Here is a 64,882-nt window from a genome sequence, read left to right on the forward strand (position 1 = left end):
GGAGTGTAACTTCAACATTTTCTCGGCAACAAAAATGGAGCCAGACTTTGGGTGCTAGGAGAGCCCTGTGTTCTGTCAATATTTTTACAAAACCTGTCGTGACTGCACCCAAAGCTGTGTGCATCATAACTACTACTATAAAACAGTAGCAGTCATAGTGCTTATCGTGCCCCTTTAACCCCTTAAGGACACATGACATGTGTGACATGTCATGATTCCCTTTTATTCCAGAAGTTTGGTCCTTAAGGGGTTAAGGTAACACTCCAAGCACCATCGCCTATACAGTCCGCTGTAGAAGAGTATGACAACTTACCAGGTTCCAGGAGCTGCAGCCCATGCTTTCAGATTCTCCTTGCAGGAAAATTTGGTTAGCTCCACTGAGATAAGTAGGAACATGCTCATTTAAAGTGTCAACTGAGTGCTCTGAGCCAATGACACAGTCCTGTATCGCCTATACTTTGGTTAAAGGGATTCTGTAGTGTTAGGAATACAAAGCTGTATTCCTACACTATAAAAACCCTTTAGTCACTTACCCAATTTCCGCTGTCTTAGTACTGCAAGGTAATCATTGCAGTTTCTCTAAAACTGCAATGATTTACATTGCAGGACTAAGTGGGACAGGGACACTGCACCAAGACCACTTCAATGAGATGAAGTGGTCTGGATGCGTCCCTTTAAGCAGAGAAATCAGACTTCGAATGCAGAAGACTGGGTGCAGCACAGGCACCCAAGTAAGACATACATGTTGAAATAACTTGACAAATTACATTGGGAGTGCCACGGTGTCCCCAAACTTTCAAAGATGGAGCTTGGCACTAACTCTTTCCCCAGACTATTCAGAGAAGTGACAAATAGTACATATCTTTTTCACTCAGTTTTCTGAACGGGAAACGAGAGCATCCGCTGATGATCTCAACCTATCAGTGGCGCCTTCTCTGAGGCTTCCTGATCAAAATAAAAATGGAAGTAGAAACAGAGTGCCAAGAAAACTGGTGGCATCTTTGAAAATATGGGGGTTAAAACCATTTGTACATTGTTTAACCCCATAAGGTAAGACAGAGCCTGGATCTCCATTCTCCACCACAACAACTGCATTACAATGAAGCTGTTGTGGAACCTTTATTGATCATTTAAGTAATTTCTCTTTTCCTGGTATGTCAGTACCACATGCTTCTCATAAATCAATCTCACTCTCAGCATGTATAACCTGATTGGGATCAGGGAACATTCTCTGATACAATGGATTTGGCAGAGTTTACAGCATTCCACAGCATTGTGTTCAGTGACAGGAGGTTAATGACATGACTGGTCTAGGAGGATGATACTGACATTAAATAAAAAAAATACCGCAACATATTGAAGAAAATGTGAAATAGCACACTGCTGTATGAAACAGAAATTCGGGTTATTTACCCATTCCCCCAACCATTGTAACAGTAAAGGGCATAGTATTCAGCCCCAGTTAATACATGACACAGGGATAATTAATAATTAGTAATTGTCCCTGCAGCAGCCCTGCTCCTCTCAGCAATATCTCTATACATTATCCAATACCGTGGCCGATTTCCCACTTATTAAGGCACAGTCTATGTTACCAGTAAGGAGCTGCAGGCTGGGGAGGGTACGATGGCCGAAGCGCGCGGCGTAGTGATCCTATAGAAGGACGTAACGCCGCCCTGGCACAGGTCAGCGCCATATTCCCACTCTGGCTGATACAGGCTAGCCACGCCCCCATAGGAGCTCACAGGGGGAGCGTGCGCTGATGCCGCCGCTGATTGGACTGATCACTTCTGACATGCTCTCTATTGCCAGCTAGAGGCATCTCCTTGCATTGCAAGGGAGAAATTTGCAGTCGTTTGGAAATGATTGAAAGCAACAGACCACGCTGGTGTAGGAGAATGAGTAATGCTATTTTAGCTGCATTTAGCAAAATATGTATGTCTATCTTATTCGCAGGAATTATTTGGGAGTTAAGGGTTGTGCTTACTAAATACAAAAAGTGTTTCTAAGTACTTTAAGCGAAATTATAGTCACTAAAACAACTTTAGCTTAAAGGGACACTGTAGGCATCCAGACCACTTTAGCTCATTGAAGTCGTCTGGGTGCAAACTCCCATCACCCTTAACCCTGAGCATGTAATAATTGCAGTTTTTATAAACTGCAATCATTATCTGCTAGGGTTAACTCCTTCTCTAGCGGCTGTCTACCTGACAGCCACTAGAGGGACTTTCGGGAGGATAGACAACTTTTGGTCACCTAAACGACACTGGACATCCTCACACTATGCATGAGGACTTCCAGCGTGGGCAGAGCTGAGCCAGCGCCAAGGGACATCGGTGCTGGACCCAGGTAAGTGACAGAAAAGGTTATTAACCCCTTCTGCACCATGGGGGGGGGGGGGGGGGGGGGGGGGGGGGGAGAGGGCTTGACAGAGGGGGAAGCAATAGTGCAAGGAAAAAAAGTCTGTTTTCCTGGCACTATAGTTTCCCTTTAAGGAAGCAGTTTTGGAATCGCCCTCCAGCTGAAGAGGTAGAGGTTAATACAGTGAGAGAGTTTAAGCATACGTGGGATAGGCATAAGGCTATCTTAGACTTAAAGGAAAACTCGAGTGCCAGGAAAACAATCCGTTTTCCTGGCACTGCAGGTCCCCTCTCCCTCCCCCCCACCAGTCACCCCTTCAGTGACTTACCAGAGGCAATGACGATGTCCCACGTCACTGCTTCTTCCTCCGCCGCTGCTCCTCCCTGTGATTGCGTCGGCCGGTGGGCGAGACTGATCCCGCCCACCGGCCGGGGAGACCTAATGCGCATGCACAGCAATGCCACGCATGCGCATTAGAGCTCCTCATAGGAAAGCATTGAGGACGTCCAGCGACGCTCTAGCACAGGTTTCCTGTGCTAGGGACACAGAAGTGCCCTCTAGTGGCTGTCTAGTAGACAGCCACTAGAGGTGGAGTTAACCCTGCAATGTAATTATTGCAGTTTGTAAAAAACTGCAATAATTACAGTTGCAGGGTTAAGAGTAGTGGGAGATGGCACCCAGACCACTCCAATGGGCAGAAGTGGTCTGGGTGCCTGGAGTGTCCCTTTAAGATAAGGCCAGGACTAATGAAAGTATTTAGAAAATCTAGGCAGACTGAATGGTTCTTATCTACCGTCACATTCTATGTTTCTATGGTGTATAGATTATGCCTCTGAAGTCTCGCTGCTCAATTTTCTGCCATTTAGGAATTAAATCACTTTTGTTTCTGTTTATGCAGCCATAGGCACACCTCCTCTGGCTGTGACTCACACAGGCTGCATGAAAACAAAAAATGGTTTCATTTTCAATCACATGTAACATACTTTAAAAGCTTTTATCGCCTGCTCTGTAAATTTAACTTTAACCCCTTAAGGACCAACCTTCTGGAATAAAAGGGAATCATGACATGTCACACATGTCATGTGACCTTAAGGGGTTAAATACATACAGGAGGCTATTGCAGGGTCTATCAGGCTATTAACAAAGTTGGAGGTAAGAAATTCCAAATTAAACAGTATTTGCAACAAAGGAAGTGTAAACATCAGATGACTCTTTACAGGATGTGTTTAGGAATGCTGTGCAATTCACATGCACGGAGGTATGCCTAGGGCTGCATTAACAAAGTAGTTTAACTCATAAATGAGATAATTGAGCTGTGAGACTGCAGGCATGACCTATACACTAAAACTGCTTCATTAAGGTAAAGATTTTTATTTTTATTTTTTTATAATTCTTTCTTTTATTGAGGCATGTGATTTATATGGTACAGCAAATGATAAAGGTACTATAACGAGAAAACACAGTATAAGATGGCATAGAGGTTTACACCTACATCAGCCTCATTTTTTAAAATTTTTTTTGGTAGAAACAGATAAACAGGCTAAGTATACTGGTCAGCTTTTAAGTAAGAACATGCTTCGTTAACACTGATGAATATGTCGGGGCGGGGCCTGACGTCCAAGATGGCCGGACGTGTCTTCAACTAGCTCTTGCAAAATACGAGCCAAACCTCAGAATATGAGGCTTTACTCCTGGATAAACTAAGCCAGCCACTCATAGCAAACAGAAACCACAGCCTGAAGAGCAGTTCCAGCCTGAACAAAACTGATCTGCCTGAAGGAGACCTCGTCCAGCCTGGAGTGACTAGCAGCCTGAAGGCGGAGAGAGGCGGCCGATCTCCCGCCTTGGAGCACACATCTCACTGCAGTCCCAGGACTCTGGGGCCCCAAACCCCCCCCCCCCCCTCTGGACCGGCGGGGGTGATCCCGGTCCCCACTGGGAATACTAACCACGTTGCCGCAATCACAGCGATCCCGGATGATCTTGAGACCGCATGGCGGGACAAAGATGGCCGACGTGCCGACTGTCCCAGGGAGCCAAGCAGAATCAGAGAGCTCAGACTGGGTGAAAAGCTTCACGGACAGATTCGACAAACTCTGTCATGACTTCTGGGCTCGCATTGCAAGTCGCACATGCACCCCCACCTCACCCATCCAAACCCAGCGACAATCACTGAGGACCACCGCCTTGATACGGCTCAAGCCCGCAAAGCTCACATTTCCCTACTGTACCTCGACACCACAACCGGGAAGGCGGAGGAGGAGAAAGCCGAAAATGCACCGACCACAGAAACACTACACCTACGGCAGCCTTCACTCACCTGGGCCCAAATCCAACCTGGAACAAATCCCAAGACATATCCCACATCCACGGGATACAGAGACTCTGTACGCAAAGCAGGCCACAGGCGGCAGATCCGGAGACCACGTAGTCGAAGCAGGGCATGCCTGGACCGGAGGGCAAGGTGCACTGGACGGTACTAGAGCCAGGGGCAAGTGGGGCACTGCTATATGGGACTTAAACAATAAAACTCTGTCAGGTCCACAGCAATGCCAGAAGGGCATAGGATAAGCTGAGTAAAAACAAAAGCCTAAGCCAGGGGGTCCCTCAATCCTTCCTTAAACTGACCCTTTAGCATACTTGAGGCAGCAGTTTCCTTATGTTTCCCCATGTTTTCTTTTATGCTCTTGTGTTTGCTTATGTCTGCTCTCTGCATAACAACAGTATTCCAGCCAGTACCAGTGGCATTATCTCTCCTGTTTCATATAACTACCTAACTATTGTTTGTTATGAAAAAATATGCATCCAGATAACATGTCTAGCTTGTATACCAGCTTTTCTATATACACTGTTATGTCTGCCTTTACTCATGAAAAAAAAAAAAGAGGCTGTCTGCTCACGGAGCCTATCGTACTTGACTGCATTTAATGTTAACGTGCTGATTGCTCCTACTGCTATTTTTTGTTGTTCATAACGTCTCAAATAAAATAAAGAATTAAAAAAAAAAAAAACCACTGATGAATATGTCAGTAGAGAATTGGTAGAAAAGCAGAGAAATCAGGTTATACTAACTGACAAAGTGAGTAGTGTTAGTACACCCCCAAGGCCCCTACAGTAGGTTGTTAGAGAGCAAGGGCCCTAATAAAGAACAGAACCCCATAATATTAGAAGTAATTAAGAAGTAGTAAACTTAAAATAAGAACCTAAACTTAGAAATCATCAGGCAAAATGTGGGTATCTGCACAGAAATGTGTATAGTAGCAATATTTACAGTCCCCTTTCAGCCTATGCCCCACTGGAGTAGCTCATGGCTCTGCCATGGTGGAGAGGTCTGCAGGCAGAGGATCCCAGATGGAAGCCAAGATGTCATGCTGCTGTGGAGTAGTTACTTCTAAAGTAATTCCATCTTTCCCTCTACTCCGTTTCCAGTGTGTGACCTTGAGGAGTGTGGGTGGCCAAGACAGAAGGGGTCACGGGTTGCAGCCTAACAGCAAGCTTCACACTGAGGGAGTTAAAAGTATGCTTCAACCGCTTCTGCCACAGCTCTGAGAAGATTTTATCTTGCGAGGAGGGAAATTCAGTAGCCACCCAGGAGCATTTTGCTTGATGCACTGTTTCAGCCATTTTATATAAAACTCCTGGTTGATGCCACAGGATGATGGTACTGTGGGGCTGCAGAGTTGCAGTAGTGGTAGGGGCCTCGAGGTGTGGACTGGGACCACACGCACCGTTCCTGAGGAGTTGGGGGGGGGGGGGGAAGGGGAGGAGAGAACCAGATTCACATAGTGTCAGGAGTTTAGCTTGGTACAGTTGGCCAGGATAGCAGGGTAGCGGCTGTCCACTCTACTCACCGCCCAAATAGGCCTTATCTGGGTAGGTGAAGGATGGCCCTCCAAGGAACTAAAACACTGTGCGCAAGCCTCTCCTTCGGAGCCACTACTCCCTTGTGTACAGGAAGCCAGCATCTAGTTGCCAGGTGGGTGCAAGTTCAAATTTAATAGGTTGAAAAATCATAAGCTTGCTGGAGCTGCTCTTTCATGCAACTGAAAAGGGTTATTAGGAATAACAGTATGGTTATATTTGGATTCATGTTAGTGGTATGAGGTGTGTAATTGAAAATGAAACAGAAATCATGAAAATACTAAATCCTCTCCCAAGGTTAAAATCACCAGGTCCTTCAAAAATTTAATCTTGAATCTTTTCTTAATGACATCAAGAACCTCCCATGGCACAGATTAAACATTATCCCAGATCTAGACCGTGCTGTTGAATTCTTTAAGTCTGAACTACAAATTTGGAATTTGCATGCCCCACTGCGTAAGGTGAGAGTAAAAGGAGCACATATGAACTGGATCACAGCTGACCTCATCTCCGTTTCTTCTTTGAGATTGGGATATCTCTTGTAAAGCAAGGTGTGGGTGCTATCTCTAAAGGCACAACTGCAAGATAAGTGAGCCCTAAATTACAGCTATGTTCCATATAAATGGATCTACTAAATACTTCTTCATATTTACCAGTGTTATTACCATCTACCATCCGTGGCTGTTTGAGCTGCTATTTATTGTTGTATCGTATATTTTATGCACTTTTACACACTACTTTTTTATTTTATTTTAATTGCTTTATTCACTACACTTTTTAGAAACATTGGAAGAAGGTACTTGCCCATCATCAGCTAATCCAGAAAGAGATTTATTAAGATATGTGAAAAACTGGCAAAAAAAACGTATCCGCTCCCATTAATGTCTTTAAAACCTAGCTCCTCACAGAATTAAATCAGATGAGTCAATTTTTTGCTTTTATAATAAAAAAGCACACTTATATTGATTTAAAAAAAATAAAAAAAAAAAAAATATATATATATATATATATATATATATATAAAAATACAAAATCACTTGCACTCCTGGAACAGTTAAATAATATGCCCGATGCTGGTCAGGCAAATAGCATAGAAAAACAGAAAATTACCTCACTCAGGGACTTGTAGATGTCACTAAAACTTAACTTTTAATGTTCAAAATAAATGTTCAAAATAAATATGCTTTGCACAGAAAAAATAAAGAATTAAAAAAAAAAATCAAATCAATGTTTCAGCCTCATACTTGGGCTTTCATCAGGATGGTAAAAACACAGACAACTTGAATCATGTTGTCTGTGTTTTTACCATCCTGATGAAAGCTCAAGTATGGGGCTGAAACGTTGATTTGATTTGTTTTGAACATTAAAAGTTACGTTTTAGTGACATCTACAAGTCCCTGAGTGCGGTCATTTTCTGTTTTTTATATATATATATATATATATAATTTATTTTAAATTATTTTCTTTTTAGAACAGTGTAGGTAAATAGATCAACTTTTCTTAATGGGAGAAACGTTCTGGTGTACCTAATGTAACACACAGGGGAGAGGGAGTCAGACTAACACTAATCCACTCAACTGGAAACAATAGGGATTCACTAAAAACCTATGTTGAAATGCAGGTAAGAATACTCTAAAAGATAGTGTACAAAATCCAGGAGTTGACTTGTGACTGATGGCTAAATTATAGTGAGTGTGAAATGGAATGAGATAAAATACAATAAAGTGGGAGAATCAATAAAAAATTGTTAAAAAAAATTGTGCAGAATAATATGTACTGTGCCTTTAAATGCTAGACATTAGAGACGTCATCAGAGATGATCATGTCTCTGATGAATTTGGGCGTCCTTCTACGAAACGCGTAAGACAGATACATTCAGCAAAATACAAAGGCAAACAGCGTCCACCAGCAGGAGTTCGTTTTTCTATGCAGGACCTTTGGCAGCACCTGTAAACCGGGATCGTCCGTCCTGCACGTCTCCCGAAGTGAGGTTTCTGTTCGGGACAGGCACTCAGACCCACGCCGTCCTCACCGGCAGCCGGAATACAGGCGGCTAACCTGTCAACTCAATCCATCCTCACTCAATCCGAAGGTCCTTGCTTAGTTTTGACTCACATAAGACTGGTAATGCATCTATGAACTATCCCTGATCGGTATTTTTGCAATTTTTATATTTTTAATAATTTGTTTAATAAACTGGTATTTTTTTGATAACTATATCCAGTTTTTATTGCTTCAGTCTACAGTGATACAGTGTTTGTATTGCCAAAGCAAACAGTTCTATATACTGTGTTGCTTAAATATATTGATACATTTATCTTTGATACTACAAAGTATATTATTTGGAGCAGGCATCATCTACCCTATACTACATTAGGGATAGAGATACTTGCTCTGTATATATATTGGCTACATATTGATCCAGACATCCAATTTATTTTAGTTTATCTTATTTTATTGTCTTTTACTATCAGTTATTTTTTTAATCCTTTTTTTCCCCCCTCTTTTTCTTTATCTTTTTCATTTTATTTTCTATCATTCTCAATTTTCCCCTTCCTTCTGGTTTTATCCACCTCCTTTCCTTATCTGTTTTTATCCATGATCCCTCATTGCATTTAAGGCACAGTACATAATGTCTAGCATTTAAAGGCACAGTACATATTATTCTGCACAATTTTTATTGATTCTCCCACTTTATTGTATTTTATCTCATTCAATTTTACACTCACCATTATTTAGCCATCAGTCACAAGTCAACTCCTGGATTTTGCACACTATCTTTTAGAGTGTTCTTACCTACTTTTCTTAATGTTTATTGTAAAATGATTTACAGTTTTAAAAATATTTCACAAAATCCCACAAAATTTTGCTATGTAGCTTGCAAAATGTCTTTTGGACCTATGCCTACTTGGGTGTTAACTCCTAAGATGCTAGAATGCACCTGATAGTACCAAACAATTAATCAATTAAAGAGATTTGCTAATACACAATTATTTAAAGGCATTCTATAGTGTTGGGAATAGTTTATTCCTAACACTTTAGTGCCCTCTGGTCCCCCACCATCGCACTCACCTCCAGGGCATATCAAGTATTAAAAAAAAAACGATGGCGCAGAGTCGGCACCCCGTGTCCTCCTACGATGGGAGTTTAAAGGCGCATGCAAGCGCATTGGGCTCTCCCCATAGGAAAGCATTGCCTCAATGCTTTCCTATGGGGACTTAACTGATGTTGGATGTCCTCATGCAGAGTGTGAGGACATCCGGTGTCATTTAGGCGACCTGGCGTCCGTTAAGATCCAGATAGTGCCTCTAATGGCTGATTGACAGCCACTAGAGGCAGTCTTTATCTAAAACTGCAATAATTTACACTGCGGGACTAAATGGGAGAAGGACACTGCACACCCCTTCAATGAGATAAAATGGTCTGGGTGCCTATAGTGTCCCTTTAGAAACACACACACACAAAAAAAGGAGGGGTACCTCTAGTTACAAGTAGAAAACAATAGATTATTATTATTATTATTATTATTGCCATTTATATAGCGCCAACAGATTCCGTAGCGCTTTACAATATTTTGAGAGGGGGGGATGTAACAATAAATAAGACAATTACAAGAAAACTTACAGGAATAATAGGTTGAAGAGGACCCTGCTCAAATGAGCTTACAGTCTATAGGAGGTGGGGTATTAGAAACATTAGGATAGGAAATATCAAGTAGGAGTGAAGCAGAGCTGGAGGAGAGAGCAAAGCACTATCCCATAGGAGAGCAAGAGACAGGTATGTAAGGGAGAGATTACTCTGGGAGGCCATACGCTTTCCTGAAGAGATGGATTTTAAGGCCCTTCTTAAATGATTGAAGACTAGGGGAGAGTCTGATGGCAGTAGGCAAGTTATTCCATAGGAGAGGAGCCGTCCGTGAGAGGTCCTGCAAGCGTGAGTTGGCAGTACGGGTGCGAGCAGCGGTCAGGAGGTGGTCACGGGCAGAGCGGAGGGTACGAGGAGGGGCATACCTCTGGATCAGTGAAGAGATATAAGAGGGGCTGGAATTGTTCAGTGCTTTAAATGTATGGGTTAGCACTTTGAATTGACTCCTATAGGATACAGATTAATCAATTATTAAGGTTAAACAACTAATCATCCCACTTTTTTGACTGATGGCAGATGAATCGTTTAGTGAAATATGTTTGAACCAAAACCAATATCCCTTCTTTCACAGTTTCAGAAAAAGGACATAAAAATACAAACCCTTCAGAATAAAAATGCACCTCTATAGGTTTTCTGTTTAAGAGGTTTTCTTTGGCTTTGTCTCACTCTAATAATATTCTTGTTCACATACTGTATAATACAGATGAAATAAAGGATTCAGAAAAAAATTATTAAATCTATAACGTGATATGTAGGATAGTCAGATTTACAGGTTTAGGGTCCCTAATTGCAGTTCCACTAACAAGCAAACTCATACAAATTACTAGGGTGGTTTACTATTTTATTGTGTGTTTCTCAAGAGTGGGTTATTGACTGCATAGCAAAATATTATGTTTGTCATGAATAAAACTACTACCCAGCGTTTCTGGGTCTTTAGGCGACTTTTGGTCGTGCTGTGCATGAGGACATCCAGCATCAGCTAAACCCACTAGGAAAGCAATGATTCAATGCTGTCCTATAAGGTTGTCCTAATGTGAGCTCTGTGCACGCCGCACATGCACATTAAGTCCCTGCCATCGGCTGACGTCATGGGAGATGAGGAGCGCCAAGGAATATCGGTGCTGGATTCAGTTATTTGACAAACTGGTTTTGTGCTGCAGGGGGTTCTATAGTGCTATGAATGAATACAATTTTATATTCTTAGCCTATAGTTTTCCTTTAATGGCTCTAGTGCATCACACCTACTCTGTATTCCACAAATCTTGGCTAGAATGCAGATATATAGATGGTTGATGTTTGCTGCTCCTGATGCATTCTCATCCTATGCACCCTATTTATTATAATAATGACATACTGTAGTATTTTCTGCTTCTTTATTTTTATTTTTGTTGTTTTACTTCCCTAACACAGCTCAGACATTCCTGTGCTTTTCATAGAGCCAGTCATCAAAGTACTGTTACTTTATGGACACTTAGTGTACTGAAACCAGCTTGTGATCCCTACTCTGACCCTCTGGACCAACCTCGCTTTCCAAAATACATCTACGCCTCATCCCATTCTAATAAAGATAAGCCCCTGTTCTGCCACTCAGCACTCTGTCTCCTATCAGGCCTCCGGTTAGTGGTGTCATACAAGGGTGTGCTAGATTGGTTTCGAAACAATGGAAATTTAAGGAACTACAAGCTCCATAACAGCAACAGGTTAAAGAGGTCCCCTGTACGTCTCCCTGTATATCATTGCGTATAAAAATGTATGTATGTATGTAAAAAGATCTGCAGATATACGCCAGCCCTTCATGTTCACGAATCACAGATTCCTCCTCTGCTAGTCCAAATATTTGCACACATGCTATATAAATCCCCATCTCCTCTGACAGAGTTCTTCATGGCTTACAGGTAAAAAAAACCTGGGCTGTGGTTGCATAATCTGACAAAAACAGTAAATTCAGTAGCCAGTACAGCCAATAGTCGTTGCAGTGCAGGTACCCTTAGCTCAGATATCATTGTTATTATCATTTATATAGTGTCAACAATTACACAGCACTTTACAAATATACAGTGATTTATTTAACAAGTAACTGACAGACAAAAATATTGTTGACAGGCACAAGATGTAAAGAAAGTCTTGCTCAAATGAGCTTACAATCTAGGAGATATCAATCCCATTTACTCTATGTCAATGAAATGGCTGTTTCATGGGAGGAATTCAAGCTCCACTGAACAGAATAACAGACCCCTAATCGACTCAGCAATTTCCTGATCTGGACAACGCTTACTGCAAAAGCTGAAAAAGAAACAAATTCAGGAACAGTACTTATTTATTTTAATTTAAAAATATTTTAATGTACTAATTAAAGGAACACTATAGCGTTGGAAATACAAATGTGCATTCCTAATGCTCTGGTGCTCTAGTCACCATTCAAGTGACAAGGCCCAGGCTGCCAGGGTTAAAAATGTGAGTTTTACTTACACTTTCTCCCTCACAGTGCTAGTGTCCTGTTCCACTCCGCCTCTCGATGATCTAAGCTAATCCAATGCTCTTCCATAGGAAAACATTTAGAGGCTAGTGCGCATGCACAGCAAATGACCATCTGATTGAAATAGTGGAGTTCTATTCCAATATTTCAGCGGAAAGCAGGTGGGAGGAGTATAGATATAATACATTAAAATTATGCATTTAAAAATAGGAATCGTGTCCAGCTAAGCATAATGAAGTATTGATTTAAAACAAATGTGAAAGGCAATAAAAAACAAGATGCCTCACTAAGAAGGGAAATTATCTTTGTTCACATTACATAGCTATATATATATATATATATATTTTTTTTAATCATATTTGTTCTATAGTTTTACAAAAAAACAAAAAGTATAAAAAGAAAAAAAAAATCTTTATAGGAGTACTAAAATATTTTATAAACATACCTTTCCTGAGAAACATACATGGTTAATACAGCAAAGAACATGTATTGTCAAGCATTGTAAGCCCTATTGTAGCACATCAATTTATAGTAATAAAATGTATTAATGCTCAAACATTTTTCTTATAATGAAGATGAAAAAGGCAGCCATTTATATAATAAAATAACCAGGGCTGATTTTCTATACTCATTTGCTAAATTGCACGTAGAGTTTTTATTGCTGCTGCAGCCATAAGCAATTAATACATGTTTGGCATGCAAAGAAGTATACATGGTAGGAATTTGATTAAACATGTCCATGTATACATAGGGTTTGCAGCTTAGGTAAAAATCTACAATAAGAATAGTATTGTATTCTTTACGCATCTGAACACTAAGGCACTAACTTCCATAAATATAAAACTCTCATACCCTGTATTTGGTGATATTGTGCTGTGACTGTGGTAACATGATTGTTTGGATATTACAGAACTCAATCTACATGAGCATTTACAGTGACTGAGTACATTATAGAACACTATGGAAATCTAAAACATTATTCAGGAAAATTGGCCAACCAACAAGGACACCTGACAGATGTGTGCCAGGAAAACAAGACATAAAATATAGCACATAATGCTTTGACTTGTAATGCAAGAGTACATTAAAATGTACTGACACATATTCTAGAATAGTCCAGCACACAAATTCGCCTTTATACACTCCATACACATATAAAGTAAAAACAGTGGTTGTTGAGTCTGTGAATGAGGTAGCACCTTACTTGATGAAAAATTAGACATTATACAACGACAAATTATGAACTATTGGAGGAGAAAATACTAATGTTATTTAATTGTCTTAAATGATAACTAGTTTCATGTAAATGTAACCTATATATCTATCTTCCAATGTAACCTTAATACTAAGAGTGCCAGGGGTGTGCTCTACATATTTCAAAGCATTGGGAACACAGTGAGGAAGAGATAGGTATAGATTGTATTGCCCTCCACCTCACAGCACACAGCAAGGTGAAGAAAGAATGAGCTATTCATTGATCCCTTTTTGGGAAATAGAAGTTTATGGGGGTACCACTATTTTCCTTTTGTTTACGGGGTCATTTACTAGGCTATAGTCCTGAAGTGGCTGTTTAAGTGACTGGCCCCCCTTAGGTCACCTTTTTTCCTACACCGCTACGGTCTCTCTGCGGCTGGCCCCGCCTTCATAGCTGACATTAATCTTGATTACCTCAGTCAATTCAATACGTTCACATAGGAAAGCATTTGGAGGCTCTGGTTAACGCCGTGCTTAATTACTCAGCATCTCCACATCACTATCAATGCATCCCTCTGTGCACAGCGTGGAGATGCAGACACTGTGCGAATGAAGGGCACTTTTTTTTTTTTAAACATTCCAACCAAAGATGACTGAATAATAAGGATGATGGGACTTTTATGTGATGGTTTTAAAAAAAAATAAAAAAATAATAAGTTAAATTCCCCAAACTCCCACAACTGATTTACAGTGCATGTGATTGTGACAGGTAGTATTTTTTCCACAAAAGTTCCTCAACTATTGTAACTCATATTAAGCCTCAATCAAATATTATTCAATAAAACATTTGTGTCACATTGCTCTACTTCACGCCATACAAACGTCTCCAGCTAATTAACGGTTTGTATTCACGTTGAGAAACTGGTGTAGAAGCTCAGTTTCTCCCATCATATTTAGAGCCCTTGCCACCTTTCCGACTGTGGAATATTTGGAGCCTTCTTTCATTTGCCATTTGTGTAATGTCTGATGTACTTTTTCACTTAGTCCATCTCGTTCATAATCATGGTCAATTTCCTCAATCTCTGCCTCACGGAAGCCAAGTTTGCGAGCAAACGTTTTCCATTTTCTGGACAAATTGTCTCTCAGAAATTGTAGTTGTTCTTCAGTAATAAGATTTGTGGACTCTGAAATAAAATGAAAAAGCATGATTCTATGCCATAACATACAAGAAACTACATGTATATTTACAATCTAACAAACAAAAACTATGTCCATCACTTTCAACCTTTCAAACATATATTTCTGTGGCTAGTCCAAAATAAGTCAAAATGCACAGTTTTAAGTTATTTTCAATTGTCCCATAAACAGACGACATTAAATGTAACTAATTTGATTTTATGTTTTCTTATCAAGGAATCTTTTTAGACATACACCATTGTTGCAATATCATAAAACAGAAAAACCATGAAATACACGAAAAGAAGAAACTAATTTTATTAAAGGACACGGAGGCGAGTATTAGGCTTATCTCTTTCTTTTATTCCTCAGCAGCAAAGAAAAAAGCTAAGGTGTTTATTTGTAGGAAAAAAAAGAAACATGCATAACTACCCTCACAGGGTTAACATTGCATCATATCTCTTAACCAATAGGAACAGTCCTAGTCTATATCCTTCCATGTAACCTGCTCCTTTCCCTCTTTCTTTGCTGCTGCTTCAGCTAAGTACACCTTTATTTTTCCATTACAATATCTTGTGTTTGGAATGTATTTGTATGGTGATTTTACTATTAATTGCCGTTATATAACGCCTTGTCGTTTTGGCTTACCTCCCTGAGGGTCTTCCCTTCCTCAGGGAGCCTCTTACCCGCGTTCCCGCCGGCACCCCCCCCCCCCGCGGGTGTACAGTTTATTACCCTCCTTGTCCTCTCGCCGCAGGGAAGCCTCTGTTAAGAGCCCGGTCTCTATCAGGGGATTTTTCCCGCCGCTGCACTCTGCGGACGGGTGCCGCGCATGCGCGGTCGCGGCCCCACAGGACGGCAGCCATTTAAAAGGGCGGCATAATAAAAAATTTGCCGCTCTTTTTTCTACCTCAGCTTGCACAGCCCTTTAGAAGGTGCAAGCTGATTGGTTTACCTAACCTGCCTGTCAGCTTCCCAGTGCCCCCAGAGGCCATTCCTGAGGGAACACTCGGTAAGCTGACAGTGCAAGTTTTTTGTCTCTGTTTTTTTCTGTTGCCTTGTCTCGGCCCCTCTTAACCTTTTTCTCCACTGCCACTGCAGAAGGTTAACTCTTCTTAGCTACTGTGTCACGCACCCTTTGGCTTCTCTAATATGCAGAACACCAGTGAATATTCTGCCCCTGGCCCCAGTGATAAGGGGGACGCCAAAACCCACCTCAGGACCACAGGGTCTGAGCCCTTAACCCTGCAAGGGGACGCGGTGAACCCCCTGGAGCACCTGGACTCAGAGGAGTTCCACTCGCTCCTAGATGCCACTATGTCAAAATCGGTCACCCAGGCTATTTATAACGCAATGGGGGTTATGTCTGACAACATTTCCCACTCCATTTCGAACGCCATTAAGGCGTCTAATCCCACTATAACCCACGCCAGGGCCGCAGATGAGCCCCCTGTACGCAGAGAGGGCCGTAAAGCCGTGTGCAAAACCCACAACGTGGGAAAACATACCTCCAAAAATGAAAAGACGGACAGGGTACGTCCTGTCACACCTGAGGTCGTGGGGCCCCCACGAAAACGAGCCACCCGCCGGGCAAAAGCGTCGCGGACATGGAAATGGGCAAAAGCCCAAACAGAATCTTCCGACTCTGGTTCGGATATTGAGGAGGTTACGAGCGAGTCCGACGTAGTCGACTCAGCCGAATGGGAGGGTTCCTCCCCGAGCCATAGTCCAGCACGCAAGGCACACAAACCGGGGTATGACACCGCGGATACATCCGCCATACTAGACCCCCAGGGCGAACCATTGTTCGACCCTGATACGCTGCAAAACCCCAGGTCGGCCGACTGGTACCCGACAGATCATGTGGCACGGTATATAGTGGCCAGGATTCGTAAGCCCCTGGATAAAGCCACCAGGCAGAAACTGCGAGCAGAATGCCCTCGCCCAACTGTGCCTGACATGGCCTGCACCACGCCAGACATAGATCCCAAAATTGCGCAATTTTTAGGAAAATCTGGCTGGAAAACAAAAAAGGGGCTTGACTACTCCCTGCACCACTGCCAGGATAAAGTGCTGGACACACTAGGCCCTAGTGCCAAAATTTTTGAACTGGTCGAGGCGGCCTTAAATGACGGAACGCCCCTTGACTTATTAGCCATTAGAGGCTGGGCCCAGAGATCTATATGCCTCATTGGCAACGCAAATGCTGCGCTAGCCACCGAAAGGCGCAAGACCATTTTGATGAAAATCGAGCCCAAGCTCGTTAACATGGCCCTCACCGAACCAGGACCACAAGCCAAGGGTCTCCTGTTCGGTGACAGTTTCGTTAAAGAACTGGGACTTTACGTAAGCACTTTTACGGCCTTGGACAAGGCACAGACGAACATCAAAAGAGTGTTCTCCCCCAGAGTTTTTGGTGGGGCCGGCAAACAACGGGGCCGTCTGCCCGGCCGTTCATCCCGCGGTGTCTACCGGGGATACAGAGGCCCCGCCACGTCTAGATTCCAGCCTCCAGAGGCGAGAGTTACCTCACCTTTCTTTCCGACCAGAGCCAGACCATGGCAACCGCGAGGACCCAGAGGCAACACATACAGCAGACGACCTTATGGTGAGTGCACTGCTTCCCCCCCCCCCCCCCGGGTACACCGACTGTGGGGAGCAGACTGATACACTTTATAGAGACCTGGCAACAACTGACAGCAGACACATGGGTCCTCAATACGGTGATGGGGTATCACATAGAATTTGTACAAACCCCTGTTCAGACAACCAAGCCTCATCGAATAGTGTTCTCAGCACGGGACAAGGCCTTAGTGAGCAAAGAGATTCTCATGCTAAAAGGAAAAGGCGCCATATATCAGGTCCCGTCAACCCCCCTTGGGTTCATGAGCAATCTATTCCTGGTACCCAAGAAGGGCGGCGGAGTCCGCCCAGTCATCAACTTGCGGCCACTAAACGCATTCGTACGATACCACCATTTCAAAATGGAAGGTATACACTGCCTACGAGACCTGCTCAGGTTAGGGGACTGGATGGTCAAATTAGACCTACAAGATGCCTATCTCACGATCCCCATGGCGGAAGAGTGTCACCATCTGCTCCAATTCCAATGGGAAGGGGCGACATGGAGATTCCGATGCCTTCCCTTTGGACTCTCATCAGCTCCTTGGTGTTTCACAAAATTGCTGAAACCGGTGGTCGCCTTGCTACGCAGCAGAGGCATACGAATGATCATTTATCTAGACGATATGCTGATCATGGCTCAAGATGTTTGCCAACTTCGACAACACCTATCGGGGGCACTGACGTTGTTACAGAACTTAGGATTTCTCATCAACTGGGAGAAATCGATACAGACCCCATCCCAAGGCATAGAATTCCTGGGTTTCCATATAGACGCAACTACCGGGACACTCAGCCTACCAACAGAGAAAGTCAAAAGCATCAAAAAGGAGATCCGCAGAACACTCACAAGACCAGTGTTAACACTACGGCAATTAGCCAGAATAATCGGACTCCTCTCCGCCTCCATCCAGGCTATCTTTCCCGGGCCACTCCACTACAGGGCCTTGCAAAGACTAAAAGCCACACAACTACGCTCAGGGCACTCATACTCAGATTCTGTGCCACTCGACTATGCAGCCAAACAGGAACTCACGTGGTGGCTACAACATATGGAGGCATGGAACGGCAGGGCAATCTTCGGGAATGCCCCAGACTTAATCATCGAATCCGATGCGAGCAATCACGGTTGGGGAGCGCGATGCGGGCCTACCTCCACCGGAGGAATTTGGTCCTATTCAGAGAAACTCCTACACATCAACGGCTTAGAACTGATGGCGGGATCATTCGCCCTGAAGAGCCTCCTCGGGGGCGCAACCAATTGCTCCATTGTCCTGCGGATGGACAACATTTCAGCGGTCCGCTACATCAACCACCTCGGTGGCACGAAATCCAAGATTTTGACAGACTTGGCCAAAGAGTTCTGGGAACATTGCCTGGATCGCAATATTTCGGTCCAAGCGGAATACATCCCAGGCATGTCCAACGTAGTGGCAGACTGGCACTCCAGACACCTGCACGACGCCAGCGCCTGGCGCCTGGACCGCAACGTGTTCCTACAGCTACAGACGATCTGGGGCCCGATGCAAGTAGACCTATTTGCATCTCGGTTGAACTCCCAACTACCAGCATTCTTCAGCTGGAGACCAGATCCAGATGCACTGGCAGCGGACGCTTTTCTACAACGATGGCCGAACAGCCGATTGTATGCCTTTCCTCCATTCTCCCTCATAGCTCGAACACTGGTACATCTCGGACGTACCCAAGCGTCACTGGTCCTCGTAACACCATTCTGGACAGCTCAACCGTGGTTCCCAACACTCATGGAGATGTCCATAGACCTCTCGAGATTGCTCCCAGATGCCTTGTTCCTTTTATCGGACCCAGAGGGCAACCCACACCCCCTGATGGCCCAGGGACAATTCAAACTTTTAGCATGGCTCCTCTCAGGGGACCCTGGATCGTACCAGACGTTCCACAGGAAACTATCGAACTACTGGCGGGAGCTTGGGCACCAGGAACTAGACGCTCCTATCTCTACGCCTGGAATGGATGGAGTAGTTGGTGCATGGAACAACAGGTGGATCCCGTACGTGCTCCTGTAAATTACCTGTTACGCTTCCTTACTGACCTGTACAATCAAGGTTTAGCCTACAGAACGATTAATGTCTACAGGTCGGCGATTTCGGCAGGACATCAGGGAGTGGATGGAATACCCATGGGCCAACAGCTACTAGTATGCCGCCTTCTACGGGGAATTCGATTCGCTCGTCCACCACAACCCCGATACACGTCGTTGTGGGACGTCAACGCAGTCCTGAAACTGTTCGAAACTTGGCCACACAGCGAAACACTCACGCTTAAACAGTTGTCAGCGAAATTGACCATGCTCCTTTGCCTGATCTCGTGCAAGAGGGTGTCCGATGTTAGAGCACTGGACGTTGATGCACGATCATTTACTCCCACAGGTGTCTCATTCAACATCTCCAGGCGTACGAAGTCGTCAACCACATCAGTTTCTTACCCTTCGTTCCCACATAACAGGAAGCTATGTCCAGTGGACTGTTTACGGGAATATGAGAAACGAACTTTGGGATTCAGGAATCCTTCAAACCCAGAATTGTTTTTGGCCATCAGACAGCCTCACCAACCGGTATCCACGGTGACGCTCGCCCGATGGGTGAAATGGATAATGGCTTTAGCACACATAGATATCACTGTCTATGGCGCACACTCTACCAGAGGAGCCATGGCGTCAAAGATTTTCACCTTAGGTGGTAGATTAGAAGACCTCTTGAGAACAGCGGATTGGTCTCGGGAATCAACATTTAAGGAATACTACTTTCGACCTATGGAACATGTATCAAGTGTAGTCATCTCACAGCTTTGAACTAGCCTAATAAGAGCCTCCGTGTCCTTTAATAAAATTACCAGATTTTACTAATTACATGACGTAAAGTCATGATTTTATAAAGGACACGGAGGCGAGTATTAGCCCACCCGGATCAGGTACATACAATGTTGTACCCCAACCCAGGTACGTAATAGGTACTCTAACAGAATTAATGGCATATGTATATAGTTGCCTTGAGAAGTTATTGAAATAGTAAGTTTACAGGTTTACATATACTGACTACATAAATCAAACAATTTTAGCTAGAGAATATTGGAAACGAAAATAGTTGGCAAGGACAAGTTTTACCATTGTTTTTCTTTGTCCTTTCAGCATGACAACCTACAAACACCCATGGTTGATGGCGATGGGTTCTCACAGTTAAGAGGATCAGTTCAGAAGATCCACAGTTTTTCTCTCATGAGCGGATTCAACATCAGGATCCAGTTATTAACCAGCCTGTGTTCAGTTTATAAGAAGTTATGATGGAAAACGTTAGCTTCGGCACCATCACGAAAGAGGAAAAGGAGGAGGTTACATGGAAGGATATAGACTAGGACTGTTCCTATTGGTTAAGAGATATGATGCAATGTTAACCCTGTGAGGGTAGTTATGCATGTTTCTTTTTTTTCCTACAAATAAACACCTTAGCTTTTTTCTTTGCTGCTGAGGAATAAAAGAAAGAGATAAGCCTAATACTCGCCTCCGTGTCCTTTATAAAATCATGACTTTACGTCATGTAATTAGTAAAATCTGGTAATTTTACCACATGAAAGGAGGCTTCATATTTGCATTTCTTTCTTTACTGAAAACTCCAGCAGCATAGAAACAGTAACAACCAATCAGAGAAAAGATATGCTGCCCATAAAAGGGCCTGTCTATGACATAATTTCCTCTTTCTTTGCTGCTCCAGCCATCAACAGGTCAGAGTATTTTTTACCTGGTGCTTCATATTGATTATCTACTGTTATTCTTTATTGTGTACTGCTTTAATTTTGATTTTACACTCTTTATACCCTTGATTATCTATGTTTTTTTCTGTATTGTGTACTGCTTTTATTTTGATTTTACACTCTTTATACCCTGTCTACTTGCACCCGTTTGTTTCCCCTCTCTAACTGTCCCTGTGCACTGAGTTTTATATCACACTCTTTCCAGACGATCCGCGGGCGGCGTGGCTTCCCGTGCCTCGCTCGCCGCGCGGACCTGTCTGCTATTTCACAGGGGCTGGTGGGGTCGGGTGGAGGGTAGCCGGGGTTATTTTACTTCTGCCTTACTTTGTTTTGCCGCGATCTGCGTCTCGCTAGTGGCCGCGAGCGGGAACCCCTTCCCCACGCAGCCGGCGGCCATCTTGGATCTCGCGGTTATCGCGAGATCCACGGCGGCCATCTATCTTCCTTCACGGCGGCTCGGTAATCACCCGACCGCCGCCACGATACCGGGGATTACCCTCAGGGTGACTCCCCGCTCTCTCCCCTAACCACTTACGTTCTGGTGCAGGGGAAAGATATAATTTTGGCAGCCTACCCCTAAGGGTGAAAAAAGTTTTATTCTTCCGTTTATGTATATCTGCCTCAGTGAGGCAAGAGGAGTGCATGCATATATATATACATATTTACATTTGTATTTGAAGGCTTTATATTATACATGTTATCACTGGATATTATACAAGCAATATAAAGGGACATATGCTTATATTCCCTCCCTCAGGGGATTGTGTGATATTACTCTACCCATCCAGGGTATATTATATGGTTACCCTTTACAGGGTCATACCTCTCTACTGCACCCAAGGGTGAAATCTATGTTGGTGTCCTCTGGGTATTTTTTCATGGCACACCACCTGGGGTGACCCCCCAGATACGCATGCAGGGCGATACGGCCCACTTTTTTGGTTGATGTGGGTGTCCTCTGGTTTCCACGGCACACCACCCGGGGTGAACCCCGAGAATATGCACGAGGGCTTACCTAATTCTAAAAAATTTAGCCCCTCTGGATAAGATTACGTGCATAAAGCCTTCTATACATACAGCCCCTACGCCGGGTAACCCCGGTTGTAGCGGGACCCAACATATAGTGTCTATATTTGCATATTTGCCTACGATAAACCACCACGGTTTTCTCCACTGAACCTTGTTCTCGCCCCACAGGTCAAACGATAACTCTGATCATGGAAGATGCACAAAACAACCCGGACTTTCAGGCCATGATCAACGCCGCTGTGGCGGCTTCTGTGGAAAAGGCCCTCTTGCAAGCCCTCCCCCACAGCCATGGTGACACTAGCCCTCCAGAATGCATGGAAGCGTCGGGCTCAGAGGTGTCCAAGGCCAAGAGGCTCAGAAAGGCTTCGAGCCCCCCCTCCGCCAAGGCGAAGGGCAAGATGCCCGTCAAACGGGTCAAGAGCACGGACCGACAACCCGCACCCTTATCCTCGGATGAGGACGAGGCCTATGGCCCACACCCCCTGAATGTGGTGGACTAATGGCAAAGGGACGGCTCACCCTCGGACGACGAGGAGTGGCAAGACCTACCACCCACTTCTTCGGCTTACGTCAAGGAGACCTTCTTAGGCAAAGAAGCCAACGACGACCGCCCCACCGGTCCGTCCAGAGATGGTGTCTTTATGGATGACCAGGGGATGCTGTTATTTGACCCGCGTACCATCCGACACCCTCGCTCCTCGGAATGGACACTGCCAGAGCATCTGGCGAAATTCATACATTACTGGCTGCGCAAGTCATTGGAAAAGGAGGTACGGACGCGCCTCCGGGCCGAATGCCCCAGGCCGCTGATCCCCGACAAAGTGGTACTAACGCCAGAATTCGATGACACAATGGTGGTGTTTATGTCGCGCTCGGGCAGAGACCCACGCAAAAGGGTGGAAAAGGGCATGAAGGCGGCACAAGACAAAGTGCTGGATCTGCTGGGCCCCATAGCTAAGATGCTGTATTTCGCTGACCAGGCCCTCAGCCAAGACTCGCAACTGGACCCTCATGTCATACGCGAATGGGCCCAACGCGCAATATGTACTGGGCAACGCTAACGCCGCACTTTGCGTCGAGAGATGCAGATCGGCGCTGATCACGATCGACAGCAAGCTCCTGGAACTGGGAGCCAAAGAGTTTGGACCGAAGGCCCAGGGTCTACTATTTGGTGATGCCTTCATCACAGAGCTAAAGCGACATGTGAACTTGTTCACAACCTTAAACAAGGCTCAGACCTCCCTCAGGCAGGTGTTCCACACTCCTCCCACAAGAGGTGTTTTTGGAAGGGCTGGCCGACAGCGGAACCGTGCCGCCAGCCGATTTTGGACCTCAGATTCCAGGTCGTTTCCACAGACTTCAACCTTCTTCCCGTCCTCATCACAAAGGCCCTCTATGTTTCGAGGTGCAGGGAGGACCAGAGGTTTCAGAGGCCGTGGACGCGGCCGCTTCAGTAATGGTGAGTCCTTCCGTACATACCAATGTCCCAAAGTTTATTGCAGGCAACCTGTCTTCTTTCTTCCAGAACTGGGAACAGATTACCAAAGACGCCTGGGTTCTCCAAACGGTGCGCGGCTTCGTAATAGACTTTGCCGCGCAACCCGTCCAAACCACTCCGCCCCCCCCGATCCACATGTTGTCAGAACAAAACCAACTGGTGGACGAAGAGATCCACACGCTCTTCGAGAAGGGCGCGTTCCAATACACGCCAGACGGGGGAGGCTTTATAAGCAATATCTTCTTGGTCAAGAAGAAGACAGGCGAGTATCGGCCGGTTATCAATGTCCGACAGCTAAACACCTTTGTGGTCTACAGACACTTCAAGATGGAAGGTATCCATCTTCTACAAGACCTCCTCATCAAGAACGACTGGTTTACACGCCTGGACCTCACAGACGCTTATCTCACGGTCCCCGTGGACAAAAATTACCGTCAGTTTCTCCGCTTCAGATGGAGAGGACGGGTATGCCAATTTACTTGCCTGCCGTTCGGCCTCAGCTTGGCTCCGTGGTGCTTCACGAAGCTGTTGAGACCGGTGATGGCTCGCATCCGTACAAAGGGCATACGCTGTCTCGTATACTTGGACGATTTGCTGATTTTCTGCGAATCCGCATCCAGGCTACGATCACAGACTAGATTTGTAGTTCACTTACTGGAGTCCCTGGGATACGTGGTGAACAGACAAAAGTCGTCTCTCTCTCCATCCCAGTCGGTACAATTCCTGGGCTTCGACATCGATTCGAGGGAATGCGTACTACGCCTCCCCTCGAAAAAGATTGCCTCAATAAGGAAGGAAATCAGGCGAGTCTTGAAGATGGACTCGATACCGCTCAGGATGCTCGCTCGGATTGTAGGACTCCTGTCCTCATCCATTTAGGCGATATTCCCGGGCCCTCTACACTACAGGGCCATGCAACGGCTGAAAGCGGGATATCTGCGCACCGGACATTCCTACGACCACTGGATCCCACTCACTCGGGAGGTGAGATCAGAACTGCAATGGTGGTTGCTACACATACAAGCCTGAAACGGCAAGGCGATCTTAGGCCCCTCCCCGGACTTCATCGTGGAATCGGATGCCAGTTTGTGGGGATGGGGCGCCCACTGCTCAGAGGCCTCCACGGGGGGCCAATGGCTAGGAGAGGAGACCGACCTACACATCAACTGCCTGGAGTTGATTGCGGGTTCCTTCGCCATACGCAGTCTGGCCAAAGACAAGTCGAATTGCTGTATCCTACTCCGCATGGACAACGTCTCGGCGGTGCAATACATCACCCGCCTGGGCGGAGCGAGGTGCAAAGACCTGACCGAAGCCACAAAGGACATTTACAGCTTCTGCATACGGAGGAACATCACGATACAGGCGGAATATCTCCCAGGGGTCTCCAACCTGACGGCGGACTGGTTCTCCCGGCACTGGAGAGACACCAGCGACTGGACACTCAACAGGGAGGTATTTCAGACACTACGACAACGGATGGGTCCGCTATCAATAGATCTGTTCGCCTCAAGGACCAACCACCAACTACGGAGATACTACAGCTGGCTTCCGGACCCGATGGGCGAAGCGGCGGACGCATTCCTTCAGGACTGGCCCTCACACGGAGCCTACGCCTTCCCTCCATTCTCGATGATTCCACGGGTACTACAGTACTTACGCACCCACAGGACTTCGCTCCTACTCATAACGCCCCTCTGGCAGAGTCAACCGTGGTTCCCGGACCTCCTGGAGATGTCCCACGACAATCCCGTTCTGCTTCCGAATTTCCCACTCCTCCTGTCGGGACCTCAAGGGGAACCTCACCCTCTCGTCCTGGAAGGACAACTGGAACTAGTGGCCTGGACGATTTCAGGGGTTCCTGGTCGGTCCACGGCCTATCGCAATCTTCTAAAGACCTCCTATGGGATTCATGGGCTCCGGGTTACCAGGAGATGTTACATCTCCGCATGGTCAGCCTGGAGTGATTGGTGCGTGGAAAGGGATTCCGATCCCTTTACTGCCCCTGTCCCGCTGATACTCAATTACCTTGCTCATCTCTTCTCGACAGGTAGATCGTATAGATCCCTTAACGTGATCAGATCGGCCATCTCAGCGGCTCACATCCCAGTACAAGGCAGACCGGTGGGTCAAGACCCACTGGTATGTCGTCTACTGCGAGGTGCCAAACTGACGAGACCCCCAGCACCCAAATACTCCAACCTCTGGCAAGTGAATGGAGTGCTGGATTTCCTGCGAGGTTGGCCGGACAACCCGTTTCTATCTCTGAAGCCACTCTCAGCAAAACTGGCCCTTTTGCTATGCCTCGTCTCTTTCCGACGGGTGTCTGACATTAGGGCCTTTGACGTGGACGGTTTCTCTCTCACTCCAGAGGGAGTCACTTTTTCCATTGCAAGACGGACTAAGTCAGATACGTCCTCTGTGTCCTACCCATATTTCGAATCAGACTCCAAACTGTGCGTTGTCAAGACACTTAGGAGATACGTAGAAATCACAGCCACCCTCCGGCGCTCCCCGACGGGTCAACTGCTGATTTCCTATGTGAAGCCTCACGGCCCAGTGTCTACGACCACCTTGGCCAGATGGGTTTGCTGGTTACTACAGCTGGCAGGAATCGAATCTAGCTTTGGAGCACATTCGGTCATAGGGGCGGCGGCATCCCAAGCATTCTTGGCAGGCGCCTCCCTAACCGACATTATGCGTTGTGCGGACTGGTCTAGGGAAAGTACTTTTCGGACATTCTACTTCCGCCAGGTTTTGCATGCTTCCTTCACACTGGTTAGGCCTAAGCTTTAAAATTGCAAATATGAAGCCTCCTGTCATGTGGTCAAATTGAAGATTATATTAGCTTTAGTGTACTAATAATCTTAATTTTAGTAATGACAGGAGGCGAATATTTCCCGCCCTAGAGTTTCTTCCCCCCAGGTTATTTAGTTTTTCAGGAGTAAGTCCTAGTGCTCAGGTAAGCATGCAGGTTCTTGCTGTATTCGTTGGCTTCTTGATACGTTGTTTGTTATTATGTATGGATTATATAATTATCAGTTTCCTTGATTTTGGTTTTGGTTGTTATGTTTCTCACGTTCTGTTTTTGATGCCCTATATTTAGGTATAAGACTGCGCATCTTACTATACATTACTGTTCAGATATAATATGGTTATGATATGCGGACATGTTGCCACGCCAGAAACCTTTCACCTTTTTCTTTTTCTTTCAGCGTGAACATCCATTTTATGGGACGAAGAATCGTCTTCCACTCCGTCACATCATGGATCTACCAAAGTTTATTATCCTTATATGTTATTGAATTGTTAATCTCTATTTATGTTTTTTATATAATGACTGTTACTTTTTTTCGCCTCAAAGAAAGAGGAAATGATATCATTGACAGGCCCTTTTATGGGCAGCATATCTTTTCTCTGATTGGTTGTTACTGTTTCTATGCTGCTGGAGTTTTCAGTAAAGAAAGATATGCAAATATTCGCCTCCTGTCATTACTAAAATTAAGATTATTAGTACACTAAAGCTAATATAATCTTCAATTTTTGCACTGTATTTACTGAAAGACCTTATTGTAATGGTACTTGTATAGTTGGCATTCTCTGCCTTGCTATCAGACACACAGGTCAATGCTGGACGGAAGGTGTCTGACACTGAACACAACGGTCCAACTCTTTTTCCAGCTGTGATTTTAGAAACACACTTTAGAGAAACTAACTGGTAGCCTAAAACAAATTCCCTTGTATGGTCAATAACACCTGTATGCAACACTACATGAACCTCTCATTTTCCTTATTATAAGCACATGTGAGATTCTGTGTCCATTGCTACGTTACCGTACCGCTCAAGTGATTTGGTTTAAAGCGACACTATAGTCACCAGAATCATTACAGCTTAATGTAGTGTTCTGGTGTCTATAGCCTGTCCCTGCAGACTAAGCAATGAAAACACTGCCTTTTCAAAGAAAAGGCAGCGTTTACACTGCTGCCTAGTAACACCTCTAGTGGCAGTTAGTGATGGCCACAAGAAATGCTTTGTATTTCAGCGCTGCACTGTGTGTAGCACCTACGCCCAGCATGGAGATGCTGAACTTTCCTCATATAGAGATGAATCAATTACATGCATCTCTACGAGGAGATGATGATTGGCCAGCGTGGTGTTTTTCCGCATATGCGCAATAGCCCTTCCAATGCTTTCAAGTGGGAAAGCATTGGATTTGCTGAGATCATCAAGACTAATGATCTCAGCCATGGAGACAGGGCCAGCCGTGGTGAGACTGGCACGGTGATGGAGAAAAGTTAAGTAAAGCTACCTTTTATCTCCAATCTGAGAGGGGCCAGGGACATAAACATGTAGTCCAACTCTATTACATTTTAGTAATAGACTAATCTGCAGACTGGTTTCCTTGCCTTTGATTTTTCCCATAATTATACTTACATACCTGTTGATGGATACTTCTAGTAATCTCCTTAGAGGCTCTTTGGTTATGACTGGTCACACTAAAGCCTTGATTTAATATTGTTGGATAAGCTTTTCATATGATTTGATATTTTTGGATAACCCAATTTAATATTATGAAACATTTACATTTTGCAATATTTTCTAAATTATATATGCTATATCTGTAATATTTTGACAAAATAATTAAAAAAACATTTTATACAAATTTTTGGACAGCTTATCAAAGAATATTAAATTGAAGTTTTTTTTTTGCTTTTACAACCTTTTCCTTACATATTTAGGTACAGTCATGGCTTGTCAAACAGGCAAACAAACAGAATTATATTTCCTTCACGCTTGTTTAAGAACCATAAGAGCTGTTATTATGGGTCAGAAATCAGTTTGGATGGTATCTGTTCTATCTATACCACTTGCAGGCACTATGCGGAGAGGAGGAGACTGCAAGTATGCTGTAAAAATTATTTGGCAAACCCAGTTGTCATTTGGCTTCCCATTCATGAACACAACAAAAAACTTTAAGAGGTTCTTTACAATACAACATACAACACAGAAAGTATCTGACTAAAACTGATATAATGAAGAAACATTCATAAGGTAAACATACCAAGAAGATCTTGATGCACATTGTAGGTTCCATTGTTCTGATGTCTGGTTTGGTAAGTGTTTCTGGGCCTTTCTCCTCCAATGCTCATAACATTACTGTTTCCAATTTGAATAGCTTTAGCATTTGATATACTAAGATTTGAAAATTTCACTAGAGAGAAAAAAAACAACCCATAATATTTAATCCATAGGACAAATTAATGCCTAAAGAGCACTGTCTGGGTTATTTAGTAAAGTGATGATTTAAGTGAATTTAAAATTGTTTACTGTATATTTAAAAAAAAAAAAATTAGATTATCTATAAAGATAATCTCAGCAGGGGAGGATGCAGTGAGACCAACAATCCAGGGGATATAACATCAGTAAAAAATACTTACTTTATTATTTAAGGGGAGAGGCATAAACCTAACTAGCTAGTATAACATTCTAAGGTTAGGAATACGTGTTTTTATTCCAATGTTAGAGTGTTGCTTTAGAAATTATTTTGGTGCTAAGACTGTCCCTTTAAAGGCACACTAACATTAGAATACAAACCAAATGTTTCAGCTGCAATAGCAGCATTTCCATTGAAAACGGCATTTTTATAATGTAAGTGACAAGGGACATGCTTTTAACGACTAAAGCACTTCAGCAAGCTGTAGAGCTTTAGGGGTTTTGAATGTTTGTAATTTGAAAAGTCTAACTTTTCTTCTTTGCACATTCCGACATATTTCGCACCTCCTCAATTATATTCCACGAATGATAATGAGTGAAAATGATGTGTGTTCTGCACCATTTTTATGCCACAGTAAAAGTGGTGTAAGAATACCAGAAAATAGAATATTTCTGATGCAAAACAAAAAATGTGTAAATGTTAACAAACAGAATATGCTATTCAAAAGTAACAAAAAATTTTAATCAGAAGAAAATGTCACAAAAGTAATGAGTAACGATAAAGTCCTTCAGTATTTCAAATCTACACCAGGAAAAAAAAAAAAACAGCAAAAAAGCAGTTTAGTCCCCCTAAGTGTGATTTTGTACACTAAATGCACCCTCTTTATTCCTGCTCTCAGACTCTCTAATATGGTAAAACGTTAGTAAGTAGAGGCTGTTTTCATACAGGAAAATCCCTTGTTGCCACTTTTTCACCAAACTTTAAACCTGTCTCAGGTAGGTGTAACGTATCAAAATCAAATTAATAACTGCAAATTCCCCATACATCCTAAAAGGTAAAAGCAATCAGCTCCTTCGTACAGAGCAGATCATCTCTCTCTCTAATTATATGTTGGGATCTCACAGATCCAGCATGTTTTACTTTATCTTAAGGTTTCATTCAATACCACTGCTATCAGCTGTAGCATTGAAATTGTTATTTTGAATTGTTTGTTTGACAAAGTATTGTAGTAGCTAGCGTTCAACAGAATGGATGCTTAGAAAACAAACTGAACCAAACTCTCAAAAATATACAATGAATATACAAATATTGGTATATTTTTTCATTATATAGCACATATTTGTTGGGATATTATCAGTAAGTCTTTGTCTCCATTGTGTTGAAACTTCACACTTTTTGTTTTTAGGCTACATTCATGGTAAGTGCAATTTTGAGCACTTGATGGACTTTAACCCCTTAAGGACACATGACATGTGTGACATGTCATGATTCCCTTTTATTCCAGAAGTTTGGTCCTTAAGGGGTTAAGCTACAAAGGTCTCATGTCCTGAGTATCAATAATACACATTTGTAAAACCAATTAATTTACTATATAATTACAGGACATTAAGAATTACAGACCTGCTGCTTGATTTGTATCCACAGGATGTGCATATGGTTGATGTCCTATGCCATAATTAACGGATATTGGACATTCTGGCACTGGTGCTTTCTGACCATAGAGGTAAGCAATATTCTCTGGTCTTTGCAAAACTGTCTTTGAATGTGGTGGTGGTAGTGGTGTATGATATTGGGGTGGCATGCTCCAAAGTTTGTAGTGACCAACTGGTGTGCTGTGTTGAGTGGAATGTGGCATGTAACTTTGGTCTTGTGAATTAGAGGCATACATCTCCTGGCTTCGCATTATATTTCCATGATTGTAAGGTGAAGAAACATCAGGTGTTTTTGGAAGGAACTCAAAACCAGATTCAACGCTCACTGGACGATATGAATTGTTCATACTCCCCATTCCAGTAGCCTGAACTGGAAGCGGGGTATAAGCAGAGCTTGCTTCAGTATCAAGGCGGCTACCCGTTTGATGATAGTTAATTTCGTCCTGCAGTTTTCTTGACAAAAAGTCCTCAGGTCTCACGTCTTCACTTTCCTCGGGATCATTTGAAATAGGTGCAAAGAACAGCTCATTCTCAGATTCTGTGTCATGCAAGGGTTGGGAGCTATGTAGTGAATGAGGTTCACCTACAAAGCAGAACTAGTATTAATTCACTACAAGTACACACAAGTAATTGGCAATACCTTATCACAATATGGGTCTACAAAAAGTTCTTATTTCCCCTTAAATATAATTTCTTGGAAAACAAAATCTTTATATTTTTCACTTCTAATACCGGTCACTGTAAAGCTAACAAGGTTATATGAGTAATGGAATAAACGACAATCTAGTCGGTATCTAAAGATTTCGAACTTTTGTATGGCATCAATACTTTCTTTGAATGATGACTGAAACTAAATCCAGTTTTAACATGAAAACGATTTCTAACTTTAATTGTTTTACCAGCAGAAAAAAACAAAGATAATAATTAATATATGCATATCACCACCTAATGCAATAAAGTTATTCTTTACTCAATATAGCGTGAACTGTTGGGAATTCAAATACATTTTTGATCTAAAATAGCTCAGCTGAAAACATAGCTGACAAAGTTTTATTTTTTTTAATTTGGTTATTTGCGCATAAAAATGTAAATTTACTTTATATTCCCCAAAATGCACACTACAGTGAGTAAGGTAAAGTATGCTAGGTGGTGATATTGGTACATTAATCCAAAACCTTAAATGAATAGTGACATAAAAGACAGTTGTACTATTGAGGTTTGTTCAAATATGCACTTTTTGTTGTGTTTTGTTTTTTTTAACATAAAAACCATTGTACTAGTTGCTTGTTACCAGTCAGTGGGACGCTTGGTGGTTCTGCATCACAATCTGGTTGCAAGGAAACCATCCGTTGAATAGACATGGGTGGATTAGGAAAATCAACCTGCAATAATCCATATATTAATCTATCTTGAAATAATAAAATAAAACTTATCTAATTCAGTGTATTTTTGTAAAACATTGACCGTTCACATTAATTGCTGAAATGTTGTGCAATCTGCCTATGTGTTCACACGTAGTATTTAAAACAGTTTAGGAAAAATTACTTTTTGAAATGCGGAGTTTTCTGTTACCATGTTTTTTGAAAGTGGAAAATTAGATGCCAGAAAAGAGCGCATTGCGTCAATAAAGAACTTGAAGGCAGAGCATCTGGCATCAAAAATGCAAATGATGTGAGGATGGTGTATCTAACATCAGCAGGGGTTTATGTGATAAATAGCAGGATGATTGATACTACAAAATAAACTGATAGCAACAATTCTGCTGCTGATATCAATTTATACACAGCTTGGTTGACTGTTTTGACTGTGTTTTGCTGTCTATCAAAAATGATATACGGTAACACAAAATGTTTTTTTTCAGATTGCTGCTGAGAGTGGGCTCTTTGACATAATGCACAGTTATAATTATGGTTATTAGACTGAATGTTTAAAGAACCTCTGGTCAATTATGTGTAACAAGCTGAGGTAAGTTTTTATGTTATATAAACATGTTTAACACTGAAACAAGGTCTTCCTTGCAGGATTATCCACTAAACTTTGGAAAAATCAAAATTAAGAATAGGGCTTTTAAGTTTGATCTTTTATCTGTTTATATAGTCCCCTAATTTGTATCCTTATATATGGCAATGTGATATAAGGCTAACAAATTAGGAAGTTATCCATTCATATACATGGAAATCCATGCAGAAAATAACCAAATGAGGGACTTATCCACTAACCTTCTGAAAAATCGGTATTAAGGGCTTTTATTAATTTAGAATTTTCAGATGTTTAGTAGACAGACATCTACAGATTACCCAAACCGCTTTATTTACCACAATTCTACATCATATTTGTAGTGACACAGACAAAATAATATATGAAATATAAAAATACATAAGAACAGATATCCAACATCAGAGTATAATAAAATATCTATTAATAACTGAGTAGGAAAGTCAAGAACACACAGGCATGAAAATATAAAGAAGTGTGCCTGCAACAATCATAATATTCTAATATATGCAAATAGACCAATTTAAGAGTTCAGTGTTCTCACCACAATGCTAAAAGTCAAACACTTCAATGGCAGTAACACTCAGAACATTACAAGAAATATCCACTAACCTGCTAAAAGATCAAAATTAAAAGGCACACTATAGTGTTAAAGTGGCACTGTCATGGCTGAATCCAGTTTTTTGTTTTTTTTTAACCTCCCTCCTGACTCCACTACATTTAATTGTCCCCCTAGTCGCCCCCAAATGCACCTAAGCCTCCCATATTACCTCTTTTGTAATCTTTATTTTGTGCCAGGACCTAGGTCCAGGGCACCGCCATCTTTGTGTGGGTAGATGAAGTCCCTGTGGGACAAGTCATCTGCCCACACTAGATAGCACTGTGAAATTCCTGCGCATGCCCAATTGAACACTTGGGCATTCGAACAGGAATATTGTCTATTAATTATTTCGTCAGAAAGACGAAGGAATGAATAGAAATGTCAGACGAACAAACAAACACCGAATATCAGTGTTCGTTCGTTTAGTTTATTACAAGGAGGGAGATACCGGCTCGCAGCTCCCTCCTTGTAAAATGTAAAAATAAAAGCGTCAGGGAGCGGGTGGGGGCCCTAAATGACAATGGGGGGGACCTATTGTCCTCCCTCCCCGGCCCCCAATACTGTTTAGTAGATAGCTCCATAGTTTGGTATGATTATTTATGGCAATCCCACATAAGGAAACTGAATTAGATAGATGAAGGAGGTCCTCTGTCCGTTTACAGACTATTTTATAAAGTTATCCAGGAATCAACTGGATAATGCGTGGGCTTTATCCATTTCGCTTTCTTACAACATTTACACATGCCTAAAAATTTTGCACAGTAATATATATTTATATTTATGTATACCTTAGAAACACGTCTACAGGGCACTGAGTGGCTACATCATGAGATCAGCTGGCCCATCCCTTTTCCTCTAACCAAGACATTGCCACACAACCCTTGGGATCAGGGCTTTTTTTTTTTTTTTTTTTTTTTTTAATTCTTTATTTTGGGTGTGCACAGAATAAACAGGCAGCCGGTATGCGCCACAACAGCGACATCCAGTAAAATCGATAAACATAGGTAGTACAAGTCATGGCATACGTTATACAGGCACATTTTTATAGATATTATAGTTTTACGATAGTTTAGGTTGGCGTTTAGTTTTCAAGATGGTAGCATAACGCACATTCCGTACAGGAAGAGGTAGGAGAGGGACAAAAGAGGAAAAACATGGCTCGTGCAGAGAACGTACATACAAGAACATTTGAAACAATTAGGTTATTAGTATTACATCACGCTTGTTGCCTATGCCGTGAGAGACTGGGAATTCGTATATTCCGTATAAGTTTTAACTAGCTTAGACATCTAGATTGTGAGAGTACAAGCAAACAAAACATGTGAGAGCGCCCAAAGGCCAACAGCTGTAGCCTAGACCCCCCATGACATATAAGGCTGCTCATTGTTACAGCAGATTAGACAATGCTTATGATTAAACAATGCTTATGATTAACCAAGATCACAGTAATAAGAGAGGTGGTTGCCATCTGGTTAGGTCTGACCGCTATTCAGGATATTAACTAAGTGATTAAACAATGCGACTCTATGTGATGAAAAATATTGAACACTAAGAAATTATTTGTGTACATTATAGACCTGCATACTTAAAGAAAGTTCAGCCAATCCCTGTCAGCGGCATAGCTGTAAGTTGTACGCTTGTGGTGTTGTAGCTTGCCACTAATTAAACATGGAGAGGGTTGCGCTTTCACGTTTATGCCGTACATAGTAACGGTAGTACATATTCACGGCAGTACATATTAACGGCAGTATGAGTCTATCTTGTGGTATCGTGCTGATGTGGGGCAAAGTCTGTTTCAGCTGCAGGGACGTGGTGGCGTGGCAATAGGCCATCCAGCAATGAGGCTTTGAGAGTCATCCGATGCCTCTAGTTGGCAGGGGTATGGCACCAGCCGGTGGATTCCAAGGGGCCTCGGTGCCGCAGACCAACGGAACAGGTGGGCCTCCGCCTCTCGGTCTCCGGCAATTACCTCGGGTGGCATGGGCATGTCCTTGGTGGCTTGCCGGTCTCTTTGTTCCCCATTTTGATCTGGTGATTGGTGTCTCTGCTTTTTTCCTTAATGTGGGAGTTAAGCCCTCTTGTACCCTGGTTGCGGCCGAGAAGCGTTGTCGGCGGCTCCTGACTGTGCAGGCCGCGAGCTGAGCTTGGGACCTCCGAGTGCGTCTCACTATCTTGTGTGGTGGTGGGTCGTGAGTGGGGGTTCCCTTGGTTTGTCGGGACCCTGGCAGGCATTGACGGGTGCGCGGACCGCGGCCCTGAAGTCCAGGCTTGGTTACCGCACTCCTCTGTTGATGCTCACGGGAAGGCGGCCTGGTGGAGCCCTTCAGGGTCGGTGGAGGTGTAGGTAAGGGCAGACGAGGGTCCTTTGTGGCTGTTCGGGTCCGAGTCATTGTGGCCCACAAGCGTGCCCAAAAATGATTGAAGGCTGCTGTTATGCGGTCTTCTTGGCAGGTCCCGCTTGCCTGTCGCTCTGGTCGAGGTTTTGTGAGTGTAGGCCCAGGAGCTTTATCGGCAGCCTCTATCTTGAGTGCTGATTGCGAGTTGCGTATAGTCCTGTGGCCCCATGTAATGCGGACCGGGATGACCCCCGCCGGTCCATAGGGGGGGGAACGTGGGCCCAGTAGTGAGTCTGCCGAGTGTGAAAGCGGCGGGAGAGCGGCCGTCTCTCCCGCGCCTCTCGAGTAAGTAGGCCGCATGTTGGTGCCGAGCAGGGCATCGCTGTTTGAGGTGTCCTTCTGTAGGGCTCGGTGTCCTCTGCTCGGTTTCAGCATCCCGGTGCCCGATTTGGGTGTCTATTTTGGCAGAGAACTGTGATTATTGTTTGTGGGCCCGGGAGCTGCTGCTTCTTGCGTCCGCTTGTACACTTCTTCTATCGGATCAGGGCTTTTTGTCACACTGCCCCCAAAAGATATTGAACTCTCTCCCAGAAGAGGCCCACTTCACTATAATCTACCCTCTTTAGGCTGAAGGCTGAACGCCCGTCTTCTGGCTTTATTTAAAGTTCTTTGGGCATATTATGTTTATTTCACCCATTTATTTAAAATATGTGTATGTGAACTCTAGAATATAAAGTTAAATGAGGAAGGGCAATCTTGTCTATGAGTGTTATAAATTCTGCACTTTTCTGTAACTTTACACATTATGTGGAGGTGGAAAAACAGAAACAGTGTTTCTTTTTCTCATCCCTGATACAATGTGTGCCCTGTGTGCAACTCGACTGAATGGGACGTAATGTTAACTAGTACAATATACATTTAAAGTAAATGGAGCATCACAATAAAGATCAATAGAAGTGATTGTCTATGCTTTATTCAAAGGATAAATTAAATTGTGTATGCTGCACTTCTCCTTTAATCTCATAATCTTATGCCCTTCCCTTATCTTGTTCTTCTGATCTGTATCTAAACTTAGTGTATCTAAAGTTACTACTAGTGAATAACAAGAAATGCCCAATTGCCTTTGTTCAGGGCTCTTGCATTTAAAACATGACCTGACTCACGTGATGCTCATAAATCTGCAATGAGGTATGTTCCTGCAGCATTTCTCTCGGAGGAGTTGAGCAAATGGTCTCTGTCAAGAGAACTTTGTAGGTAAACTATTTAAGAATGGTCTAGACCTTTATGAAGTCATTATGGGGCCCAGAGTGTTTTTGAAAATCACCCTTCTATCATATGAATCAATAAAACAGTTGTAATTTGTTTACTCTTTTACTAGAATCAGGCCTATACTGTGGATTACATACCTTAAGCTTAGCCACATCTTCTGAAACATATTGCAATTGATTGCTGGTGTAATATTCTCGAAATTGATTTTCACATTCTGAAATAAAAAGACATTTCAGATTAATTAAATTAACATTTGGACTGACTTCTTAACCCCTTAAGGACACATGACATGTGTGACATGTCATGATTCCCTTTTATTCCAGAAGTTTGGTCCTTAAGGGGTTAAAGGGATAATACAGACTATAAAGTCTATGCATACATTATGCATATAGCTCTTTCTATCTTTTTTTTTTTTTTTTTTTTTAATTCTTTATTTTTGTAGTGCTCAGGTTAACAAACATGCTCATATCGCCACGACGGCCGATATAAGCCGCAGAGATATCACAATGTATAACAATATCATGGCATTAATTGACAGCACATTTTTTTTTTTTTAAATGAGTATAGCAATAATAATTGTACATTGCATGTGGGATACTTAATCAGGTAATAGCATAGATTGGTTACAAGCGCTCTATTGGAGTCAGGCTTTGTTATCGTCATGTATAGCTAAGCTCTAAGTTTAATTGAAAATACTTTAGTTTCCTGGAGCATAATCGTCGATAAAGCATCGATTTGCATGTTACATAAACATCAACCTTGTATATTGCAAGATAACTGAAGTCACGCACTATTTTTTCAAACGGGCAAAAATAGAGTGTAAGATATTCTTGCACGGCAAACATATCAAAACTTTATATACTGGCTGACATACATCAGTGATGCTAGCTAGTGTGTGGCCATAAAAAGAAAAAATGTATGCATCCAGAGGGAATTGAACAGATACACGATGCGCATTTAACTTTTGTAGAATAAGATAGGCTAACCGTCGTGGAGTCATCTCCCTAAAACATGTGTATTTGTTATAGCCGGGCAGCATGATAGCTGTAATTTGACCTATTGCTTTTTTTAAAAAATGCGCTCCTGCCAATGGCTGTGGAGGGCCTAAGGGCCCATGATGTTTATCAGGCTTGATAATGTGAACTGCTCTGTCAGCGTGTATACTGTGAGAAGAATCCACCTGTGTTCGCTTGAGCGGTCAGGAGGTGTTGGGATAGGAAGTACAGTGTAGTATTCGGAGTTGTACCCCCCACTCTCATCGGTGTATGTATGGTTTCGGGCGTGTCATATCCCTGCCTGTCCACCGGTCGGGGTGATGTGTTGCCTTGTGGGGGGGGGGGGTAGTAAAACCTGTGTCTGAGAGGTATTTTTCTTGTGATAGTACTGGTGAGGTAAAAGTAGGAAACACAAAGGAAAACAAGTTAAAGTAAAGTCTATGTCATCAGGTAAGTACATAAGGTAGCTCGCCAGTTCCGTGGCAGCACCAGTTCCGTGGCAATAAGGTCTTACAGTCTCGGCATGTATATCGTTGCAGTGTGCACAGTCCGTGGGTCTTTCAAGTCGTGGTATCATGATGGGCGCCATATCCGGGTTTTCTCGGTACGAAGCTCTTCACCTTTTCCGGGTTCCACTTGTGTCGCAGTTCGGCGGTCTCGGGGGCTGTCGCGGGCCGTACGGCATCTGGAGGTAACCCTAGTGTGGGTAGCAACTCCCGTGCCCTCTGCAGGTCGTGTATCTCGTGAGTGTTCCCGCCATGTGCCACTTGCAGGGAACGATTGAAGCGCCACCGGTAAGGTATGTTGTTTTGCTGGAGTAGCGTCGTAAAGGGTTTGAGTGAACGCCTCCAGGCCAAGGTGCTGCCGGACAAGTCCGTGAAAAAGGAGAGGGACATGTTTTCGAAAGAGTATTGGGGTGAGTTTTTGACCGCTGCCATGGTTGCGGCCCTGTCTGCTTTGCGTTGGAAGTGAAGTATGATGTCCCTGGAGGCCGTTGGTGGGGCTTTGGCCGATTTGGGGACTCTGTGAACCCCATCTAGACTTATTGCCTGTCAGGATCGGGACAGGGATCCAACACGCAGAGTACAAAGAGTGGAAAGGTACGTATACCGGGCCTTAGAATGGCCGGACTAACGTACCGAGAGTAATAGAGAATAGTCAGAGACAAGCCGAGGTCGAGGGAACGAGAAGACAGATAAGCGAGAGACAAGCCGGGTCAAGGGATAACAGAGAAGCAGGGGAGTACAACAAGCCGAGTCAAAACCAAAGAGAGCAAACTAGAATACCAGAGCACTGAGTGACTAGACAAGCTAGAACCACGACAGGGCCATGAGCTGAAGAGAGAAGTAAGCTTAAATACCCTGGCTCCGGATGGTAAGCACGCCTCTGACAAGTACCGATTGGATATCGGACACTTGAGTGACAGGTCGCTCGTGATAGCGTCATGACGTCACGTATTGAGCGTCCTGCTAGAAAAGGACGTGGATTCCTCGCGGCCGGTGTTTAAGTGACTGGATGAACCGCGAGGAACGAAGGAAACAGCTCGCCTGGACGGGCAAACCACCAAGTCTCTACCTCCCTTAGAGGTAGAGGCCTCAGGTACCCTGACATTGCCTTGACCTGTCGCGCGGGCATGAGCGCTGCCAGGAGCCTCCGCGCGAAATGCGGGAGTTCTTCTGCCGGTAGGTCGTCCGATACACCCCGTACCTTTATATTGTTTGCCCTTCGTGTATCTTCCATCGTTGCAAACCTCCGTTCAAAGGTCTCTGCTGTGGCCCGCAGGCTCCTAATCTCCTGTTGCATGGCGGTGATATCTGCAGCATGAGTAGCGGTCGTGCTCTCCAGGGTGCTCAGTCTCCCGGTCATTCCCTGGAGGTCTGTGCGCAGGCCAGCCATTTCTGCCTGGATCGTGGTCTGCAGGCCCGCCAGCAATGCCTTGAGCACCGCAGTCGTGACTGGTGCATTATCAGGGTCTGGTGGAGTGGCTTTGGATGCCGGTGGATTGGGAGAGGGATACATGTCATCCTCTTGGGAGAGATCATCCGACAATTCAGAGTAAGTCTCCGGGTAATCGGCCATCTTGGGCCTAGCTGCTCCGCGGGCTTGGCGCCACATGGCTCCGATATCGAGGCCAAGTCTGGGCTCGTCGGGCTTTGGCTTTTTATTTTTCCGGCCCATATCGAGTCCCCTGCTGTTGCCCGGGATTTGTGGCTGTTTGGCCGTGTTTATCGCTGAAATCAGGCAGTTTTTTTGCTTGAGATCGCAGGAGCTACAGTGCCGTGCGACCTCTCTCCTCTGCAGCTTGGCTCCGCCCCTCTCTTTCTATCTTTTTTCATATCTCTATCTATCTATCTACCTTTATATCTCTATCTATCTATCTATCTATAAAGGTTGACTAATGGGCTGAGGGGACGGGGTTAACAGTGGGTAGTGAGGTTGGCTGACTGGGACTGGCAGCAAAGGGATTAATAGTGGGTAATGATGTTAGTTGACAGGAACTGGCAGGGAAGGGGTTAACAGTGTGTAGTGAAGTTGTCTGAGGGACTGGAGGAGACTAAATTGATTAAATTGGAGGGAGGGAGATAAGCACTTGTGGGATCTATCAGTGTCTCTGCAGTTCAGTCTGTGCTGTGAGCATTCCTTACACTAGATAAGACATGACTCTATTTTCTTTGGCTGCAAAAGGTGTGTTTCTTTCAGAGACTGGGAATCAGGAACATATTAAATTGTGAGAGGGGGGTGGCTAAGGAGGCTGGGTTACACTGCTGAAATCAGCAAAACATTTTACAGCACTATGGGAAAACTATACAGATTTGAAAGAAAATAAACTAACCACAGGTATTTTAAGCTTATTAGCTTTATTTTAAGCTTAACTTGTTTAGGTGCGTGGAGTGTCCCTTTCAGGAAAAAAACACAAAAGAAAACAAACAGACGATTTAGTCTCCTCCAGTCCCTCAGACAACTTCACTACACACTGTTAACCCCTTCCCTGCCAGTTCCTGTCAACTAACATCATTATCCACTATTAATCCCTTTGCTGCCAGTCCCAGTCAGCCAACCTCACTACCCACTGTTAACCCCGTCCCCTCAGCCCATTAGTCAACCTTTATAGATAGATAGATAGAGATATAAAGGTAGATAGATAGAGATATGAAAAAAGATAGAAAGAGCTATAGAGAGAGATAAAAACAAAAGGCTTATTTTTGATTCCATAGTTTTTTTATAATTGGAAACATATGCTGCGATGTGGCCTTTCATCACTGCCTAAGAAGTCTATCATAATAGCATTGTATTTTCTATGTGGTCCAAGTTGTCATCTGTGAAATTGGCCCAGGCTCCCACGAACATTTTCTTAAATGAGTCATGTTTCATTAAACAGTTTGAGAATCGACACTATGGGGTCAACTGGAGGGGTGGATATATGTTTAGGGTCAATTGGGGTCTGAGATGAGAATGAGAGATTTGTGTACCAGTTCAGAGATGACCAAAAATAAGTCAATCCTAGATGAGGAGTTAAGGTCCCTGGATGTGTGTGTGTAATTCCTGACCTTGATGCTTCTTATCCTCCATATGTCTCTGAGGCAGAAACTTCTTTGAAAATTAAGAAGTCCCTGATCCTCCTGGGAGTATTCATTAGTATTTTTAATATGGTTCACAATAAAAGTAATTCTCATTAAACAAGAAATTCACCTGGAAAAGTAGGCCTACGCTCTGGGTTATGGTCCCAGCATTGTTTCATGAGATTTGTGGCTTCTTCTGGGCAGTTCTCTGGTAAGTCTTCAAGGAGTGGCCTTTCCATGCGTTCCGAGACACATTTAATTAATTGTGAATCATTAAGTGCCTCTAGAAGATATAACAGGACAAACATTATAAAAGTACACTAGAACAAATTGTTCGAGACTTGTCACTAAATATCAGAAAACAATACAACTCCTTACATACATAAACTTTTATGTTGCTTTCTTGGCTTTGCTGTATATGTATTCATATAATTCCTCTATAAGGATTCATATATTCAATAAAAATTTAAAGTTGCTGGTTATAGAGAAGTAAACATGCATCAGCATATGACAATGCATCTATCATCTACTGTACAATTTTATGGATTGAATATGTGATAATGCATTGCAGTTATCATCAAGTCATTGAGAGTTTTATTTTTAAATAGTATATTTACAGACTCCCTGTTAGTTTAACCCTTTCCCGCCATCAAGTCGTTCCATGCCTGAAAATAGTGAGCCTTAACATCATTAGGACAGCATGGAACGTCTTTTAGTTTTGGTGTGAGCAAGGGCTCCTCTCTGTACTGTATAAGCTACAAAATCCCTTTGCTATCAGTACTGATGTCAGCAGAGGAAATTCCACTGAATTAGTGTAACGGTTTTGGTTAGGGTTAAGGGTAGGTGTAGGGTTATGGTTGTGTAGGGATAGGTTTATGGATAGTGTAAGTTAAGAGTGGGCTAAGGTTAAAAATTGTGTAGGGTTAAGATTAGGGTGTGAGGTTAGTTAATGAAAGAATAAGGTTAGGGGCAGGGTTGATATAGGGTCAGCAATATTACCAAAATTGTATTTGAATCCTAGGCATATGAGGCATTTAACATTCAGGTCTGATAAGTTAATCTATTTTAAGTTATTGTTCTTTAGTTGCACTTGATAAAAAAAAAAAGTGTGCAAAAAAATTAGGAGTGTTTTCATCTCCCCGCCCCCCACACTTTTTAACATTTTATATAAATGAAATCTCTGTGGTCTTTCCTGATCTGTGCAGGGCATGAAGTAGGGCAGACACTAAAAACTGTCGGTTTTCAAACACTGTCCGACCAAATGTACATTTACACTGATCAGCCACAACATTAAAACCACTGAAAGGTGAAGTGAATAATACTGATTATATCATAACAATGGCACCTGTCATTAGGCAGCAAGTTAACAGTCAGTTATTGAATTTCATGTGCTGGAATCAGGAAAAATGGACAAATGAAAAGCTCTGAGTGACTTTGACAAGAACCAAATAGGAATGACTCGACAAATGGGTCAGAGCATCTCCTAAAAAAACATATCTTGTGGGGTGTTCCCTGTATGTAATTACCTACCAATAGTGGTGCAAGGAAGGACAACCAGTGAACCTGAGAGTCAGAGTCACAGCGCCCACGCTTCATTCATACACGTGTGGAGCGAAGGCTAGCCTGTCTGGTCCGATCACACAGAAGAGCTGCTGTAGCTCAAACTGATGAAAAACTTAATGTTGGCCATGATAGAAATGTGTCAGAATACACAGTGCATCACAGTAACAGAAAAATATTAAGAACCTCTGCTTCATACTCTGATCACTACACAGTCTGTGTAGATCAGTAGACAAGAGGTTTTTTTTTTTGTGTAGCACTTTGGTTTCAGTTTGGGTTACAAGTTGTGCCAATTAACAGGGGAGATTTTATTATTTATAAACATTCTTAAAGCCAGGTGCTCTTTGACTTTTCTGTTCATATATGTAACTATTTTTTTTTTTTTTTAATCTGTTTCATCTATTGTGTTTTATTTACATGACTTAAATATTAGTGCAACAGTCTAGTCTACAGAGTCATAATGACCATATATTATTAAACATGAACGTCTTAGAAAAGGAGGCTCACGTTAATGTCCTCCACACACTTGGTAGTCTGCAGAATGTCTCCCAAAGTTGCATCCGTTTTCGTATACATCACACCTTATGCAATTTAAATGAAAAACTAATATAAAATACTTATTTGTGTTCACCAAAAAAAAAAAAAGATATCAAGAACAACATAAAAGACAATCAACCAGGAAAAGGAAAGTGCTCATCACAAATTATAACAAAATTGTAAATATAAAAAATAAATAAATGAGAAAGTGTTCACACAAGACGTTTTAATACATTGTAATACCACTAGAGATCAGGTTTTTAAGGTGTAATATGAGTACAGGACAGTTTTGTGGAAAGGGTAAGGGGAGGGAAGAAAGAAAGGGTTATAGTCCATAGGAGAGTTATGAGTTAAGGCCATGATCTGTTAATGGCAACTCAATGCGCTATCTACGCATTTACCAATATGAACTCAATGCTGCAAAAAGGACTCGGGTGTCAGGGGTAGAGATAACGGTCCAGGGGGTATCATATGCTCTCTAATACAGTACTATCAATCTTTTTACTGAGGATTCTGCTATTCAGAAACTGCAGTCTATTATACTATTGGTGTAACACTGAAAATAAGAGGGGGTCTTTTCAGGCATACTGAGAGAACTCAATAAAAAAAACACATCTTTTTCTTACCTTCATAAGGTTCCTTGTTCGTAAAGATCACCCAAATAACGATACCAAAGCTGTACACATCTGACTTCTCACTGGCTCTTACATGAATAGAATTTAAATGCTCTGGGGCCATATAAAGCAATGTCCCAGCATTGCACGCTTTCATCTTGCTATTTGATTTTTGGCATTTCTTTTGTCGATTAGTCTCATCTTTAGTAAGCTTGCTCCATGTTTTCAGTGTAGCCAAACCAAGGTCTGCAATCTGCAAGAAACCATATTAAACACCCAAACTGAACTTTCTGATTGCCTGGAGAATAATTTGAATGGCACAAAATTAGTTAAAGGAACACTCCAGACACATAAATCACTTCAGTTTCAATCAATGTATCTCTACATTGACAAGCTTAGAGTCATGTCTACAATTTAGGGAATAAGATCCATGAACTTGTGGCAATAATTGCAACTGATAATGTAGATTTAGTCGCTGTTACTGAGACATGGTATAATGAGAAAAATGACTGGGACATAGCAATACCAGGGTACTCTTTATATTGAAAAGACAGGGAAGGCAGGAAAGGGGGAGGGGTGGCCCTGTATGTGAAGGATAGCATAAGATCTAGCCTAATAAAAGTTAGTGAGGCGAATATAGAGTCAGTTTGGGTTACATTAGAATTTGGTAATCACACAGTAACTCGTGTGGGTGTGATTTATAGGCCCCCAGGACAAATAGAAGAGTTAGATAATCTACTAGTTGAGGAAATAGCTAAAATGACAATGAAGGGGGAAGTTATCATGGGTTACTTTAATCTTCATGATGTGAATTGGAAAACAAAATTAGCTGCTTGTGCCAGGAGCACACATATTCTAAACTCCCTACTGGGATTGTCTCTAAAACAAGTCGTTGAGGAGCCAACTCGTAAAGAGGCCATACTAGATTTAGGCTTAATAAATGGAGATTTGGTATCAGATATTACTGTAGGTGAAAGTTTATGATCCAGTGATCATCAGTCAGTGTGGTTTAATATAAGAACAGTGACTGAGTCACACCACACAAAAACAAATGTTTTAGACTTAAAAAAAAACAGACTTTTTTAAAATTAGAATATGTGTAAAGGAGTCATTATCAGACTGGAGCAATTTAAATGGAGTCCAAGAGAAATGTGATTATTTGAAAGTTGTACTGCTGAAGGCAACATAAAATTGCATTAGGCTTGTCAGTAAAAGCAAAAAATTCAAGAAACCACTGTGGTACTCCACAGATGTGGCCAAAATAGTAAAAAACAAAAAGTTAGCATTTAGTAATTATAAAAAAAAAACCAGAGTGAGGAAGACAGAATGCTCTATAAGACTAGGCAGAAAGAGGCTAAGCAAGTTATAAGAGCTTCCAAATCTCACACAGAAGAGAAAATAGCACAGTCAGTAAAAAAAAAGGGGACAAAACATTTTTTAGATACATAAACGAGAAAAGGAAAGTAAAACAAGGATTAGTTAGATTAAAAACAAAAGAAGGAAGGTATGTAGATGAGGATAAAGGTCTAGCTGACTGCCTCAATTAATATTTTTGTTCAGTATTTACAGAGGAAAATGAAGGAAAGGGACCTCAGTTAGGAAAAAGGACAAATAAGTAATTTATTACATGTGAGTTTACAGAGGAGGAGGTTATATTTCAACTGTCAAAAGTAAAGACAAATAAGTCAATGGGACCTGATGGCACACACCCAAAGTTATTAAAAGAGCTTAGTGGTGTACTAGCAAAACCATTAACAGATTTATTTAACCAATCATTGTTAACAGGAGTAGTCCCAGAAGATTGGAAGTTAGCGAATGTTGTGCCCATTTACAAGAAAGGTAGTAGGGAGGAGTCGGGCAACTATAGGCCAGTAAGCCTTACTTCAGTAGTGGGGAAAGGAATGGAAACCATGTTAAAGGATAGGATTGTTGAACATCGAAAAATACATGGATTTCAAGATCAGAGATAACATGGGTTTACTTCAGGGAGATCATGCCAAACTAATCTTATTGATTTTTTTGATTGGGTAACTAAAATAATAGATCAGGGTGGTGCAGTAGACATTGCTTACCTAGATTTCAGTAAGGCTTTTGACACTGTTGCACATAGAAGGCTTAATCAATAAATTGCAATCTTTAAGTTTGGATTCCAATATTGTTGAATGGGTAAGGCAGTGGCTGAGTGACAGGCACAGAGGGTTGTAGTCAATGGAGTATATTCGAAGCTTGGGCTTGTCACCAGTGGGGTACCTCAGGGATCTGTACTTGGACCCATTCTCTTTAATATTTTTATTAGTGATATTGCAGAAGGTCTTGATGGTAAGGTATTTCTTTTTGCTGATGATACTAAGATATATAACGGGGTTGATGTCCCAGGAGGGATAAGCCAAATGGCAAATGATTTAGGTAAACTAGAAAAATGGTCAGAGTTGTGGCAACTGACATTTAATGTGGATAAGTGCAAAATAATGCATCTTGGACGTAAAAACCCATGGGCAGAGTACAGAATATTTGAGTCCTAACCTCAACATCTGATGAAAGGGATTTCGGGGTGATTATTTCTGATTACTTAAAGGTAGGAAAACAATGTAATAGAGCAGCAGGAAATGCTAGCAGAATGCTTGGTCGTGTAGGGAGAGGTATTAGCAGTAAAAAGAGGGAAGTGCTCATGCCATTGTACAGAACACTGGTGAGACCTCACTTGGAGTATTGTACGCAGTACTGGAGACCGTATCTTCAGAAGGATATTGATCCTTTAGAGAGAGTTCAGAGAAGGGCTACTAAACTGGTTCATGGATTGCAGAATAAAACTTACCAGGAAAGGTTGAAGGATCTTAACATGTATAGCTTGGAGGAAAGACGAGACAGGGGGGATATGATAGAAACATTTAAATACATAAAGGGAATCAACACAGTAAAGGAGGAGACCATATTTAAAAGAAGAAAAACTACCACAACTAGAGGACAGTCTTAAATTAGAGGGGAAAAGGTTTAAAAATAATATCAAGAAGTATTACTTTACTGAGAGGGTAGTGGATGCATGGAATAGCCTTCCAGCTGAAGTGGTAGAGGTTAATACAGTGAAGGAGTTTAAGCATGCGTGGGATAGGCATAAGGCTATCTTAGATATAAGAGACTAATGAAAGTATTTTAGAAAATTGGGTAGACTAGATGGGCCGAATGGTTCTTATCTGCCGTCACATTCTATGTTTTTATGAGGAGCATTCAGCATCTCCATGCAGAATTTGGAGATCCTAAACGCAAGTGCTGCACACAGTGCAGTTTGGATTAGCACCTCTATTGGCAGTCTAAGTAACTGAACCTACAGGTGTTACTAGGCATCAATGTAAACAGTGCCTTTTCTCTGAAAGCATTCACATTGAGGACACCAGAACCACTACATTAAATAGAAACACTCCACTGACCAAATACAAGATAAACATCACTGTTTAGTAGATATACCCCAAATGTAAACTTGCATGCATTTAATTATGCATGTTTTCATTGGTGTTATATCCAAATACAGCTTGCACAACTTGTCTGCTGCCTTTGCAAGCCCTCCCCCCTACAAACCCAGTCCAGACTTACTCCACTCACAGACTTCCCAGCTCAATGAGAATTTCCTACACTTTGCAATAGCTGATGTAGTGTGGGAAAGCCTATATAAAGGTCTTCCCAGCTATCAGCGCTCAGTCTGCGGTGAGCACTCCATTGGTGAAGATAACATTTTTATTGCTGTGTGTTTTTTGCCCTGTGTGTTTTTTTTTTCCTTTCTTTTTTGCGACCTGGTTTTATTTTATTTAGTGGTGTCAGTTAATATAGACTTTTTGCTTTAATACGTGTTTGATTTAGAATTATTTATTTTTAACTTTTTTAATGTGATGGCTGACTAGCAAGCTCTGGCCAGCCACCCCATAATTAACCCTTGTGATGCCAAGGATGTTTTAAGTAATTGCATGCTGGTTGTTGGTGCTGTAAGTTGGCAAATAGTACTTCAGTAAAAAGCAAGTGAACGATAATATGTGAATATGCATCCTGACTGATGCATTCAGTTCCCGTTCAGCGTAAAATCTTTGTTTTACAAATCCTCCAAATCCTATGCTTTGTATAGGATTTGGATGCGAAAGCACCAATTTTAATCATGACAGATTCTCTCGAGTCGACCGTATTTGGCTTTAGTAAATCTGAGAATTGTCATTGCAGTCAGAATTCAGTAATTTTTATTGGATTCTGCTCATTCAGGTAAAATCTGACCTTGAGTAAATAACCTGGTAAGTAAATAACCCTGTAAAGTGAGAATTCCACGTGAATTTCAAACTTAAGGTAAAAAGAGTCAGCTATGCTTTCAGTTTGGCAACTCTAGCCTTAAATCTGAAATTCACTTTAATAAACAACCCCGACACCCTGAATAAGGCACAGATACATAATTACACACAATGTAGGGATCACAAAATAAAACACAATTACAGGAATGACTATAAATATATGTGAAAAAGATACCTTTATGTGAAAATCATTGTTCACTAATATGTTTTCTGGTTTTAAATCCTTGTGTACAACATTTTTACTATGCAGGTATTTCATGCCTTCTATAATTTCCAAAATACTACGTGTCTTTATAGACAATGGGACAGCAACCTAAACCAAAGAAATAAAACAAAACAACTTTAAATGATTAACAAAACCAACAAATGAATGCTAAGCACACAATGATAAAGAAATGTACACAGTAAGTCTCTGGTGGTATCTGGCACCAGGGCATTAGCAGCAAGGTGCGGGGTGCAGTCTCCATGGATCAGATCTGTTGTTCCGGCACATGTACATTTACATTCAGGACAATGCATTTGTCATTAGTATAAATGAGATAGTTGATTCAAACGTATGAATATGAATAACTGTAATATTTAGATATATCATCAACTATTGCATCCTAAAGCATATTCAGAGTATAGAAAAAAACACCAAGATTTGTTCTATTCTACAGGACCAGAGACAAAAACTCCTCCCATATTCATGCTTCAGATCTTATCTACTGTCAGGATCCCGCGGGCGGCTGCGAGGGGAGGCTGCAGTCCGCTCGCGGCACTCACCCTCCAGCCGTCCGCGGTCCCCTTCCTGCCATGTGTTCGGCGGGCGGCATCCTCCCAGCCACGGATGCCGCCCACGTCTTCCTCCAAGTCCCCCAGCGGCAGCATGCATGACGCTGCACGCTGGGAGACCGCCCAATTTGTTACACGCCGGGGTCAGTCACCTGACCCGGCGTTAAAGGCACAGTGCCTCAATCACAGTGGGAGATTTAGATATCTCCCACGTGTGATTGTTAATTCTGATTGGAAATCATCCAATCAGAATTAACCTTCTGGTTTAAATACTTACCTTTCCTGTTCCTCCCTGCCCTGTTGTGGTCTTTGCTTTATAGTATTGATTCTGAACGTGTGCTTTCTGGTTACGTACTCTGGCTTGTTATACTGACTTTGTGACTTTCTCCTACCCTTTGACCTCGGCTTGTTTCTCGTTATTCTGTTTTCTGGTTCCCCTTTCTCGGCTTGTCTCCTGACTATTCTGTGTGTGCTTAGCCCGGCCACTCTAAGGACCGGTACTGCACACTTTCTGTGTGTGTGTCTGCGTGTGTGTTAGCGTGTTAGGTTCCCCGAATCGTGACATCTACATTCTTATCCAATTCAAAATTTGGGATCATGGTTATATGTGAAAAATGGATTACCAACATTTTGATCTCACTTCAATACTTACATCCAACTCATTCTAGAATAAATGCTCTCCTAAATGTTTGCAGAAACTACTAGAGTGGTATGGGATGAGATAAACTTACTGAGGATATTTCCTAAGTTTATAATGGTCTTTGGCAATGCTGATGATATCTTAAAGAGACACTCTAAAAACAATGACCACTTCATCTCATTGGAGTGGTTATGGTTTCTTGAGTATCCCGGAGCCATGTCACTATTCAGTATTAATCCATTTTCAAATAATTAAACAATGAGCGAGGAATCCGAGGTTCTCACAACCTGGCCCCTCTCTTGGCTTCCATATTAGCCTGATCAGCGATAGCTGACAGTGGTAGATTGACAGTCTATAGGTGCTAGCTCACAGTCACCTAAGACTGGGTTGCCGTGGCTAATGTGGAGTATTATTTTGCATTAGCAATACCTTCAATGGGGCATAGTCACTCATGCTGGGGACTGTCATTCAGTATTAAACCATTCTACAAAAGTTCCCCACTGAAACATGGGATGTGCCAAGGTACTCTCCTGTACCCATAATCAGTGCAAAGCGCTGCAGTGATTATGGTATTTGAAGTATTCCTTTACGTCACCTCTAAATGGTTTTATTATGTAAATTATAGGTTTGTATAGCGTGTGGCACAAAGACACACACACACCACACAGTATTCAAATCAAGTACCAATCAAGTTAATACTGACTAGGGATGTCCAACAGAAATACAAGTATTTCTTAAAACGCAAATCTTACATCACCTTACATGATTCATACCTGTTTTAAGACAGACAGTAGATTTCCTTTCTGCATGTATTCAATCACCAAAGAATAGTTTTCATTTTCTAAAATGACACCAAGTAGCTTCACAATTCGCTCATGATTGAGTTGACGCATAAGTTTTCCCTCTTCCAGAAGTGCATTTCTGTCCCTTAAAGTACAATTGATGAAATAGTGTCACATACACATCATTTCACATAGTGCAACATTAACTTTTGGTACAAATAATATTGTGCTATCTTAAATTATGTTACTTTACACAAAACCTGAGTAAGTGAATGTTAGCTCGTGCACACAAGGCCACAAGTGTTAACTATGTAAATGCACCAGTGAACACTGCTTGACAAGTATTTATTTGTGAGTGGCTAACAGTATACCGTATGTGTAATTAATTGGTGGAATCCTAGGGCATCCTAAAATGTAAATACATCACTGCCATTAATTATGTACAAAGTATAACGCAATGTAACTTACTCAAAACTCCTGTATCCCGTGTACACTTTTTTCAATACAACTAGCTCTCCATTTCGATGCAAGCACAAAGACACCATGCCAAATCCACCTGCATCCAGGTCTTCTTGCTTTCCTAGATCCGCAGAGCTCATACTGATGTCTTCAATAGACATGTTTGCTGCCGATGTTAGGATATTCTGAAATAATTATTCTGAAGAGTAGCGTAACAATTAGTGTGGTGTATTTGTTTATTGGATTGTCACATTAACAACATTTTGGGTAGTGGTTTTTCATATAGAGAATGCTATTAAATATACATTTATTTCATATATTCATTTTATTTCACTTTAATTATTTACATTAACACACGAATATTTATATAATTCTCCAAACAAAATATCAATGCATTTTGAAAGGGAATACAGTTAGTAGCAAAAATATATTGAGTTACATTTCCTTCTTTAAAAAAGTCTTATTCATTTTCTCATAACTGATTAAGCAATCAAAAGGAGGAAGCTTCATGTGTGATTTTTGTTCTCCTTGCACGTCACACATTTTATGCATAAAATATCTCTAATTCAGCTACGATTCCAGTTTGGCCAATATAGCCTTAAATCAGCTAATAACCTTGTTAATCTACGCACTTGGCATTTACACAAGAACGGTGTTATTTTTTTCTTTACCTACAGAAATATCAACAAAATCTGTTTTTAAATATTTATAGTGGATTGTAGCTCTGCACACAATAGCAATTGGACAATTAGAACATAGGGTAATTTAAAGGGAAACTCCAGTGCCAGAAAAACGATCCGTTTTTCTGGCACTGGAGGGTCCCTCTCACCCACCAATCCCCGGTTACTGAAGGGGTGAAAACCCCTTCAGTCACTTACCTGGGACAGCGGCGATGTCCCTCGCCGCTGTCTCCGCCTCCGCGACGCTCCTCCTAATGATTACGTCGGCCGGTGGGCGAGACTAATCTCGCTCACCGGCCGAGGAGACCTAACGCGCATGCGCGGAAATGCCGCGCATGCGCATTACGTCTCCACATAGGAAAGCATTGAAAAATCATTTCACTGCTTTCCTATGGGGTTTTGAGCGACGCTGGAGGTCCTCACACAGCGTGAGGACGTCCAGCGACGCTCTAGCACAGGAAACCTGTGCTAGAACCCAGGAAGTGACCTCTAGTGGCTGTCTAATAGACAGCCACTAGAGGTGGAGTTAACCCTGCAATGTAAATATTGCAGTTTATGAAAAACTGCAATAATTACACTTGCAGGGTTAAGGGTAGTGGGAGTTGGCACCCAGACCACTCCAATGAGCAGAAGTGGTCTGGGTGCCTGGAGTGTCCCTTTAAACTAATGGCAGAAAGATTTGAGGCCAAACAAGGGACTGTCCCACTAACTAATGACACTTGGAAGGTGAACTTGGCCACTTATTTATTACAGTTACAGAAATCCCACAACATTAAACCAGCAAACCTCTAACCAGTCTCAGATATATTAACATAAATCATAATAACTACCGTACTACTTCTGTGTACAGTTAACGTATCGCCATCACGAATTTCTAAGAATTCCATTTTTACTGTACTATCTGTATACAGAATAAACCCTAAAACATGATCACTGTAACCGTATATTATAATATTATAGTAACTTTCTCCCACGAACCTCTTTCTTCCACGGAAAGGGGTATAACTGAAGCTCCCTCGCCGTCTGGCATTTAGGCCTCAGTGACCAGAAGCACTTCCTTATTTAGACATCAAAACCGAAACTGAAAGTCTCCCAGCCTTTACCTGATTTCTAATAAAATATTTTACTTGTGCTTTCCATAAGAACAAATACATTAAAAACAGGAAATGTGCGATCAACCGAGTTACAGACATTCAATACAAGAGATATTAAGACAATGTCACATCATCAAAAGGGGTCCCCAGTACCCAGCGCGAGGCAACAAGTCAAAACTTCCACTTCCTTGAAAACTGTGGACTCCAACTCCTATGAGGGTCAGTCAGCATGGTAGATATTAATAGCGCGGGCCCTTCCGGAAATGGAACGCCGCCCTCAGTGATAGTGTATCACTCTGTTCATACATTCCATTATAACTCACCTATATGATCCGACCTGCTCTATAGAGTGACCTCTGGCAACATAGTCTGTGCACCCCGAGTGCTGTGTAGCTGGAACAGTCGCTGGATTTACTCACTATCAGTCCATGTCTTTTAACATGACAGCTATTGGCAGACAGTACTATGAATTACACACTAATTCTTCCTGGTGCTGGATATACTGAACATAGATCCGCCTCTATGAGCACGTCTCACTTCCTAGTTCCTAAATGGGATTCTGCAGATCTCACGGTTACTCTGAACTATGATCTTTTTTTTTTTAATTAATATAATTAGTTATTGTAATAGTTATTGTAATAACTAAAATTATAAACAAAAGGACAGATTTATTGGTTAAATAATGTCTGGTGTGGGGCTAGGTTGTTTTTGTTGTTGTTGTTTTTTTTTTCATGCGAGCAAGTACAAGTCATAGGTGTAGAGCCACGACAGCAATGACACGTTACAGAATAGCATAGGTAATACAAGGCGTCATGGTGGTACAAGTCGCACATTTTTGATAAAATGGACTGATAATTTATAACGTGAGGTGTGGTTTGAGATAATGAGAGTGTAGTCCACTCGTCTGTGTGGGATTAAAGGGACACTCCAGGCACACAGACCACTTCTGCCCACTACTCTTAATCCTGCAAGTGTAATTATTGCAGTTTTTTATAAACTGCAATAATTTCCTTGCAGGGTTAACTCCACCTCTAGTGGCTGTCTACCCGGCCGGTGGGCGGGATCAGTCAGAAGGAGGACGCAGTCAGAAGGAGGAGCGGCGCGGAGGGAGGGATGTCCCACGTCGCTGCCTCAGGTAAGTTACTGAAGGGGTTTTCACCCCTTCAGCAACCGGGATTGGGGGTGGGAGGGAGAGGGAACCTGCAGTGCCAGGAAAACAATCCGTTTCCCTTTAATTCAGACCGACACATAATAACAGCAAGTAATACATAACATAGTAAAGCACAGAAACATAATAATAAAACACAGACTCAGATGTGTGCTGAAAAGGCCGTGGTCTTTTATTTAGTTTACAAATTATACAAACATAACTTATTTACTTTAAAACACGTAATTTGTAACCAAACATCCCCAGTCCTTAACCCCTTAAGGACAGAGCTTCAGAAGCTTGACTTACGCTTAATGACACAAGCAATTTTTGCATTTTCTTGCTGTTTGCGTTCAACTGCAATTTGCATCTCTCTCATTTATTGCACCGGCACATATTATATACTGTTTTTTAAAGGACAGAAAGGGCTTTAATTTGATATAACATATATATATATATATATAAATGCTTACTTATTATAAAAAAAATACAGAAAAATGCAAAAAAAATGAAAAATATTGTTTTTTTTTACAGTTTTTGCAATAATAATGTGTGCATAATTAGTGCAGGTTAAGGAAAGTAATTAAAAATAAATTCATTTATTTGTTCTGATTTACAGAATATATAATGTGTCTGGGATTTTAAGTTTTTTTTGGTAGTTACAGGTCACAAAGCACAAGGAGTAAAATAAAATTTTAATGTGGAGCGATTTTAGAATTTGGTATGTTTGTCTTGTAAGCCTAATAGCCATAAAAGAAAACAAAATTGCCACACAAAAGTATATATTTATATAAAGTAGACACCACAGGCTATTTACCTAAGGTTGTTTTGACACTTTCTACGTAGCCATTTTACCGCCAACCTCTGCTAAATATTGGAGTAAAATTGTGTTTTTTGAGGGTTTTCGCACACAAACTTATAACAAAGAACTTCTCAAATGTATTTTGTAAAGTTGGTGTGTGCTATTCCTGTACAAAGTTTTATTATGTGTTCAGTTACTTCTGCTGAGTACAACGGTACCCCCATTGTATGTCGTTGGCACTATTTCGTGAAGTTACAGTGCCATATAGGAGACCTATCCATTTCAGTATTCACAGTAGAATTTTGAGAGACGGATTTAATGAGCCTATGTGTCCATTTGGGGTATTATAACAGTTTGACTGTTCAAAAAAAAACCACAAAGGCCTACCATTTGTAAAAGTAGACACTCCAGGGTATCTCATAAGGTGCATATTGTGCCTTAACATGCCCCCATTATTTCACCAATATATGCCAAAGTATGTGGTAAAAAATAATTTTGTGCGTTTTTTACATATGGATTGCATTTTTGCTAGGCATTGTGTATATTTCACATGTGCCACTAAGTTCAAACCCCCCAAATTATGCTCAGCTAAGTCTTCTGAGTAAAATGACACCCCCATTGTATGTCTTTGGCACTATTTCGTGAAGCTACAGTGCCATATAAGAGACCTATCCATTTCAGTATTCACAGTAGAATTTTGAGAGACGGATTTAATGAGCCTATGTGTCCATTTGGGGTATTATAACAGTTTGACTGTTCAAAAAAAAAAACACAAAGGCCTACCATTTGTAAAAGTAGACACTCCAGGGTATCTCATAAGGTGCATATTGTGCCTTAACATGCCCCCATTATTTCACCAATATATGCCAAAGTATGTGGTAAAAAATAATTTTGTGCGTTTTTTACATATGGATTGCATTTTTGCTAGGCATTGTGTATATTTCACATGTGCCACTAAGTTCAAACCCCCCAAATTATGCTCAGCTAAGTCTTCTGAGTAAAATGACACCCCCATTGTATGTCTTTGGCACTATTTCGTGAAGCTACAGTGCCATATAAGAGACCTATCCATTTCAGTATTCACAGTAGAATTTTGAGAGACGGATTTAATGAGCCTATGTGTCCATTTGGGGTATTATAACAGTTTGACTGTTCAAAAAAAACCCACAAAGGCCTACCATTTGTAAAAGTAGACACTCCAGGGTATCTCATAAGGTGCATATTGTGCCTTAACATGCCCCCATTATTTCACCAATATATGTCAAAGTATGTGGTAAAAAATAATTTTGTGCGTTTTTTACATATGGATTGCATTTTTGCTAGGCATTGTGTATATTTCACATGTGCCACTAAGTTCAAACCCCCCAAATTATGCTCAGCTAAGTCTTCTGAGTAAAATGACACCCCCATTGTATGTCTTTGGCACTATTTCGTGAAGCTACAGTGCCATATAGGAGACCTATCCATTTCAGTATTCACAGTAGAATTTTGAGACGGATTTAATGAGCCTATGTGTCCATTTGGGGTATTATAACAATTTGACTGTTCAAAAAAAAACCACAAAGGCCTACCATTTGTAAAAGTAGACACTCCAGGGTATCTCATAAGGTGCATATTGTGCCTTAACATGCCCCCATTATTTCACCAATATATGTCAAAGTATGTGGTAAAAAATAATTTTGTGCGTTTTTTACATATGGATTGCATTTTTGCTAGGCATTGTGTATATTTCACATGTGCCACTAAGTTCAAACCCCCCAAATTATGCTCAGCTAAGTCTTCTGAGTAAAATGACACCCCCATTGTATGTCTTTGGCACTATTTCGTGAAGCTACAGTGCCATATAGGAGACCTATCCATTTCAGTATTCACAGTAGAATTTTGAGAGACGGATTTAATGAGCCTATGTGTCCATTTGGGGTATTATAACAGTTTGACTGTTCAAAAAAAAACCACAAAGGCCTACCATTTGTAAAAGTAGACACTCCAGGGTATCTCATAAGGTGCATATTGTGCCTTAACATGCCCCCATTATTTCACCAATATATGCCAAAGTATGTGGTAAAAAATAATTTTGTGCGTTTTTTACATATGGATTGCATTTTTGCTAGGCATTGTGTATATTTCACATGTGCCACTAAGTTCAAACCCCCCAAATTATGCTCAGCTAAGTCTTCTGAGTAAAATGACACCCCCATTGTATGTCTTTGGCACTATTTCGTGAATCTACAGTGCCATATAAGAGACCTATCCATTTCAGTATTCACAGTAGAATTTTGAGAGACGGATTTAATGAGCCTATGTGTCCATTTGGGGTATTATAACAGTTTGACTGTTCAAAAAAACCCCACAAAGGCCTACCATTTGTAAAAGTAGACACTCCAGGGTATCTCATAAGGTGCATATTGTGCCTTAACATGCCCCCATTATTTCACCAATATATGCCAAAGTATGTGGTAAAAAATAATTTTGTGCGTTTTTTACATATGGATTGCATTTTTGCTAGGCATTGTGTATATTTCACATGTGCCACTAAGTTCAAACCCCCCAAATTATGCTCAGCTAAGTCTTCTGAGTAAAATGACACCCCCATTGTATGTCTTTGGCACTATTTCGTGAAGCTACAGTGCCATATAGGAGACCTATCCATTTCAGTATTCACAGTAGAATTTTGAGAGACGGATTTAATGAGCCTATGTGTCCATTTGGGGTATTATAACAGTTTGACTGTTCAAAAAAAAACCACAAAGGCCTACCATTTGTAAAAGTAGACACTCCAGGGTATCTCATAAGGTGCATATTGTGCCTTAACATGCCCCCATTATTTCACCAATATATGCCAAAGTATGTGGTAAAAAATAATTTTGTGCGTTTTTTACATATGGATTGCATTTTTGCTAGGCATTGTGTATATTTCACATGTGCCACTAAGTTCAAACCCCCCAAATTATGCTCAGCTAAGTCTTCTGAGTAAAATGACACCCCCATTGTATGTCTTTGGCACTATTTCGTGAAGCTACAGTGCCATATAAGAGACCTATCCATTTCAGTATTCACAGTAGAATTTTGAGAGACGGATTTAATGAGCCTATGTGTCCATTTGGGGTATTATAACAGTTTGACTGTTCAAAAAAAACCCACAAAGGCCTACCATTTGTAAAAGTAGACACTCCAGGGTATCTCATAAGGTGCATATTGTGCCTTAACATGCCCCCATTATTTCACCAATATATGTCAAAGTATGTGGTAAAAAATAATTTTGTGCGTTTTTTACATATGGATTGCATTTTTGCTAGGCATTGTGTATATTTCACATGTGCCACTAAGTTCAAACCCCCCAAATTATGCTCAGCTAAGTCTTCTGAGTAAAATGACACCCCCATTGTATGTCTTTGGCACTATTTCGTGAAGCTACAGTGCCATATAGGAGACCTATCCATTTCAGTATTCACAGTAGAATTTTGAGAGACGGATTTAATGAGCCTATGTGTCCATTTGGGGTATTATAACAGTTTGACTGTTCAAAAAAAAACCACAAAGGCCTACCATTTGTAAAAGTAGACACTCCAGGGTATCTCATAAGGTGCATATTGTGCCTTAACATGCCCCCATTATTTCACCAATATATGTCAAAGTATGTGGTAAAAAATAATTTTGTGCGTTTTTTACATATGGATTGCATTTTTGCTAGGCATTGTGTATATTTCACATGTGCCACTAAGTTCAAACCCCCCAAATTATGCTCAGCTAAGTCTTCTGAGTAAAATGACACCCCCATTGTATGTCTTTGGCACTATTTCGTGAAGCTACAGTGCCATATAGGAGACCTATCCATTTCAGTATTCACAGTAGAATTTTGAGAGACGGATTTAATGAGCCTATGTGTCCATTTGGGGTATTATAACAGTTTGACTGTTCAAAAAAAAACCACAAAGGCCTACCATTTGTAAAAGTAGACACTCCAGGGTATCTCATAAGGTGCATATTGTGCCTTAACATGCCCCCATTATTTCACCAATATATGTCAAAGTATGTGGTAAAAAATAATTTTGTGCGTTTTTTACATATGGATTGCATTTTTGCTAGGCATTGTGTATATTTCACATGTGCCACTAAGTTCAAACCCCCCAAATTATGCTCAGCTAAGTCTTCTGAGTAAAATGACACCCCCATTGTATGTCTTTGGCACTATTTCGTGAAGCTACAGTGCCATATAGGAGACCTATCCATTTCAGTATTCACAGTAGAATTTTGAGAGACGGATTTAATGAGCCTATGTGTCCATTTGGGGTATTATAACAGTTTGACTGTTCAAAAAAAAACCACAAAGGCCTACCATTTGTAAAAGTAGACACTCCAGGGTATCTCATAAGGTGCATATTGTGCCTTAACATGCCCCCATTATTTCACCAATATATGCCAAAGTATGTGGTAAAAAATAATTTTGTGCGTTTTTTACATATGGATTGCATTTTTGCTAGGCATTGTGTATATTTCACATGTGCCACTAAGTTCAAACCCCCCAAATTATGCTCAGCTAAGTCTTCTGAGTAAAATGACACCCCCATTGTATGTCTTTGGCACTATTTCGTGAATCTACAGTGCCATATAAGAGACCTATCCATTTCAGTATTCACAGTAGAATTTTGAGAGACGGATTTAATGAGCCTATGTGTCCATTTGGGGTATTATAACAGTTTGACTGTTCAAAAAAACCCCACAAAGGCCTACCATTTGTAAAAGTAGACACTCCAGGGTATCTCATAAGGTGCATATTGTGCCTTAACATGCCCCCATTATTTCACCAATATATGCCAAAGTATGTGGTAAAAAATAATTTTGTGCGTTTTTTACATATGGATTGCATTTTTGCTAGGCATTGTGTATATTTCACATGTGCCACTAAGTTCAAACCCCCCAAATTATGCTCAGCTAAGTCTTCTGAGTAAAATGACACCCCCATTGTATGTCTTTGGCACTATTTCGTGAAGCTACAGTGCCATATAGGAGACCTATCCATTTCAGTAGTCACAGTAGAATTTTGAGAGACGGATTTAATGAGCCTATGTGTCCATTTGGGGTATTATAACAGTTTGACTGTTCAAAAAAAACCCACAAAGGCCTACCATTTGTAAAAGTAGACACTCCAGGGTATCTCATAAGGTGCATATTGTGCCTTAACATGCCCCCATTTTTTAACCAATAGATGCCAAAGTATGTGGTATAAAATTATTTTGTGCGTTTTTTACATATGGATTGCATTTTTACTGGGCATTTTGTATATTTCACATGTGCCACTAAGTTCATACCCCCCAAATTATGTTCAGCTAAGTCTTCTGAGTAAAATGACACCCCCATTGTATGTCTTTGGCACTATTTTGTGAAGCTACAGTGCCATATAGGAGACCAAGCCATATCAGTTTTTACCGAACTTTGAATTTTGATGCTGGGCCTATGTGCAATTTCCAAGCATCTTAGCAGGTTTTAAATTTAAACTACCCCACAAAGGCCTACCATTTCTTAAAGTAGACACCCCAGGGTATTTCAAAAGGTATATTCTAAACCTTAGTGTAGGATCATTTTTTTGTTAGTTTGTACCAAGTCTCGTTGCAATTAGCATTTTTGTCTGCCTTTTTGACACACACTTGGAGATGTTATTGTATATTTTGCTATCCTTATGTGTGCTGTGGCAGTATAACACCTAATATGTTGCTCAGCTATGTCATCTTAGTGCAACAATACCCACATGTGTACCTTTTTCATGGTTATGTGGATGTTGAAGGGGCACATTGGAGACCATGTCATATGAGTTTTTACCAAACTTTGAATTTTGACGCTCGGCCCATGTGCAGTTTCCAAGCATCTTAGCAGGTTTTAAGTTCAAACTACCCCACAAAGGCCTACCATTTCTTAAAGTAGACACCCCAGGGCATTTCAAAAGGCATATTTTAAACCTTAGCGTAGGATCATTTTTTTGTTAGTTTGTACCAAGTCTAGTTACAATTAGCATTTTTTCTGCCTTTTTGACACACACTTGGAGATGTTACTGTATATTTTGTAATCCTTATGTGTGCTATGGCAGTAGAACACCTAATATGTTGCTCAGCTATGTCCTCTTAGTGCAGCAATACCCCCATGTGTACCCTTTTTGGGGATATGTGGATGTTGAAGGGGCACATTGGAGACCAAGCCATATCAGTTTTTACCGAACTTTGAATTTTGACGCTCTGCCCATGTGCAATTTCCAAGCATCTTAGCAGGTTTTAAGTTCAAACTACCCCACAAAGGCCTACCATTTCTTAAAGTAGACACCCCAGGGCATTTCAAAAGGCATATTTTAAACCTTAGCGTAGAATCATTTCTTTGTTAGTTTGTACCAAGTCTAGTTGCAATTAGCATTTTTTTCTGCCTTTTTGACACACACTTGGAGATGTTACTGTATATTTTGCAATCCTTATGTGTGCTATGGCAGTATAACACCTAATATGTTGCTCAGCTATGTCCTCTTAGTGCAACAATGTGTCACGGGCAACGCTGTCACGGATTCCAAAACACAGACAGACCACAAAGAGAGAGAACACAGAGAGAGAAACTTGTAATACCGGTCCTTAGAATGGCCGGGCTATACAAGCAGAGAATAGTCAAGGTACAAGCCGAAGTCAAAGGGGTAAAGAGAAACGGAACAACGATAGGACAAGCCGAGGTCAAGGATCAGAGAAGACAGGATAAACGGGAGACAAAGCCAAGATTTGGTAACCAGACAGTTGACTATTCGGCCTGGGTGTGGAAAACTTTAAAACAATGGCCAATACATAGGCCGGGCTGAGAGGGGCAATCAGGGCAGTAATAGCTTGTCTCAACTCTTACGCCCCTCTTGTAACACACCCTGCACCTTTTCTGGGGGTTTTGTTTTTTAGGGGTTGGTGGAATCTTAAAGCAGAAGTGACCTGCCTCCATTCTTCTGCTAGGCTCCACTGATGGTCCCCCTCTGTGGCACTCAAGTAACCCAGAAATGAGCTGAAATTTAAATGAAAGGAATGTGCATTTCAGCTCAGCATTTGCCTTTTTAAAAATAATAAAGGCATTGTGGACTGCCGTCTGCATTATATATATGCCCACTTTTTTGTACCATGCTCTGGTTTTGCGCATGATTAGATACGGCTGCATTAGTTGATCGGATAGATCAACTCCCCCCATGTGCCGATTATATTGCTGAATGCAGACTGGCACCCGTTTATGTTCCTCTCTGCCACGAACTGCGACCCTGCGAGTGTTTTCCCCATGGATCGTAGTTAGGATGAAAACCTCCTTTTTATCGCGGTACTTGAGTGCCAGCAGTTCATTCTGGCAGAGAGCTGCTGTTTCCCCCTTTTTTAAATTTTTTTCTGCTAGAGCCTTTGGGAAACCTGTGCGACTCTTCCTGATAGTGCCACAGGCCACGGTCTCAAAACAGTACAGCATTTGTAAGAGTGGGATGCTGTTATAAAAGTTATCGATGTATAAGTGATAACCTTTGTTGAGTAATGGCATTATTAAGTCCCAGACAATTTTCCCACTTGTCCCTACTGTATCTGGGCAACCTGGGGGATCAAGGTGGCTATCCCTTCCTTCGTATACACGGAAGGTGTATACATAGCCACTGCCACTTTCACATAATTTATAGAATTTTATCCCATACCGGGATCTTTTGGATGGGATGTATTGTCTAAATCCCAGTCGTCCCTTATATTTCATGAGGGACTCATCAATTGAAATTTGTTTTTTGGGGGTGTAAATAGTGGCAAATTTTTCATTTAAGTGGGTAATTAGAGGGCGTATTTTATAAAGAATGTCATACTGCGGATGACCTTTTGGGGGGCACTTCATATTGTCATTAAAATGCATAAAACGCAGTATGTCCTCATATCTCTCCCTATGCATAGTCTGGGAAAAAATGGGGGTATTAAAAATAGGATTTTTAGTCCAGTACATTCTAATTGTGGGCTTTTTAACTACCCCCATTAACATGGTCAGTGCCCAGAATTGTTTAATTTCTGGCACACTGGTTGGGTACCATCTCTCTGTCCTGGCGATTCGGGAGTCTTGGTTGCGTGCAAGATATTGCTCCGCATACAGATTCGTCTGGGTAACTACCTCCCCAAAAAAATCATCCCCCAAAAACAGCTCCATACAATCCAGCGCATTATAGCCAGACAGGTCAGCCTGTATGCCAGGATTGGCAGTGAACACTGGGATGTCTGGCGAAAAATGATTAGGGGGTACCCAGTCATCTGCGCCATATTGAACATTAGGGGAATCAGCGATTTCCTCTGATGTTACTGCACTATCTGGCACATAGTCCCTGTCCCCTGCGTCACTCCCTGCGTCACTCTCTGAGGCAGTGTCGGTCGCCTCTGAGTCGGCGGCTAACAGGGCATAAGCCTCCTCTGCGCTATACTTTCGCAACATTTTTAATACAGTTAACACAGCTAAGAAAACTTTAACTAAATAACTAAACTTTTTTTTTTTTTTTTAACCCCTAACTAAATTCCCCAAATTACCACTAAATTCCACCCACCAACTAACTAAATCACAAATTAATAAAATAAAAGAATAAAATTTAACCCCTTAGGGTTACAAAAAAAATAAAATTTAACCCTTAAGTGTAAAAAAAAAAATAGATCACAGTAAAGTACTGTGACCTGTATATTGATCACTGCTAGCAGTGATCAAGCAGCAGGGAAAGGGTTAATATTTTTTTTTAAGGAAGGGGAAAGGGATTAGGAACTTTTTAAAGATATTCACTATTCTTCTGGAACACAATGTTGCAACGATCCGTCTCTCTCCACTTCACAAACCCACACGAGGTGGAGGGAGGCGGATCAGATATCCCAGCAGTATTGTGACCGCTGTGACTGGCTGTTGCAGCGATCACATGTGCTGGGACATCGCGATTTGCTGTTGCTGGTCTGCCCCTGACTCAGAGGGACCCAGCAACAGCGTTAACCCCGCGATCGCCGGCACTGCGCGATCGCGGCGTTAATTTTACCGCGTGACGGACGAGGTCCGTCACCCGTCGTTAAGGCCATCCCCAGGATGACGGACCTCGTCTGTCACCCGTCGTGAAGGGGTTAAACCCCCAGTGATTTAACACGTAACTCACCAGAGTTCCGCCCTATTAGCCAGAACGTAAACAAAATGATAATGAAACACAGCTAGTCCACACCACCTTTAAATTAGGCAGGTGACCTCAATCCCACAAGCTGCAGCAACCCACCAGACCACGGCCTTATCGATCAGGCACTGTAAATCATTATTAAAAATATCCAAACCGACATCAGATAAATGAATACCATCCCTTATAAACAAACCTTCGCACTGCCCCTCAATGTCGACATGGCGAAAAGAAAAAACACCAACTGATGGCATAAATTTCTCCATGGCTTGTTGAAACTGTCTTTCTCCTTAAGTTTTTGTTATTTATTTAAAAAAAAAAAAATTTATTGTTATTTTGCTGAGGTCATAATGTACCGGTACAGAAAGGATCAATTATAGGGACACGCAGGTCCCGTTTGCATTGAAGGTTTGGGTAGAAAACATAAGTCAAGCATGGTGACATTTACATATCAATTGGTATTTTATTTTTAGTTCCAAAGTCTTAGTATCATTATATCCCATCCTTACACAGCCACGTCCGATATGGTGCTTTACATTGTTCAAACATTAATCTCTGTATAGCACAATGCATCCGCTCATGCCCCATCTTGGGGTCACGCCTTGCAACCTTTGCCCCTCTCGTGAGCGCTTGTCCCTTCCAGTTCCCCCTTTCCTTGGGGCATTACTAATCTTATATGGCATATCGGGTGCGACATAATAGCAAAGCAATGTTAAGGTCAGATATTATTTATAAGATATTGAGTCTCACAGTATATCACCATGTTCAGTACTGTTCATCAGACTCAAGTTGTGGTGAGGAGACGATAGCTAGGACGTGTCTCATAATCTTATGCGCCCCATTTATCCTAACAGCGGGTTCTCAGGTGCCTGCCCTCACATATGTATCATTATGGGTATAAATACATATAGCCAGGTAGCCAGTTACATCACAGTTGCTCACAGAGGTTAGCTGCCACCAGAGTGTGAGTGCGTAATTAGTAGGTATGAGAAGTCTATCAGTGTGTATAGGTATGTATTAAGGTAAAGAACGTGAGTTGGAA

The 64,882-nt window shown here is 41.9% G+C and overlaps 2 protein-coding genes across 2 annotated transcripts in view; both read right to left on the bottom strand.

Annotated features, from left to right (window-relative positions):
* The window catches only part of BPHL (biphenyl hydrolase like), a 48,437-nt gene extending 46,723 nt beyond the window's left edge, over nucleotides 1–1,714 (bottom strand). Inside the window, exon 1 of the mRNA XM_063450547.1 lies at nucleotides 1,596–1,714. Within this exon, the coding sequence (XP_063306617.1) occupies nucleotides 1,596–1,696 (101 nt within the window). The 5' untranslated portion in view covers nucleotides 1,697–1,714. The remainder of the gene's footprint in view (nucleotides 1–1,595) is intronic.
* Nucleotides 1,715–14,234: 12,520 nt separating this feature from the next.
* Nucleotides 14,235–53,246, bottom strand: RIPK1 (receptor interacting serine/threonine kinase 1). The gene is made up of 11 exons (XM_063451778.1): nucleotides 53,061–53,246; nucleotides 50,973–51,162; nucleotides 50,496–50,649; nucleotides 48,484–48,621; nucleotides 43,996–44,236; nucleotides 41,403–41,555; nucleotides 36,855–36,931; nucleotides 31,808–31,898; nucleotides 30,485–31,099; nucleotides 28,712–28,861; nucleotides 14,235–14,721 (listed from the first exon to the last, which is right to left on the bottom strand). Exons 2-11 carry the CDS (start codon nucleotides 51,122–51,124, stop codon nucleotides 14,432–14,434), a joined length of 2,061 nt encoding a protein of 686 aa, XP_063307848.1. The 5' UTR covers nucleotides 51,125–51,162; nucleotides 53,061–53,246; the 3' UTR covers nucleotides 14,235–14,431.
* Between the last annotated feature and the right edge of the window lie 11,636 nt (nucleotides 53,247–64,882).

Source organism: Pelobates fuscus, chromosome 4 (genome assembly GCF_036172605.1).
Source record: "Pelobates fuscus isolate aPelFus1 chromosome 4, aPelFus1.pri, whole genome shotgun sequence".
Lineage (NCBI taxonomy): Eukaryota > Metazoa > Chordata > Amphibia > Anura > Pelobatidae > Pelobates > Pelobates fuscus.

Coding starts and splice junctions, on each gene's coding strand:
- RIPK1 (XM_063451778.1), bottom strand. CDS start 51,124: ATGTCTATTGAAGACATCAGTATGAGCTCTGCGGATCTAGGAAAGCAA. Junction 41,556..43,995: donor GAACAAGGAACCTTATGAAG/GTAAGAAAAAGA, acceptor TATATCTTCTAG/AGGCACTTAATGATTCACAA. Junction 28,862..30,484: donor GGATACAAATCAAGCAGCAG/GTCTGTAATTCT, acceptor TTTTCTCTCTAG/TGAAATTTTCAAATCTTAGT.